Source organism: Salvia miltiorrhiza, chromosome 2 (assembly GCF_028751815.1).
Source record: "Salvia miltiorrhiza cultivar Shanhuang (shh) chromosome 2, IMPLAD_Smil_shh, whole genome shotgun sequence".
Classification (NCBI taxonomy): domain Eukaryota; kingdom Viridiplantae; phylum Streptophyta; class Magnoliopsida; order Lamiales; family Lamiaceae; genus Salvia; species Salvia miltiorrhiza.
In genome coordinates, this window is record NC_080388.1 from 21,314,924 (window position 1) to 21,387,012 (window position 72,089).

The 72,089-nt window shown below is 40.4% G+C and overlaps 1 long non-coding RNA gene and 1 pseudogene across 1 annotated transcript; one reads left to right on the top strand and one right to left on the bottom strand.

The window, feature by feature from the left end:
- The first annotated feature begins 14,680 nt into the window (after nt 1-14,680).
- Nucleotides 14,681-16,436, top strand: LOC131011532 (uncharacterized). Its single transcript, XR_009096993.1, has 2 exons — nt 14,681-15,643; nt 16,225-16,436. It is a non-coding gene; the product is annotated as an uncharacterized LOC131011532 (long non-coding RNA).
- A 630-nt stretch (nt 16,437-17,066) lies between these two features.
- LOC131008126 (uncharacterized) lies at nt 17,067-36,960 on the bottom strand (annotated as a pseudogene).
- Nucleotides 36,961-72,089: the final 35,129 nt, after the last annotated feature.

A 72,089-nucleotide genomic window follows, 5' to 3' on the forward strand; every position in this document is an offset into this window, starting at 1 on the left:
ACCACCCAAAACCCAAAACCACGACGACAACTAGAGAAGAAAAAGATGAGAAAGAAGAAGCAGCAATTTTTTTTTCTTTCTAAAAAGACCTCGAACAATTTCAAGAACTTGGCTTTCACTGATAAAAGAGAAGTACAAGTTTGAAGTTTTGATTTTATTTCTCTGCCTTTCAACTTGCTATGTTGAGTCGCGTCTATAAGTACCGAATTGAGCCGCAACGGCGGATTTGGGAGTGAGGGCGAACGAACTTAAGGAAGAAGAAATGAGAAAAAAATAAGTGGCTCTGTAATATTAGGGGAAGAAGCGATGCTGATGAAGGGAATGATATTAGGGATTTTATTTGTTTGAATTTTTGATGTGTTGATGGAAGGAAGAAGAATATTTATGCAGAAGTGGAAAAAAAAAAAACAGAGATGAAAAAGAAGACATGGGAGGCGCAAGTTGAAGATGAAGAAACTAGGGCTACCCTCTTACCTTTTATAATTATAATATTTTATTTATTTGTTTGTTTGTAATCATGGGCTTTGTTAACTTTTTGGCTCTATTTTTGTTTAATAGATTTTTTCATTGATTTTGGGTTAAAGAAAAAGAAGATTAATTTGGGCTCTATTCTAATTTTGTTAATTTTTTTTGTTAATCATGGGCTTTGTTTGTTAATTTATTTCGTTGATTTTTTCCTTGAATTTGGGTTCTATTCTAATTTTGTTAATTTGGGGATTTAATTTGCAATAAAAAATAAATCAACTTTCAATTACATGACATATTAAAAACTATAACACAATAATAATTAAAACAACGTTTATAATATAAATACAAACAACATAATTGTAATTTTTGTTTATTTAATATAGTAATAAATTTAATATCTTTTATTTAATTATAATATTTAAATTTCAATATAATACTTATTTCATATAAAATTAGTAATTGATTTTTTTGGGAGTGAATGTATAATTTGAAAGAAATTTATATGTACGATAGAAGTAATAGGTAAACTAGATTGATACTTAGAAAACATGGGCTCAAAATATGGAGCCAAAATTCAAATTTCGAATTTTAAAATTCAGCCTAAAATTTGCCTATAAATACAAGTAGCATTTGCTCATTTCTTCTGTTTATTTTCAAAATTTATTATCACAATGCAGACTTTCTCTCTCTATTCTTGGTTGTTCTAATTCTTTGTTATGTTTTTTATTTTTATGTTTTTAACATTTTAAATATAGTATAAGTATAAGAAGAAATATATATTATAGCTTATTTTGCGAAGGAAATTAAAAAATGACCATATTATTACAAAATGATGTATGTAAGTAATCTTTAAATAATAAAACTCAGTTATTGAAATGCAGGGAATTAATAATCAAACTCAGCAGGGAATTATAATATAAAATAGATAATAAAATATATTTGATATTTAAAATTTACATTTTAGATTGTAAACATATTTAGTTATATGATTTTTTTTAAAGTTACTAGACGTATATGAATATAATCAATTATGCAACCCGCACGTAGACGAGACCTCAACAACATTCAACGGTGGAAAAAAACACCGCACATAGGCGAGAACGCCCTGCATGTGGGACCTCAGCACCAAACAATATAATACAATAACAATACATCACCACATAAAGTGGGAAAACATCACCGTCATACGGGATTGAACCCAAGATCTCTAACAAAGAAAAGTATTTGAGTGTCTCAATATAAGATATAAATTTATGATTTTTATTTTAGAATGTCATTTTTTTTTAGCTTGCACAAATATTATGCTTTTAGGAAAAAAAATTATTCCATACTTTTGTGTAATTAAATGAACCTAATTTCTCTTAAGGTAGAATGTTATATTGTGTAGGTACCATAAGTTTGATTGATTATTTCGCACAAATATAATCATGTAATTGGATATCTTTTACGTTTAACTTTTTACGTAATAAACATGCTTTTTATTCCATGGGTTACTGATTATTTACTAATTCATAGGTTGGATTGATTTTAGCTTGCACATTGATTATTTCATAGGTTGGATTCATTTTATGTTCGTATATCAATGGTTACTAATTATTGATATTTGAAACTTGAAATTTTTTATTCTCAATAGTATTGTTTATATGGAATTCTATGGAATTGATTTGTATAAGATATTTTGTTGTTTGTTATATATATTTTGCTTTATTTAATATGATATTTTTTCTTATGTTTATAATTATATATCATGTATTTGTGAATTTTGTACCCGTGCGTATGCACGGGTAAAATACTAGTTTATATTACAAGACAGTAAGACACAAACATTTCTTAAAAAGTAAAAAAAGAATATTTCAAAAAATGTCAACATTACACAATATAATGACATACATACAATATATAATTAGTGATTGTGTAAATTTATTGAAGTTAATAAAATATCATATACATATATTAAATATATATTTCGTTTTAAAATTTGTTCATAAAATTACTAAATAAAATAATATACATAAGCACTTTTACTATATATTTTATATAGGTAAATTATATATTACTAATATAATAAATATATATTAATTAAGTTGACATGTATACTAATTTTGTATATGGGTCACAACAACAAAAAAAATTGTACCCAAAAATTGGCCACAGCAAAATAAAAGGCCCAAGGAGAAAAAGAATTGGGCTTAGCCAATTCAAAGCATGAACTCAAACCAAATTATAATAAAATTAATTTGCCGGTCTCAGCAAATTGGTTAAGCAAATTGATGGGTCCCAAATTTTTAACTCTAGAACATAAAATTAAAATATGATATCGTTTTATTAACTCAAACAATTAAATAGTAAGAGAAATAAATTTTACCTCTTAAGCTATGTATAGAAAAAAAATTAGTATATTTTATCTATCTCACAAACCATGAGAATTTATGTTTTTTACATTATCCCACCAACAATTTCTTTATTTTTATCTACATATCTTTATTGAAAAAAAAATTGTATACTAATTACACATTTCTATCTAACATTTTCTAAAACACAACTTACAAATACTTGGTTTTGTGAATTAAAGAAAAATTTAGTATCTTAGTATTGTACCCCGTGCGATGCACACAATAAAATTTAATGAAATATATAATATATATGAACATTAATAATATAATAATTAACAAATCTAAGATATTATATTTTGACAAAAAAAATTAAAGACCAAAATTAAATGAAAATATTTAATTTCATGTATGTACGTGGACACACACACACACACACACACACATATATATATATATATATATATATATATATATATATGTTTGTAGTGACTGCATAACAAAATTCAATTAATTAGATAAAATTTTCGTTTCCTTTAGGATTTGAACTCATGTAAAAATTTTATGAAGTATTATACTGCAACTTATGCAACACTGTATATTGGCTTCTGCAATCATTCTCAATTCTCATGAAAGATAGCATTCTCAATATAAATAAGTATCATCACAGGTGATGAGGACTAGAATATTCATCAGCGCTGTACTTAGCAATACAGGAACATCTTACTTGATTACTATTACTGTTATCATTATTCTTATTGAACGAGGCCAACCAGCGCAGGTTTAATTGAAGACCTTAGATAATAAAGGGACTCGCCAGCGCAGACTAAGGGACTCGCCAGCGCAGACTACGGGATTTGGCGGCGCAGACTACCCAGGTTACTCGGCAGCAAAGACTAGCCTGCGCAGCTCAAGAGAGCTACTCAACATGAGCAACGAAGGACAACGCAAATGGATCAAGTCAAAACTAAAATGTATTAAGGCATTAAAGGGCCTAAATCCAATTATTATAGTTCATGGGCCTAAGGCCTTTAGGGCTCACTCTCACATCTATAAATAGAAGGTTAGCTTTAGCATTAAAGAATGATTTATTCCTGAGCAACACTTGTAATATGTAAATACTCTCTCAAAGTATAGTGAAACCAACGAAGAACTCCCGTGGACGTAGATCATTTATGATCGAACCACGTACATCTTGTCTCGTTTATCGTTTTCTTAATTAGGGTAAGATTTCATGCTTCACCAACTGGCGCCGTCTGTGGGAAACGGGGGCTACGTCGTGAGTTCCGACGAGCCTCTAAAAAATTAGGATGTTGGGTTACTGTTCATCGAAGGGTTTACTGTTCATCGGAAGAGATTAATGTTCATCAAATTTACTTTCCTCTTTTCAAAAAATTCGGATCCAGATTGGGCCCGATTCCAATTTTCTTTCAGATTATTATGTAGAGCAAGCAACCGAGAAAGAAAAAACAGAAGGGAGAAACTGGGATTTGTTTTTTCGGGCAGTCTGCTTCTGTAATTTTGAAGGCCCAGATCGGGATTTAAGAGAAGAAAAAGATCTCAGCCTCGCTCTCCCGAGGCCGGACGGAGCCTCCATCGTAAATCGACGACCGACAACCACCGCCACTCTGCGGCCGGCAAATTGCCGCTTTCCTCTGGTCGTACCCGAACGAAGCTCCTCACAGGCAGTCAGGGACCCGGCGCGCGACCGAGCTGCCACCGTTGACTCTGTTGTGGTCGTACGGCGCGCTTATATCTCCCAGATTCCTTCACCGGACGGATTCCTCTGAGATCCAAGGAGCGATAACGGATCATTAGCCTTTGGCATAGGGGAAAACCCCCAATTTCCTCACTCAATATGAATTTTTCGGCAATTTATTGCAAATTTTGGGTAAACCCTGATAGTTTCTTGCCTTTTCCTATGATTGCCCAGTAAATTTCTAGTTGGATCATAGCTGGAGTGCGGCGCTTGAGTGCTGTAGAGCCTATGCCTTTTGCAAAAATTGGGGAATCGAAGAAACAGAGCCCCATCACCAAATTGGTTCAGCGGCGCAGCCAACGCTGCCTCTTGCCCTCGCCGCGGTTCAACGGCGCAGCCAAAGTTGCCTCTTGCCCTCCCCGCGGTTCAGCGGCGCAGCCAACGCTGCCTCTTGCCCTCGTCGCGGTTCAGCGGCGCAGCCAAAGTTGCCTCTTGCCCTCCCCGCGGTTCAGCGGCGCAGCCAACGCTGCCTCTTGCCCTCGCCGCAGTTCAGCGGCGCAGCCAAAGTTGCCTCTTGCCCTCGCCGCGGTTCAGCGGCGCAGCCAACGTTTCCTCTTGCCCTCGCCGCGGTTCAGCGGCGCAGCCAGCGCCGCCTCTTTCCCTCGCCGCTGTTCAGCAGAGCAGCGCAGCTGCCTCTTTCCCTCGCCGCTGATTACTATTCCACATCTCAGAGTTCGGCTGCATCGCCTCAGAGCTCGCCGTTGTCGTTCCCCCGGGCTGGACTGAGCAGGTCAGCCCAGCCTCATCCAACAAAAAGGCAGCTCTGAAATCCGCTCTGTCCTCACCAAGAATTCACTTCGTCAGCTCTGAAATTCGGCAGAGATGGTATCAGTCACCCTTTCACTTGAACCAACCACACCATCGGCAGGGTCACAGTCCGGGCTCGTATGCTCTGCTCACCATTGCTGCGCCCTACGAACTTCTCTTCTTCATCGGTTCGACTTCTTCAATTCGGGGTAAAAGGGAGCTTCATTGGGAACTTCTGCAAAAAGAGGATATTGGCCTCGTGAAAAACTGAATACCAAAGCTAAGATATCTGCTCCTCTCTCTATATGTTATCACCCTTTGAACTGCATTAGGGAGATGAGAACCGAAATTATGTCTGTGATTATTCCCTTCTTCGACCTGCTAATTTCATTTTTACTTTTGAAAATTATTTGTCTGAGGAGCATACGAGTGTGGATTAAATGTGTGAGATATTCAAAATGATTATTACGTGTTCTTGATTGGAAGATTTGGCTTAGCAATGGCTTTATCTCCATTGATATGGGGCACCATGTTTGGGAGTCACTTGATGTGTTTAGTTTGAACAGGAATATTGCCAATATCGGCATCAACCGCATCAATATCGAAATTACTTTTAATTCTGCATAAATCCGAGTGTCTCATGCTGGTATTTTGACGCATATTGCTGTGTGGTGGGAGTCCTCTTGGCATTGGGTTCTAAGTACTCATTGGTATCACTTACGTTGATGTTTACTTAGCAATAGATAAATATGCTCTACATGCAAAACTAGCTCATGAATCTGTTTGCATTGGTAAAGCACCTAGCAGTAATCGTAAGCATTAAGTATAATGAATTCATAGCAATAATCTCTCGTCTAGAGGGATAGCAAAATGACCAGGACATTTCAGTAGCTTTTCTATTGTACCTTGCTTTGATGGTGCAGCGCCAAGTATTTGTATTCTCATTGACTAATGGAAGGTGTTGGTTTGATGATTATCACGTTTCTATTAGCTCTGTTGAATGTATTTTTGTGGAATATCTGATGTCTTTGATACCACGAAGCCTGTCAATGAATTACCTCTACATGATCTACTAACAGTAAGCCCCTCGGATGAAGGCATTAATTGCAGGTTCTTGAGTTTCCATCGCAAGAAATTTCAAATTCCTCCTATCGGAATCCAGCATAGAAGCTCGGCAGCGCAACCAGCACCGCCTCTCGCCCTTGTCGCTGCTTGGCAGCGCCGCTAGCACCGCTCTCGCTCTTGTCGATGCTCGGCAGCGCAGCCAGCGCTGCCTCTCTCCCTTGTCGCTGTTCAGCAGCACAACCAGCTCTGCATTTATCCATGAACTGGGAAGGCCCCGAAGCCAAGTTAATGGCAGCCCAGCATATCGCTCCTGCAGGCACATAGCAAGATAATTCTATACTCTGGGAATCTCGCTTCACTGTTGACGACGAGGCTTCGAGGGCATTGAGGGGATTTATTATGTTTAAATCTGAATATATATTCTTCCAGACCCTAGAATTTCAAGATTTTCTGACTATCAGAATAGTGATGTTTTGTTCATTGGGTTCTCTGATTTGCTTGTCGGGTTTCATTTTTTTTATGTATGATTTATCAATCAGGTCTTCCATCATATATCTTCTATGATAATGAGTTCACAGCCCTATCTTAAGGGGCATTCATATTTTGCTAATGTCTGTGCCTAAGAATTTTTACAGCACAGGACAAACATATTTTGAGGAAAACACTTGAACAAATATGGTAATCACCATCACTTGAAAGCTAATCCACTACCAAGGGGTGACTCTAGGGATGTCAATCGGGCCAGCCCATCGGGTTTTCGGGCTAGCCCTATCGGGTTCCGGGTTAATCGGGTGCGGGCTAATCGGGTTGGAGGTTTTTTCGGGTTGTAAATCTCCAACCCTAACCCTAAACGTTCGGGTTTCGGGCTAGCCCATCGGGTTGGAGGTTTTAAAGGTGTAAAAATAAAATTATTATTTGTATTACATTATTCCTAATGATCTAATGTATGCGCAGACGGCGACGAGCCGGCGATGGCCGCTCAGCGCAGGTGGGAAGAGGCGCGGCGGTGGCAGAGGAGTGGAGGCGCGATGGCGCTGGGCTGGCTCAGGTTGGAAGCGGCGTGCTTCTCCGGTGGGAGACAGATTGGAATGGATGCGCCGGAGGGGGAGGCGCGGCGCGGCGGCGCGGCGACGTGGCTGGAAGTGGTGCGGCAGAGCAGTGGCTGAAGGAATGGAAGAGACGAAGAGAAGAGTGGAGGTGGTGCGGTAGAGCAGTTTCTATTTTCTAACTTTGAAATTGAAACAAACCCTAAAATTTAATATTTTTAATTTCGTTTTTTTTTTTAAAAAAAAATCATCAACCCGACGGGCTGGCCCGACAACCCGACGGGCTGGCCCGCTTCAACCCGCCAGCCCGAACGGGCTAGCCCGATAAGCCCGATTTGTTATCGGGTTGCAATTTTCCAGCCCTAACCCTCTACTTTTGTCGGGTTATTCGGGTCGGCCCACGGGTTTCGGGCTGGATTGACATCCCTAGGTGACTCAGGTACTTCGCAGAACAAAAACTTGTCACTACATCATCTAAGTTATTTCATCGAAGCATGAAAATATGATTGGGAACTAGGAAATGTTATACCTTAGCATGACTTATATTATCTATGCGGGGCTTTATGCAATAATAATTATGTCTTGGAAGCTGCACACCTTCTGCATATGTGCCAAGGGCTGGAATATAAATTGATTTAAGCACATGAAGCTGCATACTTTATGCATATTAACTAGTATGAAGCTGCACACCTTCTGCATCTGTGCCTAGGGCTTGAAACATAATTTGAATAACTTACTTCGGGACTATAGTCATGTCAGCGCTGCCACTAACATCACAAGCACGGACACCAAGCACAAGTATACACATAACATGTTTAGTTGACTCATGCACATGTTACTAAGGGGGGAGTGGAATATACACCACCATGTGTGTTTTCTCGACAAACTTAGCAGGGTATTTGAGCCTTAACGGCAGCTCAGCCGCGTAGCGGATATTAAAACCTTAAATGGTAACTTAGCTACGATCTAGAACTGTAAGCTTCAGAATATATCTGAGCTTTCTCAGTGCAGTCAAGACAGGCTATCTCAGCCTGTGCAGCTATCAGCCTCAGAATATATCTGAGCTTTCTCAGCACAGTCAAGACAGGCTATCTCAGCCTACACGACCATCTTAGTTTTTTCAGTTATTTCAGCCTGCACAGCCGTCTCAGTCATTTCAGTTGTCTTGGCTGGGGGAACTATCTCAGTTATCTCAGTACAATCAGTGCTCAAATTATCAGCGTGACCGTCTCAGTCAGCTCAACCTGTGCAATCATCTTCATCTAAGTCATCTGCAACGCAGATTGCATAAATTATCTCAGCGCAGCCAGTGTGGCTATCTTAGTACAGTCAGAATGATCATATCAGCGCAGCCAGTGCGGCTATCCCAGTACAGCCAGTGTGGCTATCTTAGTACAGTCAGAATGATCATATCAGCGCTGCCAGTGCGGCTATCCCAGTACAGCCAGTGTGGCTATCTTAGTACAGTCAGAGTGATCATATCAGCGCAGCCAGTGCGATTGTACCAGTGCAGCCAGTGTGGCTATCTTAGTACAGTCAGAATAATCATGTCAGCGCAGCCAGTGCGGCTATCCCAGTACAGCCAGTGTGGCTATCTTAGTACAGTCAGAGTGATCATATCAGCGCAGCCAGTGCGATTGTATCAGCGCAACCAGTGTGACTATCTCAGCGCAGTCAGAGCAGCTATTTCAAGTACAGGGAAAACAATTATCTCAGTTATCTCGGTCGGCACAGAATGTCCGAGTCGTTGTCAGTTCACAGTGTCTATGCTCCGCGCAAAAATATTGTAAGCCGCGAAAGTTAGACAGGGGCATTAATTGCAAAATTCAAGGCATTAATTGCAAAACTTCGGGGCATTAATTGCAAAACTTCAGGGCATTAATTGCAAAAATTCAAGGCATTAATTGCAAAACTTCGGGGCATTAATTGCAAAACTTTGGGGCATCAATTGCACAATTCAAGGCATTAATTGCACGATGAAGGCCTCAATGTCTATGCTCCGCGCAGAATCATCATAAGCCGCGAAAGTTAGACTGGGGATGAGCCTTAAATGGTAACTCAGCCGCTCTGCGGATACTTGAGCCTTAAGTTAGTCATCATTGATGACATCAAAATAATCTAAAGGAAAAACTACTCTCTTTTATCTTAGTTCATCTGCAGCGCTGAAATACTTTGTCTTTACTATTTTTACAAAGATCGACAAGTTCTTATTTAACAAAGTGCAGGGAATCATGTATGCCTAATTGACAAGGGATGAGCCTTAAATGGCAACTCAATCGCTGTCTCGGTTTACTCCTCGGCACCGACTTTTCAGCCCTACTCGGGTACCTTCTTAGCTCTTCCAGGTCTTCAACAATCGTGCTTGACTTCTAAAGTACGCGCACGATACTGGGGGGGGGGAGTAGGGGGTGTATACCCCCATCACCTCTTATATCCTATTTTTTAGGGATAAAAAAATTCAAAACCTAAGGGAAAGGGGCTCGTGCTTGTTCTCTCGCTTGGTGCTGCTCGGCAGCGCCGCCCCTCTCGCTTGTCGCTGCTCGGCAGCGCCGCCTCTCTCACTTGTTCTCTCGCTTGGTGCTGCTCGGCAGCGCCGCCTCCCTCGCTTGTTGCTGCTCGGCAACGCAGCCAGCGCCGCCTCTCTCCTTTGTTGCCGCTCGTGATTAAGATGGGCTGATATTATTGAAGATGCACTCTCAGCTTCAGAGCTCCTTGACATACGAAGATGTAGCCTTTCGAAATCTAAATCACGTCGTCGGCAACTCACACCCACCACTGAGGTGAACTAGCTGGGATGACAAAGTCTCAGTTTTTATGATCACCAAGCCAAACAAACTACTCTAGCGTCTCAACTCTATGGGATTTATTGATCTTGATACAACGAAGTTTCCAGCGCTGTGATGTTATGCTTTGCTCTTCACCAGCGCTGCGGCGCATTAGTTGTTCTTCACCAGGTCAATGCCATATACCGGTCCATCTCATCGCCTGCGCTGAATTTCCGGCGTTGATAAACACTAATACAAGAGGAAGCTAAGTTATCTCTTTTCATTATGTTAATTCTTGATGAATTAGTTATTTTCTTGGGTTGTTCTTGCTGATTGTTAAGATTGCGCTGATCACGTACATTGAACTCAATTCATGATTCGGATGTTGTTGTATCACTCCTTAACTTCCCGAGTTATTTTTACTTTTATTGGGAACATCATCTTTTGCATGGGCAACTGAACTTTAATGACTATATTGGGGATTATGCTTTTAAGTTTGAGAAGTTTGGGGAATTTCGCCGCCTAAGAAATTTAGAGCTGCCTAAGTACAAAGCTCCCGGAGCTGCCTTAGCACGAGCACAATGATAATAATCAAAAAGCGGCCCAACGAGCACGTTCGAAAGGGAGTTGCTTCACTCTTATTATTCTTGTTGTTATTCTAAATATTTTGACAGAGTTGGGATATTTTTATGTTGACAAATTGGCAGGGATATAACGTTCTATCATTGATTATTTTTGCAAACTCACAAGTATCCGATTTGTGATAAGTTACAGGGCTGCAGGGCTAAAAAACACTTGGACCCTACTCGGGAGAGCAGCACAGCGCTGACTCTATACCGCATACCACTGGTTGAACACGAAGAAGACATAGTTCAACCAGACTAGGGGGGAGTAGCTGATGAGGACTAGAATATTCATCAGCGCTGTACTTAGCAAAACAGGAACATCTTACTTGATTACTATTACTGTTATCATTATTCTTATTGAACGAGGCCAACCAGCGCAGGTTTAATTGAAGACCTTAGATAATAAAGGGACTCGCCAGCGCAGACTAAGGGACTCGCCAGCGCAGACTAAGGGACTCGCCAGCGTAGACTAAGGGACTCGCCAGCGCAGACTACGGGATTTGGCGGCGCAGACTACCCAGGTTACTCGGCAGCAAAGACTAGCCTGCGCAGCTCAAGGGAGCTACTCAACATGAGCAACGAAGGACAGCGCAAATGGATCAAGTCAAAACTAAAGTGTATTAAGGCATTAAAGGGCCTAAATCCAATTATTATAGTTCATGGGCCTAAGGCCTTTAGGGCTCACTCTCACATCTATAAATAGAAGGTTAGCTTTAGCATTAAAGAATGATTTATTCCTGAGCAACACTTGTAATATGTAAATACTCTCTCAAAGTATAGTGAAACCAACGAAGAACTCCCGTGGACGTAGATCATTTACGATCGAACCACGTACATCTTGTCTCGTTTATCGTTTTCTTAATTAGGGTAAGATTTCATGCTTCACCAACAGGATACACTAAATCAACGCATAAAAATCAATCTAAGATATATATATATATATATATATATATATATATATATATATATATATATATATATATATAGGGGGCCGCTCCAATGAGACCCCCTAATTTTAGTGAGATCTAGGGCACGATCTGGTGCGTTTATTTTATCAATCATATATGGCCGATATTGTATCTGGAGGGTGATTTTTTTTTGCAGGGTTCGAATCCTGGAGGGAGCAGAATATTTTAAATTTTGTTATTCATCAGTATATACTGCATTGTTCATCAGTATATACGGCCCTGTTCATCAGTATATATATCTTATTCATTACGATTTTTTTAAATTTTATTTTTCATCGGTATATACATCTTGTTCATTAGATATACGTTTTGTTCATTAGTATTATATGTCTTATTCATTGTACTCATGTTACACGAAAAATAGAGGGTCTCACTGGAGCGCGCCCCTATATATATATAGGGGGCCGCTCCAATAAGACCTCCTAATTTTCTTGTAACATAATGCACGATCTGGTGCGTTTATTTTATCAATCATATGACTCATATGTATTTGGAGGGAGATTTTTTTAGCTGGGTTCGAATCCTGGAGGGAGCAGTATATTTTAAATTTTTTTATTCATCAGTATATATTTCATTGTTCATCAGTATATAGTGTGTTGTTCATCAGTACACATGTTTTATTCATTACCATTTTTTAAAATTTTGTCTTTCATCAGTATATACATCTTGATCGTTAGATATACGTTTTGTTCATTAGTATTATATGTATTATTCATTGTCCTCATGTTACACGAAAAATAGAGGGTCTTATTCATTAGTATTATATATATTAATTTATTTTCTAAAAAAATAATTAATAATAAAACAATATATGTATATATATAATGGTTTATTTTCTAAACATAAAATTAATAGTAAAACAATTTAAGTCCACCTATAAGTGTACATAATTATCAAATTATCTTAGGAGTATTCATTTTAGTTTACAATTTTAGTATTGTTCTTAAAATATTGATCATTTTTAAGTGGTTGGAAACTTAATATTTTCAATTGTCGAAAAGTTTATCGTAACCTGCTTCAATAAAGTTAGTGTTGTCAAATTGCGGTTGCACGATTTCAATATTTTGTATTCAGTTAACAATATGTTTGATATGCCAACTTTCAGTAACAAAAAAGAATTGAGATTTTATTTTTATAACAAATTGAAGGGTGATGACATTATTTCGACCTCTCAAAGTTTTTGTTAAAAATCCAAAATATGGACCGCGCAATATGTGTGTGTGGCGCGCTAGGAGTGTAGCACATTGCCAATGCCTTCTAAGGGCTTTCAAGACAAAATTCACGCAGAGGTTAAAATAAAAATAAAAAAACAATAGTAATAATTTTTTATATTTTTATTTCTTTTTTTTAATCAAAAATTCATTTTTTCCATGACCGCCGTTAAAATTATGCATATAACTGAAACACAAATATGCATAAACATAAACACAAATATGCATAACGTTTGATAGAAATATACTTAGACAAGTATTATTATGCGACCCCTAGCCTCTGGTTGCTGTCATAGTTATGCATATAGCCAAATATTACTATGCATTATTAAAAATGTAAATTACTAATTCACTATATATTAATGGTTGGATATAACTTATAAGTTATACTCCATATTTGTATGCATTTTCAACGATTAGCCAATACATATATTTGATTTTGTGCTTTAATGCTAGCTTTGTCTTTTATAGATTTGAGAAAATATTTAAAAACGACAACTCTTGAAATATCTCATTTTTCTTTTGCTTCATGCATTAATATTATTGGGATTAGGGATGTCAATCGGGCCAACCTACTCGGTTTCGGGCCAACCCATTCGGTTTCAGGTTATTTTCGGTTCAGGCTAGTCGGTTTTTTATTTTTCGGGCTAAAATTTTTCGACCCTAACCCTAACCCACTCGATTTCGGGCTAGCCCGTTCGGGCCCACAAATTTACGATTTTTTTATATGTATAATTTTTTTATATGGATAATCATATTATTGTAATAAAAATATGTCGTGCTTTTTAAATCAAAAGATTTCGCCTTATTTTAGATACAAAAATTAGTGTTATTTTAATGTAAATTTACATAATATCTAATTTTAACTTTGTTTCCAATAAAAATTGTATATAGATATAACATAAATTACTATCTTTCTTTAACTTTTATATCATAAATATTTATTATTGATCGTTAGAAAAAATCAAAACATATTATACAAGCATCAAAATGTTATTATCAAATTAAAAAGTAAAGTATTAAAGTTTAGAAATCAATTATTAAGAAAGTGTTCGGTTAATCGGGCCAACCCACTCGGTTTTCGGGCCAACCCTATCGGGCTCGGACTATTTTCGGTTCGGGTCATTCGGGCTAAATTTTTATCGGTCTATTCGGGTCGACCCGTCGGTTTCGGGCTTTTTTGACATCTCTAATTGGGATAATTATAACATAAATTTTTTCCTTTAATTATATATCTATTGCTATACTCAATGATACATGAGATTATATATATATATATATATATATATAGGGTTAAATTCAATGAAAATATTATATATTTTGTGAAATTGTGAAACATTGAATAAATTATAATTTTGATGAAAAGAGAATTAATAAGTAAAAATATTTAATTAAATATTTTACTTAAAAAAATATTAAGTAAATACTTAATAGTTAGTAAACAAATATATAATATTTTACTTAAACAAATATTAAGTAAAAATATATATATGTATATATATTTGTTCATAACCTATTTATTTTTTGGAATGATTTTGAGATGTTAGTATTTTCTTTGAATTCCATCAGCAGCTTATCGTATATATGTATATATATTATATATAATGATTTATTTTCTAAAAGGAGATTAATAATAGAACAATTAAATATTGATTAAAAAAAAGAGCAATTCAATAAATACAGTCCAATAAAAAAATACAACCTAAGTAAATACAATACATTAAATTCAGCCCAATTAAATTAAATACAGCCCATCTATATTTTCAACCCAAAAATTCAGCCCAATTAAATTAAATACAACCCATCTATATTTTCAACCTTAAAATACAGCTCAAATATTCATCCCCTCACTTTAAGGTTCAGCGCCGCGCCTTCTCTCTCGTTTCTTCTCCCAGTCAAAACATTCCTCCTTTCCACATGCGCCGCTGCCCGCGAGAAGCTTTCCATCATCTTCTCTCTCTCTCCCTTCGCCTCATCCCCTGCCGGCGAAAAACCTGCAACTATATCACGGCAAGCCGCCGTCCAAAAGCCCTAGATCCCTAAGCCACCAACTCCGCCCTCACATCTAGGCACTGGCGCAACTCAGTGGCGTCGCCACTCTCCTCGACGACGATAAATGCGCCACTGCACAGCCCGTATCCAGTCGCCGCCGTACGGGTTTCAAACTACGGCGTCGCCCAAGCCCTAGCCTCCAGATCTCGGCCTGCTCCCTCGTCTGCATCTTTAATTCTATCGTTCTCCATGTTTAATTTTTCTTTCTGAATTATTATTTTTTTGTTCATTTAAACGATATCCACAAATTTTGAGGGGATAAAAGTAGCCTTTCACTTTGTATTTTACAATTTCTCTTCTCATACCTGATAGAGTTTATGTGGATTCCACAATTTCTCTTCTCATATTTTTTGAAGGAATAGAGTTTATGCTATTTAGAATATTCGTTTTTCATTTTTTTAGTTATTCATCTTTTTTGTGTTTATGTTATCATTTTTTTAGATCTATGAATTTCTACACGCATTTTCCTAAACGAACAATGTATCATTTATTTCTCTCTAGGCGCTACTGATCCGATTTCCCCTCTTGGGTGTTCTTTTTTGGGAGGAAGAGGAAGAAGAGAGAGCGACCTTATTGTTAAGGTCTGGAGCAGGCGTTTTTATGTTGGTAAGTTTTGATTTGGCTGCTATTTCTGGGGCTCCGTTGTTGAATCTCTGTTCCTCGTCTTCTTCCTTTTGTTGAATCTCTGTTCCTCATCTTCTTCCTTCTTGTCTGCTCATTGCATGCGCGAATCACCAAGCTGTTTACCTTCACATATCAATTTTGCAGATCTATGAAAATTTCTATGAACACCTTTTTTTTAACATGAACATCGATCTCTATGAACATCTTTATTTTTTTCCGCATAATTTTATGTTCTTTCCTATTTTCACTTTTTTTTACTTTATTTGCATCTTTGATGAATTTCAACTGCACTTTTTTTTTCCTTTATTTGCATCTTTGATTTAAAAGAATTTAAACTGATTATCGGTTTTTTCTTTGAAAATTTGATGATTCTAGAAAATTTGAGCTGATTCTCGGATTAGTCTATTGATGATGCTTGAAAATAAGTAAAAAATTATTTTAGCAGAAAAATAACAGAAAAAAATCAATTCCTTTGTGGGTATGAAGAAAAAGTTTACATATACAATAGTCTATTTCCTGATCATTAAAATATACTAAATTCATTTTTTTGGTTGCTTTTGCAGATCCAAGAGATAATCACTTTCAGATCTTCATGCTCTATTGATAGATACTGCTCTATTGATAGATACAGATCTTCATCTTCATCTGGAAAGAAAAATTCAGAAAAATATCAGCCTCTTCATGTATAAATTAGAAATAATTGTTGTAATAATCTCTTAGTATCTCTATTGTAACTGTGACTAATAGTTAGCCAAAAGCAAAAAATAAAATAAAAGTACTACGTATAAACATAAAAACAAAAAAGAAAAGAAAAAGAAGAACTAAACTGCAAAAAATGAGATAGAAACATAAAAACCATAAAATAGAGAGGGAGAGAGAATAAAAACCATAAAATAGAGAGAGAGTTTGCAGAGTGAATTTGCTCTGAAATTACTTCATATTTATAGAGAAAGAAAGCAATAATTTGGGCTCCAAAAAATTCAAATTCAAATGTGGGCTGAACTGTTGGAGCCAAAACTGCTTACATTCTTAAACCCAGCGGACAAAATTCAGAAATACACATTGGGCCAACAGATGTTGCTCTTGGCGGGATCACATTCCCCCAAGTTTCTATGCTTTTATATATGTATAGATAGATGTTTCTTACTAGTCAGTAAGCCGTCGAAAATCGATGGGAATAAATGAAAATATATAAATATTTGTAATTATTTAATGCATTTTTTATTTCATAATTTTTTTTCACTAAAATAAAGCATTAAATACATTTGTTTTAAAGTAAAAGATGTTAACTAAATATATTTTTATTAATATTTAGTCAAACAATTCTCTTAACTCAGAAGGTAATTGTAAGAAACTAATTTTAGAAACTTCCATCAATCCAATTTGATTATGATGATTCCGATGCTTAAAGGTCAACTTCTGTCTCCCCCTCCAAAAAAGGGAGAAGAAGCAAATTCCGAAGTCTGAAGCCGAAACATGATAGAGTAAAAGATTAAATATATCCATCCTCATATAACACATTATTATAATGCGATTATATATAAAAGAAAAGAAAAACTTAAGAAACGCTTGAAAGCACAAAAGAAGCAGACTAAGGGCCGAGCCTCATTAAAACCCTTTAACGGAAAATCCGGTAGGAAAAACCGTAGAAGGAAAAAAGAGTACTCGTCTAAAACGAAAACAAAAAGGAAAGGAAAGAGCAACAGGAATGTCAGTTTCAAGAACTCCGACCTAACCATCGTCCCCAAACCGACCCGACTCAACCATTCTCATATAACATATTTTACCTATGAACATGAAAAAATATGATGGGATTTATTGCACCTTTCTTCCCTCCAAGCACAAGCAGCACACACATATCAAATCAACCTAGCAAAATATAAGAAAAAAAATATTTTAAATAATATCGTTAATGACTTAAAACTTTTAAAGTTTGAATAAAATATTAAATTTGCAATTACCTCATAATCTATCGAAAATTTCATCATACACAACATTAGTTGTTGTGTCTTACGTATGACCACTCTCATCACATACTAAAATCTTTAGACCTCTTTTTCTAGTGACTCTTGAGATTGCCACGTAGAGTTGTCCATGACTAAAAACTGGTTTCGGTAGGTATAATCCTACATTTAATAGAGATTGTCCCTGGCTTTTATTTAGGGCCCGTTTGATTTTCAGTATTGGATTAATCAGGATATAAATTATCCTGATAATTTAGTGTGGATTAGTCATGATTTCTAATCTCAGATGGGTGTTTGATATCATTGGTAATTAATCCCAAAAAGTGTTTGATATCCATTGAAATAGGTTGGATTAACATATCAAATACCTAAATTAGTAGCCTATGGAGGGGGTGGAATAATTAGTGTGGGTTAATCCCATGGGGGAGGTGGGATAATTAGTGTGGGTTAATCCTACAAAATAAGCTAGGGTCTTGGGATAAACCTGGAGTTGACCATATTAGTAACACATAATATCAAACACTACATAAATCCATATTAATTTAACTTATCCTGCTTTTAAACCCATATCAAACAGGCCCTTATTGTCATAGCAAAACAAACCCTCACAGGAAATTGCCTTCTCTGAAACTGAATTGGAAATTTAGCGAAATCTGATGGACTCAAAATCATTCTAGCAATGAGAAACTTCTTGCCCACATTTTTTCCTGAAATGAGTTTGCCTTCAACTACGCGTTCCCCAAGTTAAGTTACTATCAGCCTAGTGCCATTGCAAAGCTCATTAGATGAATCAATATTTCTGAGAAGCATTATTATGCATCCTTCTTTCAATTTAATTTCATGACTCGGTAATCCTGAACACTTGATTGTGTTGAGATATTCAACCGAGAATACTTGTTCATCAAGGTCCACTTGTCCATCTTCTTTGCAAATACTGTCTGAACTTAGGTAAACCCTTTCCTTGCTAGACACCAAAGACATGACGTAATCATTGATTGTATCAACCATCTCATTGGTGGGGGCCAAGATAGCTTTAAACATTTCTGGATCAAATCCATTATTCATGACGTCATTGTATGTGTTTTCCACCATAACTGCAATAGGATTTGTTGCATCGCGTATAAGGATATCTTCTGATAATGCCACAACAGATTCTCCATCACCAAGACTATGTCCGGCTGTACTGTCACCTATTTTAAGTATCCACTCTGCAAATTCTTTGGTTTCTTCTGCTTTCGAACCAGAAGCATTTGCCTGAAACAAAAATGTGTACCAATATGTCTTATTCGAATTATCACTAAATCAAACAAAAATATCTATTGTTTTTATCAGCCTTATTGCCTTCCCTATACGTTGTATTATAGTATTTTCTTGAAAATATCCTAACTATACACAATTACATTTAAATGTTCACAAAATCAATCAAGATAAGCCATTTAACCTTACCGTGTCTTCTTGTAAAGTATGTAATCCATAGAAAAACGATCTACTACTACATTAGTTTTAATTAGCCTAATATAATTGACAAATGCCATCGTATTCTATCAAGGTATTTGGATTTAGAATAATTTAATAAATTTTTGTTATTATCTCTGAACTTAATTTACTATAGTCGCCTTTAAATAACATCTACTAAGGAATGAGGACTAATTCGAACAATGCAAGATAAAATTATTAAGATAAATACATAGATACAAACATTTAGTAATTTTTATGTTTTAATATTTTTTATTTGAATTAAAATAATATTAATAAATTATCACGGTAATATAATTTTTTTAAAATATATATTTAGATTAAGATCAAAATACATAACAAATTAATTTATCTAAGAATTTGAGATTTATTTAAGAATTTGAGTCTATCTATAATAAAGATGATAGGTTGAAGTAAATAAAATAAGAGCTCAAACGTGGCTGCATGAGGCCGAAATTAGATATATATGATTAGGATATAATTAATGCATAAGAAATTAGATATAGAAATTTGTTGATGATAGGTTCGAAATTAGATATATAGAAATTTGTTGATTAAAAATTTAGAAAAAATAAGAATGAATGAGAATTGAGAAAAATTTTACGCCACGTATGATAAAGCTTATTTTACTTTTATATATATATATATAGAAGATACAAATATTTAGTAATTTTTATATTTTAATATTTTTTATTTGAATTAAAATAATAGTATTAATAAATTATCATGGTAATATAATTTTTTAAAAAGATATATTTAGATTAAGATTAAAATACATAAGAAATTAATTTATCTAAGAATTTGAGATTTATTTAAGAATTTGAGTCTATCTATAATAAAGATGATATGTTGAAGTAAATAAAATAAGAGCTCAAACGTGGTTGCATGAGGCCGAAATTAGATATATATGATTGGGATATAATTAATGCATAAGAAATTAGATATAGAAATTTGTTGATGATAGGTTCGAAATTAGATATATAGAAATTTGTTAATTAAGAATTTAGAAAAAAATAAGAATGAATGAGAATTGAGGAAAATTAGAATAGAGTGATTCTATTACGCCACATAGGATAGAGCTTATTTTACTTTTATATATATATAGAAATTTGTTGATAAAAATTTAGAAAAAATAAGAATGAATGAGAATTGAGGAAAATTAGAATAGAGTGATTCTATTACGCCACGTAGAATGAATGGGAATTGAAGAAAATTAGAATAGAGTGATTCTATTATGCCACGTAGGATAGAGCTTATTTTACTTTTATATATATATATATATATATTGAAATTTGTTGATAAAAATTTAAAAAAAATAAGAATGAATGAGGATTGAGGAAATTTAGAATAGAGTGATTCTATTACTCCACGTAGGATAGAGCTTATTTTACTTATATATATATATATATATATATATATATATATATATATATATTTGAATTAAAATAATATTAATAAATTATCTTGGCAATATATATATATATATATATATATATATATATATATATATATATATATATATATATATATGATTGGGATATAATTAATGCATAAGAAATTAGATATAGAAATTTGTTGATGATAGGTTCGAAATTAGATATATTGAAATTTGTTGATTAAAAATTTAGAAAAAATAAGAATGAATGAGAATTGAGGAAAATTAGAATAGAGTGATTCTATTACGCCACGTAGGATAGAGCTTATTTTACTTTTATATATATATATAGAAAAGAAATTTGTTGATTAAAAATTTAGAAAAAATAAGAATGAATGAAAATTGAGGAAAATTAGAATAGACTGATTCTATTTCGCCACGCAAGATAGAGCTTGTTGGGAACCTTGTGGAATATCTTAATCCTTGTTTTGATGATACCAAAATCTATAGGTCGTAATTGTAATAGACTAGAACTGTTTTGAACTCAAGTGTTAGAGTTCGTTTCTAGTTTAGCTTGCGGTTCTGAAGACTGAAGACTGAAGGACGAAGGACTGAAGACTGAAGATTGAAGATACCAACTGAAGTATCAGTTGAAGAATCAGTTCGGAACTGATTACTTAATGTGTGCCACGTGGACTCAACGGACTGATACTAAAGTCAAGTATCAGTTGAACATTCTTCCTCGGACTAATCTTCCAACGTTCAAAGGAAGCCACGTACTCACAAAAGTACAGCCGCATTAAATGCAGAGATCTCAGGATCTTATCTCTGCAGAGGTCATTCCTATTTGGTGGCTACTTTATCAGAGACGTCACATCTCCTGTCCCTCAAGAGAGCCGTTTCCACCAGACAAGGAACCTCGAAGATTGAAGCCTCAGCCCAAATTCGAATTGCTCTCCAACGGAAGAAATCTTGAGGATGTTCTACGCCAACCGATCTATTCAAGAGTTCTCCTACAAATAGCGCTCGAGGATCACTTCAATCTTCACCGATTCAACGACATAAGCTGAAGCCCTGCCAAAATTGCTACTCAGCCTAAAGCTTAACCTCCCCAAAGCTTGAATCGAAGAAGAGAATTCAAAAGCCAAAATTAGTCACTGCTGATTACACACATTCTCTTAGACCTTAGGTAAACCTCTGTTTACCCAGAAGCCAAGGTCAAACTTGCTACAAAGAACTTGTTGTTTGCAGTATAGTTGGCACCCGTTCAAACCTCCTTTCAGACAGAAAGATTTGAGTGTTTGAGTGATTCGGAGTTCAGAAAGGTACTCTGACTCTTAGAGTCTTAGCGCGGGTTGTGCTAAGCAAGAGAAATCCGACACGAGTGAAGTGTGGGTACTGAAGAAGGGTTTTCTTCAGTGGTACTGTTGTGTGCACCCGGCAAGCACACGGTTTGGTTTGCAGTGCACCTGTTAAGCACTTGCGGAGTGGATTGTTGGTCTGATCAACCGACCGTGGATGTAGGAAAGGGTTTTTCCGAACCACGTAAAAGTCTCTGTGTTGTTTACAGCTTTCAGTTTTACTTTCCTACTTGTGTTGTATCAATTGATAAACTGAATACTGAATAACTGCAAAGAGAAACCTAAGACCAACAACGTGCTCAACCGAGGCTATTGCGAAACTAAGTTTAATTTTCGCTGCGTATGATATCAGTCTGACTGATCTATCTTTTGATAGTCAGGAAAAGTGTTATCATCTCTGTTTTAGCAAACTCGTCTGAAGCCCATAAGTGCATCAATTAAGTTCCAACAACTTAACTGATAACTCCGTACTGAAGAGTTTTCAGTATCAGTCGTCAACCCTGTTTGGTCAAAACTGTTTTCAGTCAACAGGCGTCACTGTTTGCGTGTAAAGTTTCGTTTAGATCTCTATCTTGAGATCCCTCACTTTGAGGAAAAGAAAAATAGCCCATAGGTGTATTCCTCCTACACCTATTCGAGACCCCCGGGACCTAACAATTGGTATCAGAGCAGGTTGTTCACAAGAACACTCTGTATCTGATTAGGTTCTAATTGAACTAGATCATTTTTCTCAAAGGTCTCGAAAAAGTTTTCTCTTTCAATTTGTGCTTGCTGTTTGTTCTATCTGCTGTAATCTGTTCTCTCTTTTTTGATGGAGACTAACCACAACAGATTATCTTATCTACCTATGTTTAGTATTGAAAAATACGACATATGGAAGTTTTGGCTTGAAAGCTTCCTCACCGCACAACATTGCCAAATGTGGGAAGTCATCACCAAAGGACCAATCACCATCACCGAAACCGTCAAACAGGTTCCTATTGATCCACAACAGGATCCTTACGATGAGGTCCAACCAAAGCAAAAGGAAGACTTCACCACCGAAGAAAGGAAGCAAGATGAGCTTGACAACCTCGCCAAAAGCATCATCTCCGGCACCGTTCCCGACAAGCATGTCATGAAGATCATCAAGTGCGGAACTGCAAAGGAGATGTGGGACATTCTTTAAAGAATGTGCGCAGGTTCCGAGGAAATCAAGGAGAATAAGCTATCCATAGCTTGCCAGAAGTTCGACTCCTTCCTCATGCTCAAGAATGAATCTGTCGAAGAAATGGAACTCAGATTCAATCAAATACTGAATGAAGTTCAATCCATTTCTAAAGATAAATATACTCAACGAGAAATCAACCTGAAGATTCTTCGAGCACTGCCAAGAGGAGAATGGCAGATCTACTCAGTCGCTCATCAGCATAAGCCTGGATTCAGTCAGCTTCCGACAAACAAGCTTTTCTCTGATCTCATGGCAAATGAGTTCGACTTTCAGAGAAATCTTGGAATCAAGAAGGCTGGAGGATCAGACGAAGATGGTCCATCAACCTCAAAAGGAGCAGCACTGAAAGCATCAGCAAGAGAAGGCAAGAAGCAAATCAAGGAACCAGCGGAACTCAACCTTGAGGATTTTTTCAGTCAATATGCTTTGTTGACTGAAAGATTCAACAAAATGGAGTCCAAGTTCCGGAAGTACAGAAGGTTCCACAAGCAGCACTACAAAGAAAAGGAAAGAGAAAGAAACTCCAGACATTCCACTGATCGTAGCGGAGAAAGGAAGTCAGCCGCTTACGATATCAAAGACATGGAATGCTTTGGATGCAGAAAGAAAGGGCACTTTCGAAAAGAATGCCTTGAACTGACTCAATTTGAGCGCAAAGAGCTGAAAGCCAAGAAAGATCGCAGCTTCTCAAAGAAGAAAGTGATGGTTGCTGACAATGCTGATTCTTCCAAAGACACATCAGAATCATCCGACTTCGACAGCACCAGCTCAGACAATGAGAGTCAAGCCCTGATGGCCAATGGATCTGAAAGCGTGGCTGACAACAGCTACGACAATGGAATGAATGGCTCAGAGGTAATCTCTCATTCAAAAACTCCTTACACTGATAACTTCCTGATGCTTTTAGGAGACCACTCAGAATCTGGAGAAAGCTCATCCGATGAAACTGACGAGTTTAATCAGCTCATGACTGATCACTGTCAGTTGAGGAAAATGTTTGAAGATCTCCTCAAGCAGAATCAGAAAATGGAAAAGGAGATCAATGATGAACAAGCTAGGAATCAGACAATCATCTACTTTTCAGATGAAACTTGTCTTGATCAACTAATCATGGAGAACAGTCGACTGGAAGAAAAGCTCAGAATCTCCAACTCGGAATGTGATAGAGCATCTCATGAGATCAAGAGGCTCAATCACAAGCTGAAAGAAACAGTCAAGGACTGCATGATGAAGTCCCCCATGATGAGCAACTTTCCATCAAAAGGCCTTGTTGAAAGTATTGGAGGAAAGGTTGCAGCTGACAAAGGAAAGAATATCATGATCATTTCAAGGGACGATACTTCTGAAGTCACAACATCAGAAGAATCAAGAGATCATGATATGGATGAAGTTCGCAAACGCAAACTGATGGCAAGATCAAATGTTCCACCTCCACGGAGCTACAGACGAGCAAAGGAGGCCCCCAACCAGATCACCCTACTGAGAAGACTGGAAAGCAGATTTCAGTCAAAGATCGGGGAAGGAACATAAGGAAACAAGAAGAATCTTCCTCACCAGTCCAGGGGAAAGAACGGCCACATCAGTCAGAAGCTGAAATCAGTTCAGTTTCAGAAAGAACAACATCCATGGAGACAAAACAATGATGAGTCCAGACGAGCCAAGCGACATCCACGACGACAAGCAACTGGACATCAAATAATGACTCATGTTCCACGACATCAGTTAAGTCTCCATCAGTCTGGAAAGACTTGAGTATCTCAAGGAAGATACTTCACCGAGCAAAGAAGACCTCAACCACTCATCAGACAGAACTCCTACAAGAATGAGGCATTCAAAAGAAAATCTCAACAGAAGAATGCTCGTGTGCAAACTGAAGCGCAAACAACTTCAGTCAGACGATCAGCAAAGCACAAGAGATCAGCCAGACCAATTCTGAAGCAGATATGGGTTCCAAAGGGAACTCGAGCTAACATCGAAGGACCCAAATCTTGATTGGGTACCTGAAGTAACTCTTCCTTGCAGGTCAAAATCAGGAAACACAAAAAGAAGGAAGAAGTTAAAGCTTCAATCAGAACATGGTATCTGGATAGCGGCTTCTCGAAGCATATGACGGGCTACACAGAATATCTATCACAGTATGTTGAGGAAGCTGGATCCAAAGTTGCATTCGGAGACAACTCAATAAGAGAAACAAAAGGCTATGGTGTGCTGAACATGGGTAACGCCAGTATCAGTAATGTTAGCTTTGTTTTTTGGCTTAAACATAATCTGTTGTCTGTGAGTCAATTTTGTGACAACGGTTTCATAGTGAAGATCAAAAAGGATGAATTCACTGTTAGAAACAATCAAAAGAAGGTGGTTCTGAAAGGTTTCAGACAAGGAAGTCTCTACGTCGTTTTATGGGAAGACAGCCCACCTGAAACTTGCCTCATCAGCAAAAGCAGCTCGGAGCTCAACTGGCTGTGGCACAGGAGACTCAACCATCTCAACTTCAAGACGATCAACAAGCTTGCTAAACATCAACTAGTAGAAGGTCTGCCTTCTATTGTGTTCCAAAAGAAGTAAGAATGTGAAGCATGTCAAAGAGGAAAGCAGACGCGAATGTCATTCAAGTCAAAGTCAGGACACTCCTCTGGAAGAATTCTTCAACTACTTCACATGGATCTGTTTGGCCCAATCTCTCCAAGAAGCTACAACGGTAGGAAGTACACCTTAGTTGTTGTGGATGAATATTCACGATATACTTGGGTTATCTTTCTCTTCAAAAAGAAAGAGACATTGGAGGAACTGCCAAAGCTGCTGAGAAGACTGAGCGTGGAAAAGGAAGTCGACATCATCAGCATCAGATCAGATCGTGGGACTGAGTTCCTTAATACTGTCATTCGTGAGTATTGTGATGAACAAGGAATCAGTCATCAAACTTCTGCAGCAAGAACTCCTCAACAGAATGGAGTTGCAGAAAGAAGAAACAGGTCTTTGAAGGAAGCAGCAAGGACGATGTTAGCCGAATCAAAACTCCCCTTGAAGTTTTGGGCCGAAGTAGTCAACAACGCATGCTACACGCAGAATCGCTCCTTCCTCACTCAAAGACATGAAAAAACTCCATACAAGTTATGGAAGAACAAGAAGCCTTCAATTGCCTATTTTCATGCTTTCGGTTCTAGGTGTTTCATCCACAACAATGAAAAGAAAAGGTTAAACACATTTGATAGCAAGGGTGATCCAGGAATCTTTCTTGGAAACTCTGGAACAGAACGTTCGAGCAAAGCCTATCGAGTGTTTAATTCTCAAACTCTTTGTGTTGAAGAAACACCTCATATGGTCGTTGATGAGTCTACAGATGATTTCAGGGAACAGGAAACTGAAAGGTGTGTCCAGAACACTGAAGGTTCCAAAGTTGAAATCCACAACACCGAGCCCGCTACTGTCTTGGTGTGGGGACCAAGAAAAGATGAAGATACTGAGAAGCTTCAATATCAAAAGATCAGCCAAAGGTCTGAAGTTCAGACTGGAGCCAATGCAGACGACATTAGTCAAGGGGGAATTCCAGTTGCTGAAGATCGAGTTGAATGTGCCGAAGCAGCTCCAGCTCAACTCTCCCCTGCTCCAGAAGGTGCTCAACACTTCAGAACCATTCTGACCGAAGAAGCCCCACCATCTCCAGAAGAGATCAAGAAGTATCGAAGATGGTTTGAACTCCACTCAAAGAAGAACATCATTGGAGAACCATCAGATGGCGTCAAGACTCGAAGATCAATGTGCAACCTCGTCTTTGACATCAATCAAAACTGCATCAACGAAGATAAAATTTTCAGCTGTTTCTTATCTTCTACAGAGCCCAAGGATGTTGAAGAAGCTCTGAAGTCCACTTAATGGGTCATCGCAATGCAAGAAGAACTCAATGAATTCAACCGGAATTCAGTTTGGAAGCTTGTGGATTGACCAGACGATGCAAAGGTGATTGGTTTGAAATGGATTTTCAAAAACAAGAAAGACGAAGAAGAAAACGTTGTGAGAAACAAAGAAAGGCTTGTAGGAAAAGGATACAGTCAAGAAGAAGAAATCGACTACGACGAAACGTTCGCTCCAGTTTGCCAGATTGGAAGCAGTCAGAGTCTTCTTAGCCTTCGCAGCTCACAAAGGTTTCAAGGTACACCAAATAGATGTGAAGTGCGCATTTCTCAATGGAGTGCTCACCGATGAAGTCTATGTGGAACAACCTCCAGGCTTTGAGGTTACTGAACCAGAAAAGGTGTACAAGCTGAAGAAAGCGTTCTATGGCTTGAAGCAAGCTCCAAGAGCGTGGTATGATACTCTCTCGGAGTATCTTGTTGAACAAGGTTTCAAGAAAGGATCTGTGGACAGAACTTTGTTCATTCTCAAAGAAGGAGAAGATCTCTTACTTGTTCAGATTTATGTCGATGACATAATTTTCGGATCCAAATCCGAACACATGTGCAAAAAGTTTGCTGACATCATGACCAACAAGTTCCAAATGTCCATGATGGGAGAAATGAATTTCTTTCTTGGATTGCAAGTCAAGCAGACCAGCGAAGGAATACTGATCAGCCAGTCCAAGTATGCCAAGGAACTGATAGCCAAATTCGGTATCAGTGCATGAAATCGGTCAAGATCCCAATGAACACAAACTAGAAAGTTGATCCAGGTTCAGAAGGAAAATCAGTCTCTTCGACGAAGTACAGAGAAATCATTAGATCATTGCTGTATTTGACTGCGAGCAGACCAGACATCGCATTTGCAGTCGGGGTATGTGCAAGATATCAGTCAGATCCAAAGGAAGCTCATTTGGATGCAGCAAAGCGAATTTTGCGATATCTCAAAGGCACACCCAACTTAGGATTGTGGTACCCAGCAGACGACAACTTCAAGCTCACCGGATATTCAGACTCAGATTTTGCTGGATGCAAAATTGATCGCAAATCAACCTCCGGAACCTGTCAATTCCTAGGCACCAAGCTCATCTCATGGTTTTCAAAGAAGCAGACTTCAGTCGCCACCTCCACAACTGAAGCTGAATATGTTGCTGCCGAAAACTGCTGCTCACAACTCCTGTGGTTAGTCCAACAGTTGAAGGACTATGGGATAGACGAAAAGGAAGTACCAATCTATTGCGACAGCTCCAGTACTATTGCAATCTTCCAGAATCCAGTTCATCACACCAGTGTCAAGCATATTGCTATTCAATATCACTTCATCCGTGATCACGTCGAAAAGAAGAATATCTCTGTGGAATGGATTCCAACTGCTGTTCAGAGAGCGGACTTGCTGACCAAAGCTCTTCCAGAAGAAAGGTTCAACGAAGGAACTGATAGCCAAATTCGGTATCAGTGCATGAAATCGGTCAAGATCCCAATGAACACAAACTAGAAAGTTGATCCAGGTTCAGAAGGAAAATCAGTCTCTTCGACGAAGTACAGAGAAATCATTAGATCATTGCTGTATTTGACTGCGAGCAGACCAGACATCGCATTTGCAGTCGGGGTATGTGCAAGATATCAGTCAGATCCAAAGGAAGCTCATTTGGATGCAGCAAAGCGAATTTTGCGATATCTCAAAGGCACACCCAACTTAGGATTGTGGTACCCAGCAGACGACAACTTCAAGCTCACCGGATATTCAGACTCAGATTTTGCTGGATGCAAAATTGATCGCAAATCAACCTCCGGAACCTGTCAATTCCTAGGCACCAAGCTCATCTCATGGTTTTCAAAGAAGCAGACTTCAGTCGCCACCTCCACAACTGAAGCTGAATATGTTGCTGCCGAAAACTGCTGCTCACAACTCCTGTGGTTAGTCCAACAGTTGAAGGACTATGGGATAGACGAAAAGGAAGTACCAATCTATTGCGACAGCTCCAGTACTATTGCAATCTTCCAGAATCCAGTTCATCACACCAGTGTCAAGCATATTGCTATTCAATATCACTTCATCCGTGATCACGTCGAAAAGAAGAATATCTCTGTGGAATGGATTCCAACTGCTGTTCAGAGAGCGGACTTGCTGACCAAAGCTCTTCCAGAAGAAAGGTTCAACGATCTGTGTGGAAGGATCGGCCTCATCAACCCTGAAGAGTGATGCTGTGTTTGAAGATTTTCTCAAACAGTCATGCTGACTGGTGGTCAACCAACTGCTGTTCTACGACCACTGACGTGGAAAATAATGAAGTCAAGCGCTCATCTGAAGAGAAGCCATCCTGATGATTCAACCAGGATCAAGTGGTATCGACTGGCTACAATGATCAGTCGATCAGTAAGTATTTTTAAAAGCCTACTATTTAAAATCAGTTATTTCAGTTAAGAGCTTTGAGTTAAAATTCAAAATCTTTCTCTAACTGATCAGTTTCTTTCAAAACCTTTAACTGATTGTTGGAAAATGGAATATCCGAGAAGGACAAGTGTTTTTAAAAGGGAAAATCTGTTTTGATTGAACTTGTCAAAATCTTCTCTAAAAATCTTTCCAACCTGTTGCCTCTGTGATAAAATTTCTTGAGAACCTCATTGACATGACATAATGCAATGATACCTCTCACATTTTTGAATCTTCAGTCCCCTACAGTGACGGCGGACGTGAATTTTTCTTCAAAAACATTTTAGGCACAGTTTTCGAAAAACTTTTCATCTTCTTACTTGGTACAAATTTTGTCTATTTATACCATGCTGTCTTCACTCTTTTTCTGCATCAACTAACAACTCTCCACAGCCTTCACTGTGAGAAAAAGTTTCAATCTTTCCAAAGTTGCAGAGAAATTTTGTTCCGACTAAAGGAGAAATCTATGACTGCAAAGTCATGGAGTGGGAGAATGACGCTCACATACTTGGTCTTCACCGGACCCTTCCACTGGATCTCAACATCTCTCCGACGTCAAAATTTGCTCTACCCTCACTTGTATCCAGCGAAGCGAGTGTCTTCCATCCTCATGCCCGGACCATACGGCTTGAAGTACCTGTCTCAAGGAGACAGACTTCCCCTGTCTCTCAGGCGAGCTTCTCACCTTTTTGTGAAGCTTCCGTGTGGTGCAACAGCAATGAGCAGGAGCTCGTTGTCAACTGGCGCAACATCGACAGTGTCTATCCTCACGATAGCCGCTGATTTGATTTTCTTTACCCACACACCTCCCCTCTTATGCTTCCTTCTCTTCACCAAAAATCCCCTCCTCAACCTCCTTTGGTTTGCATGTTCACTGCTTTCTTCTTCCCTGTTTCGAGAGCCATGCAAATCAACCCATAACCCTTTCTTCGTCTCCTCTCATCTTTCACTTTCTTCTTTTTCTAAACCTCCGTATTCTCCGTCTATCTCTTACCCTCAGCATCTTTCTCTGGACCATTCTGCGATTATGTTTCCACGCAGTGGTCTTAGCTTCATCCTTCAGTCAATCCCACCTTTTTGATGTTGCCAAAAAGGGGGAAAGTTCTTAAGAGACTTATTCTCAAAAGACTGAAGACAATCAAGCAAAATGATCATCCGATTCATCCGATGATCATGAGGAAGATTAGCCAAAAGGATAAGACCTCAACTCAACGGAAAACAAGTGAGAGTGGAACAAGCTTAGGAACATGAAGACACGAAGACAAAAGATGAAGATCAAGAAGTTCAAAGGCGCAGCCAAGCAGACTGCTAGAGTCCATGGGTTTCCCATGTTGTTTTTGTTTTTCTTTTTACTCCAATGTAAGTCTTGCTATGTACCTCGACTGATGGCTTATCAGTCTTTCATAAATAAAAAGAACTTCTTTTTGATCTCAACCTGAAGACAATGACTCTTTGTCCAGGCTCTGATTATGTTTTTCTGTCTTTTCCTTGTTCTGTTTTAGAACTGTTTCGTTCTTAACTCTAAGTACAAGTTTTTAGGTTCTATTGTTAAGGGGGAACTGTTTTCACCCCAGTTTTAGAACTTGTGCTGTGAGTTCAGTCTTTTTGTTGTCTAGAACTGTTGTATGGTTTTGGCATCATCAAAAAGGGAGAAATTGTTGGGAACCTTGTAGAATATCCTAATCCTTATTTTGATGATACCAAAATCCATAGGTCGTAATTGTAATAGACTAGAACTGTTTTGAACTCAAGTGTTAGAGTTTGTTTCTAGTTTAGCTTGCGGTTCTGAAGACTGAAGATTGAAGACTGAAGGACGAAGGACTGAAGACTGAAGATACCAACTGAAGTATCAGTTGAAGAATCAGTTCGGAACTGATTACTTAATGCGTGCCACGTGGACTCAGCGGACTGATACTAAAGTCAAGTATCGGTTGCACATTCTTCCTCGGACTGATCTTCCAACGTTCAAAAGAAGCCACATACTCACAAAAGTACAGCCGCATTAAATGCAGAGATCTTAGGATCTTATCTCTGCAGAGGTCATTCCTATTTGGTGGCTACTTTATCAGAGACGTCACATCTCCTGTCCCTCAAGAGAGCCGTTTCCACCAGACAAGGAACCTCGAAGATTGAAGCCTCAGCCCAAATTCGAATTGCTCTCCAACGGAAGAAATCTTGAGGACGTTCTACGCCAACGGATCTATTCAAGAGTTCTCCTACAAATAGCGCTCGAGGATCACTTCAATCTTCACCGATTCAACGACATAAGCTGAAGCCCTGCCAAAATTGCTACTCAGCCTAAAGCTTAACCTCCCCAAAGCTTGAATCGAAGAAGAGAATTCCAAAGCCAAAATCAGTCACTGCTGATTACACACATTCTCTTAGACCTTAGGCAAACCTCTGTTTACCCAGAAGCCAAGCTCAAACTTGCTACAAAGAACTTGTTGTTTGCAGTATAGTTGGCACCCGTTCAAACCTCCTTTCAGACAGAAAGATTTGAGTGTTTGAGTGATTCGGAGTTCAGAAAGGTACTCTGACTCTTAGAGTCTTAGCGCGGGTTGTGCTAAGCAAGAGAAATCCAACACGAGTGAAGTGTGGGTACTGAAGAAGGGTTTTCTTCAGTGGTACGGTTGTGTGCACCCGGCAAGCACACGGTTTTGGTTTGCAGTGCACCTGTTAAGCACTTGCGGAGTGGATTGTTGGTCTGATCAACCGACCGTGGATGTAGGAAAGGGTTTTTCCGAACCACGTAAAAGTCTCTGTGGTGTTTACAGCTTTCAGTTTTACTTTCCTACTTGTGTTGTTTCAATTGATAAACTGAATACTGAATAATTGCAAAGAGAAACCTAAGACCAACAACGTGCTCAACCGAGGCTATTGCGAAACTAAGTTTAATTTCCGCTGCGTATGATATCAGTCTGACTGATCTATCTTTTGATAGTCAGGAAGAATGTTATCATCTCTGTTTTAGCAAACTCGATTGAAGCCCATAAGTGCATCAGTTAAGTTCCAGCAACTTAACTGATAACTCCTTACTGAAGAGTTTTCAGTATCAGTCGTCAACCCTGTTTGGTCAAAACTGTTTTCAGTCAACAGGCGTCACTGTTTGCGTGTAAAGTTTCGTTTAGATCTCTATCTTGAGATCCCTCACTTTGAGGAAAAGAAAAATAGCCCATAGGTGTATTCCCCCCCATACACCTATTCGAGACCCCCGGGACCTAACAGAGCTTATAATTTTACTTTTATATATATATAGATTATTTGATTTGATATCTATTTTGGAGTAGTATTTTACAAATATGGTATTGTTACGAATATTAGATAAATTGAAATCGGAGAACGAAACCAAAGAAGATACAGATTTTACGTGAAAATTCAAGATATAGACTTTGGATCTTGTTTTGGAAAACTCTATAAAAGTTAATTGTGTTAAGGCTCATGTTCTTCAAAGACAGGGACGTCCTCCCAAACATCCCTGGAAATTAAAGGCCCACCGGTCTTTCTCCAGATGCATAGCAGTTCGTTGGGTCAGAGTCTTCAAGACGATACTAATAAGGAAACTCAAGGGACGGAATTTCATCAACTAAGACTAAAGGGGTTCCTCTCATGGATTTTCATATCTCTTTCTCTCATAGTGTTGTCTCCAAAGCTATGAATTCCGTATCTTCTGGATCAAGATGATCCTTAGACCTTGATAATTCTTTATCATTAATATTCTTGCATGGAGGATGACTTGTGACTCCTGCCCTCTTCTTCATAATTATTGTATTTCTCATCGTCCCACGCTTTTAAGTCTCATTGAACCTAAGAAGCATTTTCATAAAATTTGTGCTTCTTTATAGAATTCTCTACACATGGTTTCGATTCATCAAAACGATAGGGGATCTCATTCAAGCTTCCTCCTCCGGTCCGTTTTTCACCTGGACTGACCGAAGGCATTTTCCTACCCCTATCGAGTCCGTCTTGGACAGGGCTTTATATTCCACTCCCTTCGCGGATCAATGGCAAGCGATCGAGACTCTGGTGTTACCTCGCCTTGGTTCGGATCATTCCCCTCTTCTTCTCAAGTGCAGCGGCGATTATCATTTCTTGGGACCTAAATCATTTCGTTTCCTCAATATGTGGTGTACTCATGAAGATTTTCTTCCTATGGTGCGACGTTCTTGGAATCAACCTAATGATGCACACTGCCCTATTGTTCGCGCTATGCACAACCTCAAGCGATTGAGGAAGGATCTTCAGTCCTAGAATCGTGATGTCTGGCAATTTCAATGTTTCTTTGAAGGAGCTTTCTAATCGCCTTTCTACTCTTCAGCGCCATATTGACGATTCGGGGTATACAGGGATGATCTTTTCAATCAAGAAGTGCAGCTGCAAGCTTCTATTACTATTATGCTTTCCAGGCAGACCAATCTTCTTCGCCAAAAGAGCTGGATTAAGTGGTTGTCTGATGGTGATCGTAACACCACTTTCTTCCATAACATTGTCAAGATGCGCCGCGCCAAACATCATATTAAGCATCTCAACATTAATGGGATCATGTTGTTGAGTTCTACAAGGATCTTTTCGCCTAGGATTCGTGAATCAATCCAGATTTTTCTTGGATTACTGATTATGTGGAATCGGCTGTCACAGCAGAGCAGGCCGAGAAGTTGATCATTTGTCCCACTCCCGATGAGATCAAAGCTTCTATTTTCTCGATAGACAGAGATGATAGCCCGCTGGGCCCTGATGGTTTTAATGGTGCTATCTTTCATTCGGCTTGAGAGATTATTGCGAAAGATGTCATTAGTGCTATCCAACGTTTCTTCATTCGTCACTACCTTCCGGCGGGGTTAAATTCTAATGTCTTGAGTTTGCTTCCTAAGAAGAATGATGCCAGGAGTATTGCGGATTATCGGCTTATTAGTTTGGGCAACTTCTTGTTTAAGGCCATTACTAAGATTATTGCGGTCCGCCTCAATGTTATTGCTTCGGAGATTGTTTCTCCCAACCAATTCGGTTTCATCGCTGGCAGATCTATTCATGAGTGCATTCTTCTAGCCTCGGAAGGCGTTAATTGCATGGACAGGTCTCGTCAGGGGAAGAACATTGCTCTTAAAGTGGATATCAAGAAAGCTTTCGACACTCTTAGTTGGAATTTCTTGCATTCGGTTATCTCAGCCTTTAGTTTTCCTCATATTTTCTATTCTTGGATCCACATTATTCTAGTGTCTACTCGGATTTCCATTCAATTCAACGGTACCCTTCATGGTTATTTCACTTGTAGTCGAGGGGTACGACAGGGAGATACTCTATCTCTTATTCTCTTTGGAATTGCTGAAGATATTCTTAGTCTCCTTCTACACGATGTTGTTGATCGTGGTTTCATCTCGCGCATGCGTTTTTCTAGATCGACACTTTTTCCTTCCCATCTGCTTTACATCGACGATATTTTGCTTTTCTGTCAGGCTTCGTGGAAGAATTGTGTGATGATTGACTCCATCCTTCACATCTATGCTTCTATCTCTGGTCAACATTGTAACAAGGGCAAATCCACCATTTATTTTGGTCGTGGCATCTCGACTCCTTTGAAACGACGTATCCAACGCCATATGGGATTCTCTGTGGGCTCCGTGCCTTTCAATTACTTAAGCGTTTTGATTTTTTCGGGGCATGTCACTACCGCTGTTGGGAATTTAAATAGAAGAAATATCCTATCACAGTTTTGATGATCCCAAAACCCTTAGTTTTATTTTTCTAGACTAGCCTCTTTATTTGAACTCAACTGTTAGAGTTCAATCTTTTAGCTAGACAGAAGATTACAGGTAACTGAAGTTTCTCCCTGTCGAAGACCAAAGAAACTGAAGACTGAAGACTTAGAAGATCAAAGCCCGACTGAAGATAGAACAATTGCAGGAAGATACTGGTGATACGAAGGACATCGTGAACTAGAGACATTCAGTTAAATAGGAAGACAATTTAACTGAAGACAACGACTAATCAAAGCGAAGGACAAAAGCTCTAACTGATTCTTCAGTTAAACTTAAAGTCTCACGTGCAAACACGTGTAAACAACGGAGCTTCGACTTGAGTTTATCAATCAACATTCTTCATCAGACTGAAACATTGGCGCCCACATTAAATGCTCCTGCAACAGCATTAAATGCACCAGATATGAAGATCGTCCTTTCCAGTACACCAACTTTCCTTTTTTTGTGCTAAAGTTCAGAAGCACCCTGCTCCAAGGACAAAAATGATTTAAACCTTCAACCAATCAGGAGCTAAGAAGATTGAAGCCTCAGCCCAAAGCACGGAATGTCTCACAACGGCTGAAATCCTGAAGACCATCTCTCCAACGGATATATTCGAGACTTCACCTATAACTAGAGCTCGAGGACCGCCTTCAATCTTCATCGATTCAAAGACTTACGCTGAAGCTCTGTCAAATTCACAAGCCAGCCTTAACTTAGACAAAACTTTGAATCGAAGAAGAGAGTACTCAAACGTTGTAAAATCAGTTGTATTGATTACCTAAACTCTCTTAGAGATCTAGCAACCCCTGGTTTATCATAAGCCTAGAATCGATTACTTGAGAGCTTGTTCTCAGTAATCTTAGTTGGAAGATTTCAAACCCCTTTTTAATCGAGCGAAAAGAGTGTTTGAGTAGAGAGGAGTTCAGACCAGGGCTCTGACTCCAGAGATCTTAGCCAAGCGCTGGAAAAGGCATTTGTGTGTCTTAGCGTGTTAAGAGTGAGCGAGAAATCCAACCCAGTGTGTTGGTACTGAAAATCTGATTTTCAATTGTAAGGTTTGCTGTGCACCCGTAAGCACTAGCCCAGAGTGATTGTCGAATTGATCATCTGACCGTGGACGTAGGAATTTATTTTCGGAACCACGTAAAAATCTTTGTGTTCTTTATCTGCTTTTAGTTATTCCTTATCTGCGTTAAACTTATTTTCAACTGAATTGGCTTAACTGAAAAGTGTAACTAAGGATTTTATTAAGTGACAATCTTTCTAAAGGCTATTTGGATTAAGTTTAAATTTTCGCTGTTGAGTTATTAGTCTAACTGATCAATCAATTGATAGTCAGTAAGATTTGTAACTCTACTCTGTTTACAAACACTAGACTGAAGCCTTACGTGGATATCGGTTAAAACTATGTGCTTGACTGAAATAAAAATACTAAAGTTACTTCAGTATCAGTCTACAACCACTTTCCAACTGAAATTTTGGTTTGTGTGTTTTCGATTCGAAAAATAGCCTTCAGGTGTATTCCCCCCATACACCTGTTTTGCAAACCCTCCGGGACCCAACAATTGGTATCAGAGCAGGTTGTTCGCAAGAACAAACTGCTTTGACCCGGCTCTACTGAACTAGATCCTTTTAAAGAGGGTTTTTAAAACTTTCAAAATTTTCTTTTCTTCAACGTGCTAAGTGCTCTTTTTCTGTCTTTTCTTCTCCTGTTATGGATACTTACCCTTGCAGTTCATCAACAGTCCCAATTTTCTCCGATGAGGATGAAGACAAGTAACTCGACAAAGGGAAGGCTGTAGTTGACGAAGATGCAGAAGATCCTTGTCCCTCTTCAGAATCGTCATCCATCAATTTTTCAAACTCAAATTATGGGAGTCAATTTTTCATGGGCAATAGTGCAGAAAAACAGAAGCCTCTATCTCTGAACCAATGTTACTTGAAGTGAGTGAATTGGAACAAGTCATGTGCACCTACGAGGATCTAAGGTTCAAATTATAATATATCCTTATAGAAAAACAGAGATTGAAAATGGTTATTGCCATGACTACATCCAGAGCAAATGAAATCTCTTCAATCATCCATGATGGAGATGATCAGGGATAACTGACTCAAGAATATGCCAGATTGGAAGATTTGAGGCAGACACTTCAGATATAAAAGAATAAACTCATACAAGGTCTCTTAAGAGAAACTGAAGCTGAACTAATCCAGACAAGAAGAGATATTGATGAAACTTTATTTGAACAGTCAAAAATTCAAATAAAGAAAGGTCAATGGGTTGAGTTCTGGTTAGAGAACGACACTCTTATAAACACTCTCCCGTTTCCATTACCAGAGGATAGAATTGGAGAAAATTTAACTGAAGAAGATAAAGGAAAATAAGTTCTGATCGAAGATACAGCTGTTGATTCCGTCAGTGACTCACCAGAAACATTCAAAGATAATGTAATTAGATTTCATCAGTCGCTGAATAGTCAACATCAGTCTACGGTTCGATTAGTTCAACCAAGAGGCTATCAGTTAGCTGGTACTCCGTTATTTCAAAGGGGACACAATGCTAATTTTCATGTCAATCCATGGCCTATTTTTGAAGAGGAGAAGATGGAAGCTGAGTTTAGAGGTTTATCTGTAGAAGTCTCATCTTTAGACAGAAGATTAGTGTAACACCCCGTAGTTTTCCTTATTATTTATTTTGAGGATTCGCTATTAGAGTATCGAGATTCTAACATTAGCTTATTAGGGATGAGAATTTTTTTTAAATAAGATTGAGATGTGAGTGTTTTAGAAGCTGATGATAGAACTAGTGGGTGAATCTTTAATACAATGAGTTCTCAATGGCAGCCACCGCCTCAGGGGTGGCGCCTGCCAGCTCTGCACTCTTCCTTCCGATCTCACTAATCATATAAGCCAGCCCAGGCGCAAAGCAGTTCAGCAGCTCGGGAATATTTGAGAAGGCCTCCAGCGTCCCCTAAAAAATAATCTTTAGAAATTGATGGCCCTGAGGGGATAGGAAGAACTCCAGCCTTTGATCCTTGGCACCGAAAATGTATCCCTCCTGATGAGCGCGCACCTGTTGCATCCTTCCAACGGCGCTTGGACTCCTCATACTCAAAGGAGTAGCGGTTCTTGAATTTATACCACAGTTCGTGGCTTTCTCAGTTTTGTTCCAGAAGCACTGACTCCAATGAGGCCTTCTCCACCTCGATCTCGGCCAGCCGGGCCTTCACCCAGGCTAGCTCTTCCTCCGCAGTACTGGCTCGAGCAATAGCCTCACCAACCTCTTTCATCCTTTTATCCCGAGCAGCCACAGCCTTCGTCAGCTGCCTCTTCATCCGGCCGAAGTGGCAAATGCGGCGGATGGCCTCCGCTCTGTGGACCTCCTCCTAAGAAAGAAGAGAAAGGTGTAAGTAATAAAGATCAGCAAAGGAGGGAAGAACAGAGTAACAAAGTAAGGGAAACGGACTTACGATCATATAGAACCGCCCCAGGGTCTCAGCCAGTTCTTCATTGGAAATGGCCAGGGCATGAGCCTTGTCATCGGGATGGATCCTGGCCCTCATCTGGTCATAAAACTCCCATCCCGACAACTAGCCAACGAGATGGAGAGTGAGGGTGATTTCTTAAGTAGGGCCGGTGGGAGAGCTGGCAGGCTCTTTGCCCTTACCCTCTCGTGCCTCCCGGTGCCTTTTTGCCAACTCCTCCGCCTTGGAAGGGGGTCTCTTGCATTTTGGAGGCTGGGCTGCCGGCCTGACGGTGGAGACAGGAGGCACATCATATACACGAACCTCCTCACCCTCATCTTCATCGTGTTCATCCCGCAGTCTGGTCTGGACTGTGGAGACGAGCCCCGGTGTTGCCCGGGTTGGTGGAGAGCTGGGCTACAGCGGAGGGACGAACACGGGCACAACAGAAGAATCACCGCCGTCCAGAGGAATATGTATATACTGGGGCTCCTCGGAGGCCCCTGCTTGTTCTTGAGAGTGGCTAACACTTCTAGAAGTGTCAGGCACAGAATGTGTGGGAGAGCTGGTTGTTTCAGCTCCGACATCGACAGCCCTGTTCTGGGGGCTGCCGGATCTCTCCTCTCCTGCCACCTCGGGAGCAGGGAGTAGGTCTTCACACTGCGCCATCCAATCCATCACTGAAACATCATAAACATGTCTATAAGAAAAATAAAATAAGTAAAGGGAAGCACTGACTTTAATAAGAGAAGAATCCTTCTCCTTACCTATACGGGCTGGGGGATAGCGAGGAAATAACCCATTGAAGACCAGAGCAGAATCACCCTCTACGATGAGTTTAGCCGGGAGAGTTCGACGGAAGGCGTTTAATTTGCTAAGGATATCTAAATCCCTAGCAGAAGGAGAGGAAAGAGAAGCAATAATTTGAGAGTGACGTTCGGGATGCCACTTCACATCCCGAACACCGGCGAAGGAGGCCCAAGTTCCTTTATCAGTCTTGACAAAGCAATACTTATTAATGAAATGTTTGTCAGTGGGCAGTTTATTGAGGAAGGCGGTTTTGAATTTCGTGTGAGTAGAGAAGCTGTAATGAGTGTTTGTCTTTTTAAGGACTTGGGTCTGGCAGAAGAGCTACGCTGTGTCAGTGCAGCCGTGGTGCCCAACCATGATGTGGAAGAGGAAGGTCCGTCCCAGCGCTGGCGGGGTTAACTAAATGATTGCAAATTTCTACCAGAAAGGGGGAGGAGGGAGGAGCAACCATGCGGCTACTTGGTGTGACCATAGAGCTATACAATTTTCCCTAAGGTTACTGGGAGTCATTAGGGATTTGTTGTCGGGGAGACTAAAAGTTAAACTGGGGATGGGGCCTTTAAGCCTTTTCTCTAAACGTTTCATTTCTTTGACACTCATTATTGACAGAGGCACAGAATGTGAAGACGACATGGTTCCTAAAAACTATTATTTACGGAAGGGTATGCAAACACTGAAAACTACTATAAACACAGAAAGAATGCCGAGAAAAAAGAGAGGTCAGGGTTGAGGGTGGTACCTAGGTCAGCGCGCGGGAAGCGGAAGTAAAGAAATAGGTGTTGGAGAAAGTCGATGGGCCGTCAGAGGGAGAGAGGGAGCATAAAACACGCCGAAAATCACAAAAAAAGAAGGGGGATGAGAGGGTGAAGGGAGGCGTGGAGAAGAAGACGATGGGTTTTATAGGTAAGAAACAGTACAAATTCTGGGAGCCGAGAGGTCCAATTGGGACCCAGGACTGGCGTGCATTTAATGCATTCAAACGGGCAGCGCTGGCGATTACACACTCAAACAAGGGCAGCGCTAACTCAACGAATACCAGGATAAAGAATGACGTCGGTTAAACTCGAAGAAGACCCGGTTTAACCCTACTGGGGGGGAGTAGCTGATGAGGAGTAAAATATGCATCAGCCCAGCATAGGGGATTTAGCAATGACCTTGGAATAGCGAGATCAAGTCAACCAGGGACTCCGTAAGAAGACCGCGCGATAAAGCTGACAGGAACGTGAACGGGCTGATTCTACGACAACATGAGAGCAGCGCTGCATCTAGGGAAAGCCTGAAACCAAAATGGCAGGGCTGGATTCAAAGTGGCAGGGCTGACATCGACTGAGCTGACGAACAACATCCACTACGAGGAATGAAGGGCAAGGAGCAGGGCTGCCTTTAGGCATGCTTAGGGTCTTTTCTCACTTAATGTAGGGCAGGGCTGCGACCCTAATTTTACCGTTTTGCCCCTGTTTATCTCTATAAATAGAACCATTGTACTCGCATGTAACTTATGTGATTCTCAATACAACAGTTCTTATTTTCTTTGCTAATTGCTCTCAACTTACATTCAACGCACAACAGGTAAATCTCTCTAAAATCACCCATCAAATCCGAACTCATCATCAATAGAGATGCTGATTGAATTGAGAAGAGATTATATTTTATTTCTGATGACGGATGCCTAGTTATCTGCGAGACTTATTGTCTTATTATGGCCGTAGGAACATGTTGTTAGAAATAGAGATGAGGAAGATGAATGAGAATCCCTATAGAGAAGAGTCGATTTGAGAGATGATCTGTTTGACGATGAATGTCGATTGTTTTGACGTGACATTATCTGAGATTATTTGATTGACTGATTATGTGACTATTTGTTACGTGTGCCTTTATGATTATGTGACTATGATTTTTCTTGAGAATGATAGCACGTGAGCTTTATTTTGATATTTTAACGAACGAGATTAATTTTTAATCGGGAAATAGTAAAGTACCATTAATAGTAAAGTTGATGATAGAACTAGTGGGTGAATCTTTAATAGAATGAGTTCTCAATAGAGATGCTGATTGAATTGAGAAGATATTATATTTTATTTCTGATGACGGATACCTAGTTATCTGCGAGACTGATTGTCTTATTATGACCGTAGGAACATCTGGTTAAAAATAGAGTTGAAGAAGATGAATGAGAATCCCTATAGAGAAGAGTCGATTTAAGAGACGATCTGTTTGATGATGAATGTCGATTGTTTTGACGTGACATTATTGTTGGATTTGTATACTGAAAGAAAGAACGTTTTATGCTTGTATACAATGTTTCCTAAGTTCACTATTTAATCTCCTATCTGATTGTGTTCATGATTGCATATGTATGTCTTTTGTCTCTATATAAATAGATTATATGGTGTGTTGTAGATCACAGAAGACCAAATAATTGGAATAAACTTAAGAGACATAAACTGATCACAGCCGAGCTAACTCTAGGACGAGTCGTTGGTTTAGGCTGCAGTATAGATGAAAGGAGTTTGTCTTGACTACTTGTCTATACTGGTACGTCGTAACGTATTGATAGGATCACAGTGAGATGTATTCTTCTATCTGACATATGTGAAGGATCAAGATCTCGGTGACTTAATAAGATCTTAATACTAATAAGGTTTCAAATATATATATTGATTCGTGTATCACTTTGATTTACTATGGGTGAGAGTTATATATTAACTTGAGTACTCTGTATCTTGGGTGATAGCGGTTAATAGATGATATTTGGTTATCTGTATTAGTACCCGTATCTGGTATAGGACAATGACATCCCCTTAAGGAGCTCAAAAGGTTTATTGCGCTAAACCCTGTAGGTTGATTAAGTTCAGACGCAATAATAAGGGTTGAGTAGTACTACTTAAGGATTACAGTTGGAGCGGGCTGCCTTGCGGAGGGAGGCTGTGGCGGTGCCGGGAGGCGATGTGTGTCGCTGCGCGTGCCCGTGCGCCGCTGCGCGCGCGTCTCGCACGCTGCTGCTGCCGTGGTTGATACAGCGGCGCCGCCTAGGGGTCCCAAACCCTAGGCGGCACTTTTCTCAAAGAAACCCTAGGGGGCCAAACCCTAGGCCCAATGGAGCAGTTTTGGGTCGAGCTTTCAGTTTTATTCTTTTTTGTTAAATGTAATAGATTAGAATTGAGTTTCCACGAATGGGTCACGAAGAACTTTATTTTCTTTTATTCTGTTCTTTGCATGTCGTGGGGTTAATCCTTTATGCTCTTTCCCTGCTCGTTTGTCGCTGCTTGTTGATATGTGTTTATTAACTCCGCTTAGACAAGCATGCAAGGTTTATCATTTTCCTGAGCATGTTTTAGAATTCTACGAGCATGTTTTACGTGTTGCGTTCTGGAAGAGCATGTTTAGGATTATGTGTTGAGCATGATCAAACCTTTTGAAAGAAAAAGACTAAGCTGTTTTAATAATTTTTATAGTGCTTAAAAATTATTTTAGACCTCCACAACCGGTCTCAAGACAAAGTGATTGAAGATGTGAGTAAACATCCACACTAACGTGGCTTACTTCATGTTTGATTTCACAAGTTTGTCAAGTTGAGATTTCTTTTGAAAAATATTTAAATCCATTTAAGTAGTGGGAGTTATACGGTAAACGTCCACACTAACGTGGCTTACTCGTATGATTTTCACAAGTACTTTAGAGGATGGAATTAAATAAGATAACCAAGAAATTTAATTGAAAGCGGTATGGTCCTTGTGAGTATGTCAATTTTGAGAATTTAATTGTCAAGGTTAAATTGTGGTCATTGCTTAGATATCGTATCATGTACAATGTACAACTCCCCAACGGAGTCCCTTCTTGAATATGATATGGTCTAGTTAAGGTCCAACTATTAATTTCTTTTGTCAAAAGGTTAAGTTGACATGGATTGAAATTAACCGACTAGGTGTACAGTCTGGTTGAGGGGTTCATGTGTAAACGTCCACACTTGTTGGATTTGTTTACTGAAAGCAAGAACGTTTTTATGTTTGTATACAATGATTCTTGTGTTCACTATTTTATCTCCTATCTGATTGTGTTCATAATTGCATATGTATGTCCTTGATCTCTAAATAAGTTGATTATATGGTGATTAACGGATCACAGAAGGTCATATAATTGGAATAAACTTAAGAGATATAAATAGATCACAGCCGAGATAACTCTAGGAAGAGTCGTTGGTCTAGGCTGCAGTATAGATAGAAATAGTTTGTTTTGACTATTTGTCTATATTGGTACGTCATAACGTATTGATAGGATCACAATGAGATGTATTCTTCTAACTGATATAAGTGAAAACTCAAGATCTCGATGACTTAATAGAATCTTAATACTAATAAGATTTCAGATATATATGTTGATTCGTGTATCACTTTGATTTACTATGGGTGAGAGTTATATATTAACTTGAGTACTCTGTATCTTGGGTGATAGCGGTCAATATATGATATTTGGTTATCTGTATTTGACTCATCCAAAAACACCTAGCGGATGGACTCGAATTTATACGAGGTCGTCCTAGGGCGGTAAGGTGACTCAAGTCGTCTCTCAAGGAAGGCTTAGCAGGGCTTCAATTGTGCTACTCACAGGAAACAGGAAAGAAGACCTAAACACTCTAATCAGGTAGTTGGGTCTGACACTCTCTCTTTAAATCTAGGCGTAATTAAATAAAGCTTGTAAAATTATCTAATGCAGAATCAACAGAAAGCATATAAATCTATCTAGGTGAAAAATAGGAAGCAGATTAAGAACGCAGGGAACTAATAAACCTAGGGTTCTAACTAGCAATCTAGAAAGCATTAGATAATTCAATCAATCAAAATCAACGATTATCTAGGTGAGAATAAAGAACAAATAATTCATCAAGTAAACTCGAAGCAACAATAATCTACGCAAAGGAAATAAACTAGCATTCAATCCAAAGAAAACATAAACTGAAATCTTACAGCGAGAACAATCCAAAACTTCAATCCGATGTAATGAAAACTAACATGATCTTCAATCTACAAGCCAAAAGATGTTTGTTGATGGTTTAACTATAAAACTAAGGGAAAACAAGGGAAAATCGTCTAGGAGGCTGCTGGGGTCGGAGGTGAATGAGAGAAACCCTAAAATTCGGCTTTTAAGTGAAAAAACGTAACTGCCGCAAAACAGGGACGGCGGCCGCCGTGGGACGGCGGCGCCGTCCCCCCCTTTCGGCCTTTTCTTGAAATTGTGGGACTTTGGCTGGTATATGGCTGGCGGCGCCCGCCGTGAGACGACGGCGCTGTGGACGGCGGCCGCCGTGGGAGCCTTTCGCTGATCTTCTCCAAGTAAAGCACGGCCCGCGCCGTGGGGCCGCGGCCGCCGTCTCGACGGCCGCCGCCGCCCGGCGGCGGCCGCGAGCCGGACTCCAAAAAATGCTCGAAAAGATGCCAAAACGCTCATCAACTCCCGAATCCTGCACACGACAGTAGTACACCCAAAAAGTAATCGAGCACGTGCAAAATAAATCACCAAGGTACGAAATGAGCTCGCATGCACAGCAGGAAAACTCACAAAATCATCACAAAATAGGGCTAAACAACCCCCCCACACTTAATTCCTTGCTTGTCCTCAAGCAACAATCACAACATCGACAGAAAATCCACCAGCGATTCTCCTCACCAAGCAAACACAAACCAATCCAAGTCCTTCTAGATATCAATGTCCCCCAATCAAGTGTTCAAAGCTAAGATTTAAAAATGCAACAACAAGGTGATACAACTCAATCCGATCAGACCCAATTCTCCGCTTAGGGTGAATTTCCTAATGCAATTTCCTTTACAATCATATCTCATTCCTTTTTCACAATCTTTCATTTTTTTCACAATACACATCTTTTTTTTTATGCGAGTAGTTATTTTCGCTCTTAATAGATAGGCCATGATTCACGAGATTGAACTTTCGGAGGTGATCCAAATATTCTCGTGTGGTTTCCCATGCTCATAATGAAGCCATTAGAGGAGCAGAGACCCAGAGCTATCAAAAACTCAACAACCAACCAAGCAATTCAAGACAGAGAAAGATATTAGGAAATTGCACTGAAAACACTCCCCCTAACATCTACCGGACAAATCACGTCAAGAGTTGCTCATCAGAGTGTTGCACCAAAATCTTAAACTAATTACACTTCATTGGGAACAAATCAATCATGAAAGACAAGGATAACAAACCACACAGACACAATCCAGAATCGCCAATGAACCACCATCAACATGCGATGCACTTAAAAACAAGCAAGAAAACAAGACAAGGGGACCATTCGCCCCAACACAAGAAAGCCCAAGGACACAACAAGAAGACACCCACAGGATTTACAAATACCAACAAACACCCCCCACACTTAAAATCTGGCACTGTCCTCAGTGCAAACAAAAAGAGGGGTGAAAGAGGAAACTTCCCTAAATACCGATCCAGTGGTGAGTCTGTAGTGTCCCACAATGTCTGCCTCTCTCTCATCCATAGAGCAAGCAGTCTCCAACGCAACAACCTGCACCAAACAACAGAAGCAACAGAACACAACACAAACAAAACGAAAGAAAAACGAAACAAGAAAAAGCAAGAAAACATGGGTTGCCTCCCATGCAGCGCTAGTTTTTAAGTCGCCAGCCCGACTAAGAGAATCGCTTAACCAAAATCCGATTGAAGCTCTAGCTGCCTTAATGCCCTTGTAAACATAACTTCTTGAATTGCAGCTGCGGGTCCTCCAAATGAGCGTTCCATGCTCATATCATGAGATGGTCCTCTTTCCACCCATCCAAGGAGATCGAGTGACACCACCTCATCGAACTTCTCTTCCAGTAGCAAGGCAGTCAGAAAGCCTTGCTCTATATCACCTTCCTCGTGCAGCTTATCCAGAGATTCCTGCTCAATGTCAGCCTCATCCTGCAAGGTAGCAAGGAATTCCTCCACAATCTCGTCCTCCTCCTGAAGCTTATTAAGGAATTCCTGCAGAATACAATCCTCATCCAAAGCATCAAATGTTTCAACATAAGAGCAGATTTGAATTAAGGGAGTAGGGGTAGTAGGTTTTTTATCAAAAACTGAGAATGTTACCGCTCTACCTGCCCCTACCATACTTACAGTTCCCGTACCCACATCGATGCGAGTGTGGGTGGTAGCCATAAAGGGTCGGCCAAGTAGCACTAGATGCCCATTCTCGCCTCTAATCCCTTTTCCCACATCCAGGACTACAAAATCAACCAAAACACTAATCCCCCGCACAACAACCTCAACATCCTCAACCAGGCCCCGTGGGCTACTAATAGAGCCGTCAGCTAGCTCTATCTTCATATTCGTGCATTTCAGCCTTTTATTACCCAATTTCTCAAAAATATCAAACGGCATCAAATTGACTGCCGCGTCCAAATCAAGCATTCCAAACACCTTTTCAACCTCACCTAAGCTAATATCAAAAATAAAGCTACCTGGATCTCCTTGCTTGGGTGGTGGTTGGTCTAGTGCAACAGTGACGGGTGGCAGTGGCTCACTGGGACATTGGGTAGCCTTGATTGCCTGCACAGTTTTGCTTCTCCATCTCCCCATGGTTATTGGGGCCTTGTCCTTGACTACCTTGACGGCATGAGCTTGATGCGGCTGTTTGTCCTGGTTTGGGAACTTCCCAGTTGGCTGTTGTTGTTGCAGCTGATTCAGGGCTCCTGTAAGTTGCCCAACTGTAGTCTCGAGGCGCTTGATGGTAGCACTCTGAGACTCCATGTTCTGTTTGGTCATCTCCATAAAGGACTGCATGGTGTCCTCGAGAGACGGCTTCTGCTGTAGAGCTTGCTTCTGAAACTGTTGGGGGGCATTCTGGTATTGCTGCTGCTGCTGAAAATTCCCTTGTTGCATAGGGAACTGTTGATGCTGTTGATACTGCGGGGGCTGCTGCTGCTGATAAGCTTGAGTGTAGTTCTGCTGCTGAGCTCTCCAACCCGAATTGGAGCTTTGTTGCCCTTGATTAAAGATAGGCTTCTGTTCAAATTGAGGCCTCCCCGGATAGCTCTGAGCAGCATAGACCTCTGCTTCTCCTTCAGGTGTGAATTCCCCCATGCGATGGCACGCGTTGGTTCCATGAACAAAATCGCCACATATTCCACATCCTTCTGCTGGTGGCGCGTGCACTGGTGGGGCTTCTGCCTGGTTCATCTTGAGGTGCTGAACTTGCCTTATCAAATCTGCTACTTGCTTCTGAAGCTCATTGTTGGGAGCTACTGCATTGGCTTCAACCCTCCTTCCTCTAACTGATTTTTGTTGAGAGCTCGCTGCAAGTGTTTCGAAGATCTCCTTGAGCTCATCAGCTGTCTTCCGGGCAATGTTGCCCCCTGCTGTACTGTCCACCATAAACTGTGCCGTCTGAATCAATCCGTCATAGAAGAACTGCATCAACATGACGGGTGCTAACTGGTGCTGTGGGCACTTGCGGAGGAGCTCTTGGAATCTCTCCCAAGCCTCGTGGAGAGGCTCGTTAGCTCCTTGCATGAAGTTCATTATTTGGCTCCTAATCTCTTGAGTCTTGTGATTAGGGTAGTACTTGAGCATGAACTTCTCACACGCCTCTCCCCATGTGGTGATAGAGTTCGGCGGCAGGGACAGCAACCATGTTCTAGCCCGGTCCTTGAGTGCATAAGATAAGCACTTGAGTCTCAACTGATCCTCGGTGAGCTCCAACAGCGGGAAGGTCTGCACTTGAGTGCAGAAGTCACGGATGAACTGTAAGGCGTCCTCACTCGGCATCCCATGAAAGAGCGGCAGAAGGTTCGAGTCGTTAGGCTTCAGATTATAATTCCGGACCACCGTGGGAAGCACTATCGCTGAAGTGCTAGTGTTCCCAATAACCGGCCTGGAGAAATCTCCCATGTATTGTACATTCTGCTCCGCCATGACTTCTCGGTCAGGATTGGGCCGAGCTTCTTCTTCTCCTTCAGAGTGCAAGGACAGCGTATCTTCAACGGCTTCCAGAATGGGGTTGGAAGCAATTCTCTCTTCACAGTCTTCCTCTCTAGGCTGTGATTCCACAAGGTTTCTCGAACTGGAGTCGGACTCCTCCTCCAGGCTTGAAAGGACCTCACGAGGTCGGTGAATGTTGTCAAAGTAAGGCACTAGCTTTCTCTTCAAGCTACGGCGACCTTGCATACACAACACTAGCAAACCAAATCAAATGCACCGGAGGGAGAAAATAACCAAGTCAAAAGAAAGAAACAAAATAAACACGGAAAATAATGCAACACAATAAAATGCCTAAAGCCTTCCCCGACAACGGCGCCAAAATTTGACTCATCCAAAAACACTTAGCGAATGGACTCGAATTTATACGAGGTCGTCCTAGGGCGGTAAGGTGACTCAAGTCGTCTCTCAAGGAAGGCTTAGCAGGGCTTCAATTGTGCTACTCACAGGAAACAGGAAAGAAGACCTAAACACTCTAATCAGGTAGTTGGGTCTGACACTCTCTCTTTTAATCTAGGCGTAATTAAATAAAGCTTGTAAAATTATCTAATGCAGAATCAACAGAAAGCATATAAATCTATCTAGGCGAAAAATAGAAAGCAGATTAAGAACGCAGGGAACTAATAAACCTAGGGTTCTAACTAGCAATCTAGAAAGCATTAGATAATTCAATCAATCAAAATCAACGATTATCTAGGTGAGAATAAAGAACAAATAATTCATCAAGTAAACTCGAAGCAACAATAATCTACGCAAAGGAAATAAACTAGCATTCAATCCAAAGAAAACATAAACTGAAATCTTACAGCGAGAACAATCCAAAACTTCAATCCGATGTAATGAAAACTAACATAAACTTCAATCTACAAGCCAAAAGATGTTTGTTGATGGTTTAACTACTCTAAAACTAAGGGAAAACAAGGGAAAATCGTCTAGGAGGCGGCGGCCGCGAGCCGGACTCCAAAAAATGCTCGAAAAGATGCCAAAACGCTCATCAACTCCCGAATCCTGCACACGACAGTAGTACACCCAAAAAGTCATCGAGCACGTGCAAAATAAATCACCAAGGTACGAAATGAGCTCGCATGCACAGCAGGAAAACTCACAAAATCATCACAAAATAGGGCTAAACAGTATTAGTACCCGTATTCGGTATAGGATAATGACATGCCCTTAAGGAGCTCAATAAGGCTTATTGCGTTAAACCCTGCAGGTTGATTAAGTTCAGGCGCAATAATAAGATTTGAGCGGTACTGCTTAAGGATTACAAAGAGATTAATTAATTTAAGCTGTCAGAGCTTTAATTAATTAATGGATGTCGGATATTTTAAATACGGAGATTTAATAAGTCTAAATACAAGCCCTGACTCATCATCGGTAATAAATAGGTAAGTCAGTATTGATTCTCTAGTTGAATCAATTAATACTTATGAATTAATTATGATCTGGGCTGATCATAAGAATTAATTCATTAGAGGCCCATCTTTATTCCTTGTATCTGATCCCTGGACTGGCCCAAAGTCTCCTGAGCCCAGTAGGAGTAAAATTCACCCACTACAGTTGTTGGAGCCCTAGGACTGTGTTTTGTCTTTAAATACAGATATTTGCTCTCAGAATCAGACACACAAAAATTAGGATTTTATAGAGAGCAGTAAGGGGCGCCATTCTAGGTGGTCGAATTCTCTGTGGGAGTTCTCATAGTTCGTTGTCCATCCAACGTTGGGAATTGAGCGGGATACAGGTCAGAAGATCTAAGCTGGAGTCAGATTTTCGCAGAAAATCAAGTTCTGGCAGTTTTCAAAGAACGGCCATAACTTCCTCTATAGAATTTGGATTTGGACGAAACAGTTGGCCACGGAAAGCTCTTTCGAAAAGGAAGAAGTCGTATTTCTAGGCAAAATACGATTGGAGGACGTTTAAGGCTTCAAACGAAGGATTGAAGTTGGCTGACCTGTTCAGCGACGAATTGATGAATTCTTAGGAATTCTTCAGATTTTTCTAACTCCAAGGTGCAACACTTAAATTAATAGGAGCATTGGTGAAGCATAAATGAACGGTGATCATTTGTTCGGTGAATTATCGGTAAATTGTGGATTTTACCTAGAGATTGATCGGAAAAATGAGAAGAGATTGCTAGATTGTCGAGAGCACGAGAAAAGATTGCTGCCGTAGTAAAAGTATTGAAAGCGTGTCTACAGGGTACAAGCTCTTGGCTATTTATAGATTACACGTTAGGAGCAAAATAGTAAAATCAATGCTAAAGCATGCGCCTCGCATGGTCGAGGGCATAATAGTAAATTTGCTCCCGAGTAAGAGACTTCTCCGCTCTTTCGGTGATTTCTCTGGCGGTAGCCATTCCTCTGACACGGGCCACTTCTCTGGCGGACATGGTTTCTCTGACAGAGGCCATTTCTCTGGCGACACCCCGTTCATCTGGCAAGGTCTATTCCTCTGGCGAGATCCGTTCCTCCGATAAAACTCATTTCTCTGTTCTACATATATTACTCCTCATCAAGCATGCTAGGTTTAATCGATGTATGGTGAATTAAGATAATACAAGAAACGATCTTCGGGCAAATCGAGTATTAATTAAGACTCGTGAGATTCCTTGGGCAGTTAGAGGTTTCAATCAATATTGTTTTATCAAGAGGTTTCAATATTGTTGTTACGAATTATGTGCTTCATGTTCTTACATATTTTAATTGTTTATTTTCAGATATGTCTATGTCTCCTATCATCTCTTTACTTGCTAATAATCTTATCACCGGACCAAATTTCGCTGAATGGAAACACCATCTTACTTATATTCTTGTCGTTGAGGAGCACAATTTTGTGCTCACCACTCCTCGTCCCCCCGCTCTTACTGATGAGTCGACTGATGTGGAAAATGAGGAGCATAAAATGTGGCATAAGTCAAATAATATGGCGAAAATGTTATATGATGACTACGTACAACGTCACAAGCTTTGCAACTTCAGCATCAAGTCATGGATGATGCTGCTACCATCATGCTGAACCTCACAGAGGTGTTTGGGGAATCGGAGAGATCTGCTCGCTTTAACATAATGAGAGAAATCTTAGCGTGTGAGATGAGTGAGAGCAGTTCCGTCCACAAGCACGTCATGCATATGACAAATATTTTTGATAGGCTTAACTTGCTAGGTGGGGGTATCGACGGTAAAGCTAAGGTCGATATCATCCAAAACACTCTCCCCAAGACTTATGAAAACTTCCGCCTCAATGCTGTTATGGGCAAGGTCAACTATTCTCTAAATGAGTTGTTGAATGCTCTAGTTATAGCGGAGGAAGTTATGGCGAACGGGAAAGAAGTGCTTGTCACTACCAAGGGATCATCTTCTTCGTCGAAATGTGGAAAAAAGAAGTGGAAAGGTCCAAAGGGCAAGGGGGCAAGGAAGCTAGTGGGAGTAGTGGAGTGGGCGGCCCTACCAGCGGCGTGAAAAAGCCAACGGATAAGGGAAAGTGCTTCAAGTGCGGCATGACGGGGCACTGGAAGAAAGATTGTCCGATGCTCAAGGCAAAGAGACAAGGTACGTCACAAGTTTTAGTAACTGAGACATGTTTTAGCTTCGTTTTCTACTCATTCTTGGGTAGTGGATATGGGGGCAACTGATCATGTTTGTTACACCTTGCAGGGCTTCAGGCCGACAAGGGAACTAGCAAGTGATGAGATCACCATCTCCACGGGCAATGCGACGAAGGTCGCAGCTGTTGCAGTTAGAGATTTATCTTTATATTTTGGTGATGATGTTTTAGTTTTGAGAGATATTTTATATGTGCTGGAGTTTCGGCAAAACATAATTTCTGTTTCAAAATTATTTTTGGATGGATATTCTGTTACTTTTGATAGAGGTGTTTCTATCATGAAAAATAACATGACTATTTGTTCCAGAATTTTGAACAACTCTCTCTATACTATTACATGTCCACATAAGAACTCTGTCCATGTTACATCTACATCACCAATTTGTTCAAACCCCAATAAGAGAAAATTTGTTTTTTATGAGGATCATACACATGTGTAGCACCTTAGATTACGCCATATCAATCTAAACAGGATCCAAAGGCTCGTGTCGAATGGAATATTGAAAGATTTTCAAGTCGTTCCATTTAGAACCTGTGAATCCTGTATAGAAGGTAAGATGACGGTTAGGCCTTTTAAGGCAAAAGGGAATAGGGCCTCAAATGTGTTAGAATTGATTCATTCTGACTTGTGTGGACCAATGTCCACAAAAGCTCGTGGAGGGTATGAGTATTTCGTCACTTTCATTGACGATTACTCGAGATATGGATATATTTACCTGCTTCACCACAAGTCTGAATGCTTTGAGAAATTCAAAGAATTCAAGACAGAAGTGGAGAAGAAGTTGGGTAAGTGTATCAAGTCATTGTGGTCTGGTCGCGGTGGCGAATACCTCAGGAACGAGTTCAAGAAATACTTGTCAGATTCTGGGATTATGATGAGCCCAGGTTTGTGCTCTGTTTTTGTGTGTGTTTTAAGTCTTGGTCGAGTATTTTTCCTTGTGTTTGTGTCGTTTGGTCGCCTGGGAGGGCGTATTTCAATGGCAGGGATCAGCTTGAGGAAAGAGGCCAAAATACCAGAAAAACGGATTGACAGAGGATTCAAAAGGGCCAGAGTAATCAAAGCCGCCAGCGGACTCAAAAGGCCAGAGGAATCGAGCCGCCAGAGGATTCAAAGTGCCAGAGCAGCGGAGTCGGCTTTGCCAGAGAAATAAAGCTTCCAGAGGATTCACAAGAGCCAGAGCGGAAGTCATTCCTCTGGACGCCAGAGCGGAGGTCATTCCTCTGGACGCTAGAGCGGGGACCATTCTTCTGGACGCCAGAGCAGCGGAATCCTCCGAGCAGCGGAATCATCCGAGCAGCGGAATCATCCGAGCAGCGGAATCAGTCGAGCAGAAGAATCCTCCGAGCACTCCAGGGGTCGAAAGCGCTGTCACTTCTCGTGAAAGAGGTATGTGCCGGAAGCAAAGGGATTTTGGAAGCAAAACCACCCCTTATGCCCATAAGTACCGCACGAGAGCTGGCAAGCAAGAGAAGGAAGGAATGCAAGAGAAGACGAAGGCAAAATAGACGGGCGAGGAAGGATTGCAAGTAGGAGTCCGAGAAAGGCGGAAGGCGGAAGCTATCCAAAAGAGACCGATAAGGCCAAACCACAGTCTTATCCAAAAGGAAACATATCTTCACGAAGATTAGGTCTGAAAAAGGATACGCATCTCCATGCTTGCATGGATCCGGCCGCAAGTCATGGGCTGGGCCTTCGAACCCTAGTTACTCCTATAAATACCCGAAGAGCTTCACAAGCCAAGGGTGCTGAAATTCCGTCCTGTTGTGCATTGTTTGAGAGTTGAAGCTAGCCCAGGCTGTGGGCATTTTCTCATACTTTACTGTTTATGTTTTCCACGGCACTTTCGGCCATAGGTACTTTCATTTTCATTTAAGTAATTTCAATTCCAGTAATGTTTTCCTTTATATCTTTTGCGTGTGTTATTTACGTTATGGTTGGCTAAGTTTATATTCTGATTTGGGGAAGATGTGTTGGATTTGTATACTGAAAGCAAGAACGTTTTATGCTTGTATACAATGTTTCCTAAGTTCACTATCTAATCTCCTATCTGATTGTGTTCATGATTGCATATGTATGTTCTTTATCTCTATATAAGTAGATTATATGGTGTGTTGTAGATCACAGAAGACCATATAATTGGATTAACCTTAAGAGATATAATATTATCACAGCCGAAATAATTCTAGGACAAGTTATTGGTTTAGGCTGCGGTATAGATGGAAGTAGTTTGTCTTGACTACTTATCTATACTGGTACGTCATACATATTGATAGGACCACAGTGAGATATATTCTTCTATCTGACCTAAGTGAAGAATTAAAGATCTCGGTGACTTATAAGATCTTAATACTAATAAGATGTCAGATATATATGTTGATTCGTTTATCACTTTGACTTACTATGAGCGAGAGTTATATAGTAACTTGAGTACTCTGTATCTTGGGTGATAGCGGTTAATATATGATATCTGATTATCTGTATTGGTACTCGTATCCGTATAGGATAATGACATCCCCTTAAGGAGCTCAATAATGTTTATTGCGCTAAACCCTGCAGGTTGATTAAGTTCAGGCGCAATAATAAGGTTTGAGTGGTACTGCTTAAGGATTACAAAAGAGATTAATTAATTAAGGTTGTCAGAGTTATAATTAATTAATGGATGTCGGAGATTTTAAATACGAGGATTTAATAAGTCTAAATACAAGCCCCGACTCATCACCGGCAATAAAGGGGTAAGTCAATATCGGTTCTCTAGTGGAATGAACTGATATTTATAAATTAATTATGGTCTGGGCTGACCATAGATAAATTAATTTATTTGAGGCCCATCTTTATTCCTTGTATCTGGTCCCTGGACTGGCCCAAAGTCTCCTAGCCCTAGAAGAAGAGAAAAACGCCTCCTACACTAATTCTTTGCCTACACGTATTTATTTTATTATAAATACAGCTGTCAGCTCTCAGGAAAACACACTGATAAAATATTAGGGTTTTGGAGAGCTGTGTGGGGCGCAGGAAATCGTGTGGAGCATTCTCTCTTGGGACTTTCACAGTTCGTTGTCCATCCAAAGGTGAAAGCTGAGCGGGATACAGTTCAGAAGATCTGAGCTGGAGTCAGATTTTCGCAGGAAATCAAGTTCTGGCAGTCTCCGAAGAACAGCTATAACTTCCTCTACAGAAGTCCAATTGAGGTGAAACAGACGGCCACAGAAAGCTCTTTCGAAGACGAAGAAGTGTTATTTCTGCACAAAATACGATTGGAGGCCGTTTGAAGGGTCAAACGGAGCATTGAAGTTGGCTGACCTGTTCAGCGACGGATTGACGAATTCTTAGGAATTCTTCAGGTATTTTCTAACTCCAACGTGCAGTTGTTAAATTCATAGGAGCATGTTAGGGATTAATCGTTGTATGATAAATTAATAATATTCCAAGAAACGATCATCGGGCAAACGGAGCATTAATTCAGTTTAATATTCCTTCAATTGGTATCAGAGCCCAGGATTAATTTCTTGGCTCTATTATTAATTTATGTACGATTAATAATGTGCGTTGTTTTTACTGCTGTTGTTCTTCGTGGTTTGTTGATTCGTGGGACACGTCGTTTTGACGTTGTAATCGTTTTTCACCACGAGAAAATCCGTGGTTAGATTAGGATTTCAAATTGTATTTATTTTTTTCCTTTGTTATCTGTAAAATTGTAAAACGAGACGAAGACGATGACGAATCAACATCGAAGGAACGAAAGTTGGAGTTAAGATCCACGGAGGTAAGTTTGCGCCGGGAGGCGGCGTGCGCCGCAGGCGAACTGGGCGGCGCTGTCGCACGAGCCCGTGTGCTGCTGCGCGCGCGCCTACGGCTGCTGAAACTCACCAGATGCCGTGCGAGACGCGAGACAGACCAGGGCGAGGCAAGGGCTGTGCACGTCGAGGGTCGCGCGCACGCGCCTCTTGCGCGCTGAGCGCTACGCGCCCGGTCGAGCGCTGCCGTGCCACCGCTGCTGCCCTTTGTCTGCTGCACGCCGTGGGCTGCCGAGGCTGGTCGGGCGAGGTACGGTGAGGGAGGACAGGCGGTGAGCAGGGGCTGTGCGCGCCGAGGCTGCGCGTGCGTGCTTTGCACGCTGCGCACCCGGCAGGTGTCGCGTGGTCGCTGCTGCCGAGGCTGCTGTCTGCGCGCCGGGTCTGCCGAGACTGCCGAGACCAGGTGCCGAGGCTGCTGCCGCTGCTGGACGTGCGCTGCTGTTGCTGGAGGCGCCGAGAGCTGCCGACTGCCGCTGCTGCTCGCCGAGGAAGCTTCTACCAGCGCCGGGCTGCCTTGTGCGCCGGGGCACTGCTACAGCGCCGGGCAGCTGCTACGCGGTGGAGGGGCGGCTGTGCAAGGGAGGCGGCGGCAGCTAGGGTTTCCAAACCCTAGCTGCGTGTTTTCAATCCCTAGGGGGCCCAAACCCTAATTTTCAAAGACGGGCCTGTTTGAAGCGTTTCGGGCCGAGTTTACGTTTTTGAGTTTTATTTCTTTTTCTTTTCTGTTCTTTGTAATAGATTAGAATTTTGGGGTTCCACGAATGGGTCACGAAGAACTTTATTGTTTTAATTCTGTTCTTTGCATGTCGTGGTGTTAATCCTTTATGCTCTTTGCATGCTATTTTTGTCTTTGCTTGTTAATATGTGTTTATTAACTGCGCTTAGACAAGCATGCTAGGTTTATCATTTTCTTAAGCATGTTTTAGAATTCTGCGAGCATGTTTTACATGTTGCGTTCTAGATGAGCATGTTTAGGATTATGTGTTTGAGCATGAACAAACCTTTTGAAAGAAAAAGACTAAGCTGTATTAATAATTTTATAGATGATTAAAAATTATTTGGATTTCCACAAATGGTCTCAAGACAAAGTGATTGAGAATATAAGTAAACGTCCACACAGCGTGGCTTACTTCATATTTGATTTCACAAGTTTGTTAAGTTGAGACTTCTATTAAAATTTAAATCCATTTAAGTAGTGGAAGTTATGCGGTAAACGTCCACACAGCGTGGCTTACTCGTATGATTTTCATAAGTACTTTAGATGATGGATTTTAAATAAGATAACTAAGAAATTAAATTGAATGCGGCATGGTCCTAGTGAGTATGTCAAATTCAAGAATTTAATTTCAAAGTTAAATTGTGGTTATTTCTTATTATTTTTTATTCTTAAAATTATGTAGACCTCCACATGCGGTCTCTAGACAAAGTGTTAGCAATGTGAGTAAACGTCCACCCAATGTGGCTTACTTCATATTTGTTTCTCATAAGTTTGTTAGAAGAGGTTTCTATAAAAATATTTAATCCATTGAAGTAGTGGGAGTTATGCAGTAAACGTCCACCCAACGTGGCTTACTTGTGTAATTTTCACAAGTACTTTGGAGAATGGAATTAAATAAGATAACCAAGAAAGTTAAATTGAAAGCGGCATGGTCCGAGTGAGTATGTTAATTTCGAGAATTTAATTTTCAAGGTTAAAATGTGGTCATTGCTTAGATATCATATCAAGTACAATGTACAACTCCCAAAGGAGTCCCTTCTTGATGATGATATGGTCTAGTTAAGGTGTCAACTATTAATTTCTTTTGTCAAAAGGTTAAGTTGACATGGAAATTAAATGACTAGGTGAATAGTCTGGTTGAGGAGTTCGTGTGTAAACGTCCACCCAACGTGGCTTACACATGGGATTCTTTGAGCGGTTGGAGGTTTCATTAATATTGTTTTATCAAAAGGTTACAATATTATTGTTACGAATTATGTGCTTTATGTTCGTTACTTTCAGATATGTCTATGTCTCTTATTGTTTATTTATTCTTGCACAAAGTCTTTTAACCGGTCCACATATATAAAATGGAAACGCAGTTTTTTTGGTTTTTTATCTTTATCACAAACTAACACAATTTTTTGTGTTTTTTACTACTCCACGTTCTTATGGTCCGAACAATAGTCAACTGATGAGAAAAATGAATTACATAAAAGGTGACATAAGGCGAATAATGTGGCTATATGCTATATTATGAGTATAATGTCACAAACCTTGTAGCTCCAACATCAGGGCATGGACGATGCTATTAGCATTATGCTGAATCTAAAGAAAGTGTTCGGAGAGTCGGACTGAGCTGCTCATTTAAATTTGATGAGAGTAATCTTGTTATTTTTATGAGTGAGCACAACTCAGTGCACGAGCATGTCATGCAAATTTTGACGGACTTGACTTGCTCAGTGGGAGTATCGACGGTGAGGCAGAAGTCGATATTATCCTGAACGCTCTTCCCAAGTCTTTTAATTAAGAACTTCCGCCTCAACGCTGTTATGAGCAAGAAAGATACTTCTTTTGAGTTACTCTAGTTACGGCTAAGGAAGTTGTGGGAAAGAGATGTGCAAGCACTTGTTATTGCCAAAGGTGAGTCATCTTCTTCGTCGAATGACGGGAAGAAGAAGGGTCCAAGGGGCAAGAAAGGCAAGGGAAATAGTGGGAGTAGTGGTGTGATAAGATTGAGTATTGGAGATTTCTTATTTCAATACTCAAGGCAAAGGGTTAAGGTACTTCACTTGCTATAGTAACTGAGACATGTCAGCTCGTTTTCTACTCAGTTGTGAGTAGTGGATAACGAGAGAAACTGATAATGTTTGTTGCACCTTGTATGGCTTTTAGGCTGACAAGGAAGCTGAGAAGTGATGAGATGATTGTCTTCGTAGGCAACGTGACTAGAGTCGCAGTTGTTGCAATTGGAGACTTGTCTTTAAGTTCTAAAGACATAGTTTAGTTTTTTGAGAGTTCCTTATCATGTTTTCAAAATTTTTGAATAGATGGATCGCATGTCATTTTTGATAGTAGTATTTCTATCATAAGAAATGACAAAGTAGTCTATTCTGGTATGTTTGAACATCTCTCTTCATACTATAACTTGTCTACAAAATACCTTTATATTGCATTTACATCATCGAACAAAAGAAAGAGAAAAGTTAAGGTTAATCTCTCATGAGGATCTTACACATATATTGATACCCTAGAAATAGGTCACTTCTATCTTAACAGGATCCAAAGGCTCGTGTCTAAATAAGTACATTGGATTCAATCCAGGTTGTACTATTTGGAACCTGCGAATCCTGTATAGAGGAAAAGATGGAGACCAGGTCATTCATGGCAAAGGGGATAAATGGTCAATAATGTGTTAGGAATGATCTTTTCTAATTCATTGTCAGTGTTTGGGATTCCAACCCAGTTTACTACACCGTGTAATCCCTATATAAAATGGTGTGGTGGAGAGAAGAAATAGGTCACTCTTGGAAAAATATGTTCGATGATGAGTTATGCATCTTTGCAATTAGTCCTAAAGAATCAGAAGGTGGTTATTAGCAATGACACACGATTCTTAGAAGTGGGCTATGTGAATAATCACTAATCCAAGTCAGATAGTGTGCTTCAAGAAATTGAAGACATTAGACAGGCGATTCCATCACCCAAGCCAAGTGTGCAAGAGTTTTGTACCACAAGACACTGCACGTACTGTTGACACACATGTGCCACCACAGATCCATTGTAGTGGGAGGGTTGTGGGACAACCCGATCGATTTATATCCTTGGGAGAATCTTTGGATTCAGTCTCTGGTAGTGAATATAAGAGAATCGACCCAGATATCTACTTGGAATTAGTGGAAGACGAGAATGTAGATTCCTGGCACGCCTCAATGGAGCAATCCATTAAGAATATGGTTGTATACTAAGAAAATCTTGCTACCAGAATGCCGTAAAGCCATAGGTTGCAAGTGAGTATACAAGAGAATGATAAGTCCGAATGAGCAAGGTCGTAGCTTTTAAAGCTAGACTGGTGGCGAAAGGTTATGCCCAGTGTGAAGGTATAGGTTATGATGATATTTTCGCCAGTGCCATGCTCAGAACATTCGGATCATTTTACTCATAGCAGTTCACTTAAACCATCGAGGTCTGGTAAATGGATGTCATATATATTACCTTGAAAAAGGTAAGGACAGCCATGTGCAACAACCTGAAGGTTACGTGAGGGAGGGAGAGAAGCATCTCGTATCAATCGCTCTCGTGTCATCGGTGATGTGGTTTATCTTGCATTTTATGTAGATAATATCCTCCTAATTGGCGACAATATGGAGCTATTGTCAAGACATAAAGTAATGATTAACAGTCTCAGATGAAAGACTAAGGAGGTACAGTATACATCCTTGTGATCAAGGTTATAAGGGATCACTAGAAAAAGATGTTGGGCTTATCTCGAGTGTCTTACATTGATACTGAGAATACTCGTTGTAGTATGAATACCGCCAAGAAAGGATTGCTACCTTTTAGATATGGCGTTCCTTTATCTAAAGACTATGTCTTAAGATGCCTGTTGAGGTTGAGGAAATGAAGGCAGTATTCTACGTTTCCGCAGTAGATAGCTTCATGTATGGTTTGCTATGTACGAGATCTTATATTTGCTATGCAGTTAGCATGGTTGTAAGATATCTGTATAGTCCTAGTTAAGGACACTGAACTGTGGTAAATTATATTTTCAAGTCTCTGACTAGAGAATAAGGATAGTTTACCAGTTAGACAGTTTAGTTCCTTTTTGGATTATACGATTTTGGATTTCCAGGCTGACCGGAACAAAGAATAATTACCTCGAGCTATGTGTTTTCCTTGGGAGGTAAAACCTTTTGGTTTGACCACTACCTCCAGGATCTAAGGGTGATTCCTAGTTTGCGTGAGAGCATCACCTTCGTGATACCTCAAGTGCAGTTCCAAACTGTAAGGAATCCAAGAACCACAAGGGGACAAACACATGGAGCAGTACCATGTAATACGATTATTCGTAAATCGAGGTTTTTGTGCTCATAGAATAAATTTTCACATATTGGAGAAACCTACTAATCTTTTCACAAAAGGCTTATCGCAAATGGTCATTGAAAGATGGGAATGCGATTGATGCCACCCACTTAGGAAACTTTAAGTATAAGTGGGAGAAGTGTTAGGTGATTGGTAAATAGAAGCATTGTATACTAAAAGTTTGCTTTAGTATAAGTGGGAGATTGTTGGATTTGTATACTGAAAGCAAGAACGTTTTATGCTTGTATACAATGTTTCCTAAGTTCACTATCTAATCTCCTATCTGATTGTCTTCATGATTGCATATGTATGTTCTTTATCTCTATATAATAGATTATATGGTGTGTTGTAGATCACATAAGACCATATAATTGGATTAACCTTAAGAGATATAATATTATCACAGCCGAAATAATTCTAGGACAAGTTATTGGTTTAGGCTGCGGTATGGATGGAAGTAGTTTGTCTTGACTACTTATCTATACTGGTATGTCATACGTATTGATAGGACCACAGTGAGATATATTCTTCTATCTGACTTAAGTGAAGAATTAAAGATCTCGGTGACTTATAAGATCTTAATACTAATAAGATGTCAGATATATATGTTGATTCGTTTATCACTTTGACTTACTATGAGCGAGAGTTATATAGTAACTTGAGTACTCTGTATCTTGGGTGATAGCGGTTAATATATGATATCTGATTATCTGTATTGGTACTCGTATCCGTATAGGATAATGACATCCCCTTAAGGAGCTCAATAATGTTTATTGCGCTAAACCCTGCAGGTTGATTAAGTTCAGGCGCAATAATAAGGTTTGAGTGGTACTGCTTAAGGATTACAAAAGAGATTAATTAATTAAGGTTGTCAGAGCTATAATTAATTAATGGATGTCGGAGATTTTAAATACGAGGATTTAATAAGTCTAAATACAAGCCCCGACTCATCACCGGCAATAAAGGGGTAAGTCAATATCGGTTCTCTAGTGGAATGAACTGATATTTATAAATTAATTATGGTCTGGGCTGACCATAGATAAATTAATTTATTTGAGGCCCATCTTTATTCCTTGTATCTGGTCCCTGGACTGGCCCAAAGTCTCATAGCCCTAGAAGAAGAGAAAAACGCCTCCTACACTAATTCTTTGCCTACACGTATTTATTTTATTATAAATACAACTGTCAGCTCTCAGGAAAACACACTGATAAAATATTAGGGTTTTAGAGAGCTATGTGGGGCGCAGGAAATCGTGTGGAGCATTCTCTCTTGGGACTTTCACAGTTCGTTGTCCATCCAACGGTGAAAGCTGAGCGGGATACAGTTCAGAAGATCTGAGCTGGAGTCAGATTTTCGCAGGAAATCAAGTTCTGGCAGTCTCCGAAGAACAGCTATAACTTCCTCTACAGAAGTCCGATTGAGGTGAAACAGACGGCCACGGAAAGCTCTTTCGAAGACGAAGAAGTGGTATTTCTGCACAAAATACGATTGGAGGCCGTTTGAAGGGTCAAACGGAGCGTTGAAGTTGGCTGACCTGTTCAGCGACGGATTGACGAATTCTTAGGAATTCTTCAGGTATTTTCTAACTCCAACGTGCAGTTGTTAAATTCAGAGGAGCATGTTAGGGATTAATCGTTGTATGATAAATTAATAATATTCCAAGAAACGATCATCGGGCAAACGGAGCATTAATTCAGTTTAATATTCCTTCAAGATGATCTAAGCATGAATGATAAACTTGGGAGGTCTAATTTGAGCATAACAACTATATGAGCATATTCCCGATACACTAGGTTTGATTCCCATAAGGCTAAAATAACTTGGTTAATTAATTGATCACTAGTTAACTAGGGAGTTTTGGTCACAAGTAATACTTTGGGTATAAGGCGAGTTGCCATCGACCCCCAAAATAGTACAACTGGTGTTGGAGCCGTGACTACTGTGAAATATCGGTGCAAGAGTCAAGTGGGTCTATCTAGTTCCTTAAGCATTCTGGGCAAAGCACAACTAGCGATAGGTCATCGTAGAGAGCGTGGATGTTGTCTGGGGTAGCAGAAAATCCGAAAGGGCAGAATGACAACGCCAACAAGACTCTCCAAGACATGATGTTTCCGAATAACTTGAACCTCCGGCCATCAGCCATAGTACTACCGGAGATTACTGGAAATTGGGAGTTGAAGCATACTCTGATATGATCCAGATTTTGCCCAAATACAGTGATATGCCCGGAGAGGACCCTCAAAGACATCTCCAAGACTTTGAGATGGCATGTGGAACGGTGCGCACCGCTAGTCAAGCACTTGGCGAATACATCCGACTCCTTACTTTTCCGTTCTCTCTGTTAGAAGGAGCGAGGGAGTGGTTGTATGATTTGCCAGAAGGAAGCATTCGGACCTGGCAGGAGTTGCAGAGCAAGTTTTTGGAAAAGTACTTCCCAGCTGCCCGGATCCAAAATCTGAGGACTCGAATAAGTAATATAAAGATGGGATATACAGAAGTCATATATGAGTACTGGGGAAGGTTCAAGCAGATGCTGGCCAAATGCCCACAACACCAAATACCGGATCATGATCTTATTCGGTATTTCGTGGGAGGAATCCGAAGGCAAGAAAGGCAATGGTTACACGTTGCATGTGGAGGATCAATTTTAAACAAATCTGCAGCGGAAGCTTTCAAGCTCATAGCCGACATAGCAGTGGAATCGAGAGATGAGGAAGGGACTATAGTCAGAACTACTCCAGTGCCGGCTCCCACTGCCCAAGACGAAAAGTTGGACAAGCTTTGCAACATGTTCGAGAAGTTTATGACGAACCAAGGAGCACCCAATCAAGGAATTCCCAACATGCGGAAGCCTGTGAAGGCATGCCAGCTTTGCATGGCGACTTTACATGCAACCGATGAATGTCCACAACTTTTCGAAGATGAAGAGCTTAATGCTATTGGACAACAACTAGGAGGAAACAACGGAGGGCAAAACCAGAAACCTTTTGAGCCCTACAGATAGCAGTACAACAATCAAGGATGGAGGCAACATGAGAACCTTAGGTATGGCAACAACTTCTTGGGGCCAAACCAAGGGCAGATGAGTAACCCACCACAATACTCGCAACAACCTCAACAGGCAAGAGGATCCTCCCTATCAGAACTCGTGCATCAAATGGCTCAGTAACAAATGAAGTTCCAGCAAGAGACCGAAAAGTTCATAATGGAGACGAGAGGAGGAATGCAGAATGTGAACTCCCAACTATCACATCTTGCCCAAGCAGTCGCCAGACTTGAAAGTAAACAAGAAGCACTTCCATCCCAAGTGGAGGTGAAGAAGGTGAATGCCATGACGCTCAGAGGAGGAAAGGAGTTACCAGAGGTGGATATAGAGAAGAACCGAGAAAAGACAAAGATCAACGAACAAGTCGGAATGGGATCAGCAGATGAAGAAGAGTTTGCCCGAGAGAAAGAGGCAAAAGGAAAAGCGACAGGGATGGGAAAAGAGAAATCAAGCCGGATCGAACCCATACTTCCTTTCCCAGGCAGAGCAGCCAAGGAACAAGAGAAGGAAGAATGAACCGAATTGGTTAAAATCTTCAAGAAGGTGGAGGTCAATATGCCCCTTTTGGTCGCACTACGCTCTATGCCCAGATGCGCAAAATTTCTCAAAGAACTCTGCACTCGGAAGGTTAAATACACGGATGATGCGAAATTTCAAGTGGGTGAATCCGTGTCCGCAGTCTTACAAAGAGATATGCCAATAAAGTGTGGAGATCCTGGCATGTTCTACATTCCTTGTGTGATAGGAACCATGAAAGTGGAGAAGGCAATGCTCGACTTAGGAGCATCCATCAATGTTATGCCCTTATCCATGTACCAAGACTTGGAGATAGGACCGCTGAAGCCTACCCGAGTGGTGATCCAACTGGCAGATCGATCAAATGTCTACCCAGAGGGAATATTGGAAGACGTTCTAGTCAAGGTGGAGGAACTCATCTTTCCAGCGGATTTTTACATTCTCGACATGGGGAAGTCAAAAGCACGAGATCCGGTCATGCTTTTGGGCAGACCATTTCTAAAGACTGCCAGGACTCGCATTGATTGCGATACGGGTAAGCTAACATGTCAGTTTGAAGGGGAGACAATAACCTTTTACATATACAATGCCATGAAACATCCAGTCGATACAGAGATGGTGAGAAGTGTCGACATGATTGAGAAGGTTGTTGAGGAGGTTTTGCCCAGAACAACATTCAAGGAGCCATATGACATTATAATCCATAATGGCCTAACCGAGGAGGACTTGCAGGAGGAGCATTTGCAAGAGGCGGTGAAGGTACTTAATGCGTGGAGCAAGGAGGTCAGCCACACTGAGGCGCTGAAAATCCCAACCTTGAAGGAGGAAGACCGAATGGTGCCTTCGATCCAAAGGGCACCCAAGCTCGAGCTGAAGTCTCTACCCAAACACCTCAAGTATATATTCCTGGGCGAGGATGACACTTTGCCCGTAATCATCAACTCAGAATTGACACTTGAAGACGAGAACAAAGTCAAGATGACTTTGGAGAAGTACAAAGAAGCAATTGGATGGACCCTAGCCGACATTAAAGGCATAAGCCCTACTGTATGCATGCACCGCATATTACTAGAGGAAGATGTTGTTCCAGTCAGAGACCCCCAGAGGAAACTGAATCCAGCCATGAAGGAAGTGGTGATGAAAGAGATACTCAAACTGTTGGATTTGAGCATAATATACCCAGTATCCGATAGCAGGTGGGTAAGCCCAGTACACGTTGTGCCCAAGAAATCAGGCATACAAGTGGTGGAGAATGAATTCCGGGAATTGATTGCTACAAGGTTGCAAACCGGCTGGAGAGTGTGTATTGATTACCGCAAGCTCAATCAGAAGACGAGGAAGGATCACTTCCCTTTGCCCTTCATCGATGAGATGTTGGAAAGACTTGCGGAGAATCAATATTTTTGTTTTCTAGATGGATACTCGGGCTATATGCAAATTTGGGTCGCGGAGGAGGACCAGGTCAAAACGACATTCACTTGCCCCTTTGGGACGTTTGCCTACCGGAGGATGCCACTTGGGCTATGCAATGCCCCGGGTACATTCCAAAGATGCATGATGAGCATATTCTCGGATCTCCTAGAGAACTGCATCGAAGTCTTCATGGATGATTTCACGGTGTATGGGCAAACATTCGACTCATGCCTAGCCAATCTGGAGAAGGTGCTAAAGAGGTGCGTTGACAAGAGTTTGGTGTTAAATTACGAGAAATGCCACTTCATGGTCAAAGAAGGTATTGTGCTCGGACATGTGATCTCAGGCAGAGGAATAGAAGTGGACAAAGCAAAAATTGAAATCATCGCCAAACTACCATATCCAATGAACATCAAGCAGTTACGAGGATTCCTTGGGCATGCTGGATTCTACAGGAGATTCGTGAAGGACTTTGCAAAGATTGCCCAACCTATGACAAGGCTGCTACAAAACGAAGTGGAGTGGAATTTTGATGAGGATTGCAAGGAGGCTTTCCAGATCTTGAAGAATAATCTGATCTCCGCACCCATAATACAACCCCCTGACTGGGGAATGCCCTTTGAGGTGATGTGCGACGCCAGTGGATATGCCATAGGGGCAGTTCTTGGGCAAAAGCGGGGAAAGGAAAGTCATGTCATCTATTATGCCTCGAAGACACTGAATGGAGCCCAAGTCAACTATTCCACGACAGAGAAGGAGATGTTGGCGGTGGTTTTCGCCTTTGAAAAATTCAGATCTTACCTGCTTGGAGGAAAGACCACAGTCTACACCGATCATGCGGCTCTGAAGTACCTTCTGGCCAAGAAGGAGTCTAAGCCCAGGCTGATCCGATGGGTCCTGCTTCTACAAGAGTTCGACGTGGAAATAAAGGATAAGGCTGGAGCACAAAACCAAGTGGTCGATCATCTAAGCAGGATCGTAAGGAAGGAAGAATGGGAACCAATCAAGGAGATGTTCCCGGATGAACAACTGTTATATGCCCAAGGGAGAAAGGAAGATCCATGGTACGCAGATTTGTGCAATTATCTTTGTTCTGGATATGTACCCCCTGGATACACCTATGCCCAGAAGAAGAAATTGGCCAAAGATAGCAGAGAATACATTTGGGACGAACCGTACATGTGGAAGCAATGCGGGGACCAAATGCTTCGAAGATGTATCCCACAAGAGGAGCAAGGAAGTATCCTAGAATTTTGTCATTCGAAGGAATGTGGGGGACACTTTGGGCACAAGAGGACTGCTGCCAAGGTTCTGGAATGTGGCTTTTATCGGCCAACAATCTTTAAGGACAGCTACACCATCTGCAAGAATTGCCCGCAATGCCAGCGAGAAGGGAACATAACTAGGAGGAATGAAATGCCCATGATGCCCATTATGCCCGTGGAGATCTTTGACATTTGGGGAATGGATTTCATGGGACCCCTTCCCAGCTCAAGAGGAAACTTGTACATCCTACTTTTGGTGGATTATGTCTCCAAGTGGGTGGAAGCAAAAGCATCCCCAACGAATGACTCAAAGGTAGTGGTGAATTTCTTGAAGACTAACATCTTTTGCAGGTTTGGTGTGCCCAGAGCAATCATCAGCGACCAAGGATCCCACTTCTGCAATTTCTCGGTCGAAAACTTGTGCAAAAAGTATGGAGTCCAACATCGAGTCTCGACAGCCTACCACCCACAAGCCAATGGGCAGGCCGAACTCTCGAATCGCATTATCAAAACGATTTTGCGAAAGACCGTTGGCCCGACAGGAAAGGACTGGAGTCTTAAGCTGGAAGATGCCTTTTGGGCATATCGGACTGCATACAAAACTCCATTCGGGATGTCACCATATCGAATGGTGTATGGCAAGAGGTGTCATTTGCCAGTGGAATTGGAGCACAAGGCTTTCTGGGCAGTGAACAAAGTGAACTATGATTGGGACAAAGCAGGGCAAGCAAGGAAGCTAGAGATCCAAGAGCTCGAAGAAATCAGGAGGGAGGCATATGACAATGTTGTTCTCTACAAGGAAAGAATGAAAAAGAGCCATGATGCCTTGATCACAAGCAAGCAATTCAGCTATGGGCAAGAGGTTCTCTTGTACCAAACACGGTTCAAATTTGCACAAGGCAAGCTGAGTACAAAGTGGACCGGCCCATTCGTGGTGAAGACCCAATTCCCAAATGGAGCCGTGGAGATTGGGAATCCAAAATCAGGGAAAATGTTCAAAGTTAATGGACAAAGACTGAAAGCCTATTATGGACATAAGCCCAACGTTGGGGAAGAACTGGATCTCGATCCAGCCACAAGCACCTCGGATTAATTGGAAGGTATCACGTCATGCTCAGGACGATAAATAGGGCACTGGCCAGGAGGTAACCTGGTATTTTCGTTTAATTTTTCTTTTAGTTTGTTTCATTTTTTTTTTTATTTTGCCTAGGAGCCCGATTATGCCCACAACTGTGGGCGAGTTTTAGTTTCCCGCCTTCGCGGAAGTTTGAAAGTGTTTTGCAGATACAGGGGAGCAGTTATGGGCAAGAAGCAGTCGATTGGAGGAGCAATGATTCCAGGGCAGAAGGGGGCTCTCGGGCAGAACGCGGCCGAAACCGTCTGACGCACGTCACATCAAGTGGCAGTTGTCAGCCCTTACGCCCCCAAAAAACCCTAAAACCTCTACCCGCGATGTCACTCTACCCTCACTGGCCAACTTCCCATAATCACCACCCCCTTTCTCGACCTTTCGAATACAAAAACCACCATCAACCACCATGGTATCCACCAGACCCAAAAACAAACTTAGAGGCATTGGTGGACGTCGTTTCCCACTAAAATAATTCCTGCAGAATTATCAAGAGTAAATTAGTACACTGATAAGCAGGGTCGATCCCACAGAGAGCAGATTAATCATCAATTCCCTAAAGTCTACAATTTTGGTGATGCCACCACGCCTTAATTTTGAGAACAATTAATTAACTAAGAATGTGAAATTAAAAAGAAATAATTCTTGAAATAAATCAATAGAAAGGTAATTCGGCTCAAATAAATCCACTCTAATTCAACTCTGATCCTTGACGCAATAATTAATCAATCCCTATTAACCAACCAGTTATAGGATACCGTGATACGCACTGACATACCCCAATTCCTACTTACTATGTCGATAAACAGCTAGATACGCTAGTCTTGTCTATTTCCCTTATTAAAATATAACCTAGCTGGATACGCCAGTCTTAGATTTAATATTCTAATAGCATTAAGAGGAATGAACCCAATTTAGACCAATTATCCTAGATACGCTAGTAATAATTAATCCATCAATTTATTCCTACTACAAACATGGTAGTTTTGTCACTAATCAGCCATATTCCAACAATTACGGATTGGAGGTGCTAATTGACTGTAATCCAATTAAACCTAAGTTGATCAGACTTAAATAAAATCAGAATTATCATTGAACCTAGGAATTAATCGGAATCAATAGGAGTCAATTTTAAACCAATTAGGTCTCACAGATAATTAAATCAAAGTTTCATTATTCTCGCCGAATTAAAGGTTTAGCTACTCATGCTTAAATTAAGAACAAACAAAGAAATAGAAGTAAACATAAAATGTCACACCCCAATTCTTGAAGGAATAAATATAATCGAGGTGTGAATAATTCATAGAAATAAACAAGGGAAAAACCTTGTTAAAACCGAAATATGATAGAAAGTCGGGCTATGCCCCTTTGGATCACAAGTTTGTTTCATGCTTCTGACAACCGACATTCATTAGCATAAATTTAGTAGTGAAGAGTCTAAGCTCGGTCAGGTATATCATTTGACATTTAACACGAAGATCTTAAGTTGAGAAAACAAAAGACGGATACGAGTAATTGCTACAGCGGAAGTCTAACATAGGAATTTAACTCTAGCCTCAGCTCCGTCCCGTCAGCACCAGCCAGCCAACCTGAAAACATTTGAAAGTAATTTTGGGCTAAGTACTAATGTACTCAGTGGGCATGCATTTTCATAAACATTTCATTTTTTCATAAAGACAGTTTATCCAATCATACTTGACATAACTTAGAAGGTTTTAAATTGAAAGAACTTCTAAGCATGTTAAAATAATTTATTTCATTTGTGCGCACATGTCACACTCTCTTTCTGTTACTCGCTGTGATCCCAGACCTCTAGCCACCGACGGATCCATTTCTCCCATTGCACTTGCCCTGAAGACGTAACTCAGACAAGTTGAATTGACCTCGGGACGCTACCCAGGCAGGCCCTTACATTACATGCTTCGGAACACATCCAGCAAGCACCCTTATAACGCCTCTTAGTTAGTGCCCGATGGAGATCAACCCACCAGGTCAGCTAACGAGTGTACACAATTCTCAAATAACGTGTTAGGCCATAAGAGAACCTCAATTGATTCGTTGTGGCGAGCCTTAAACAGAGCAGAGTGCACATAAACATTTTATTGGATAAACAGTTTGCAATTTATTGAAACATTTAGAGCTTAATAACTCAATCATACTTTATACATTTGGAAAGTAAGCCCACCTGGATAGGCAAAGCCTGAAGATCATAATCACATAACCTGTCTTGGGAAAGCAGTGCTAATCCCCTTGGTCCACAAAGCCTACAAGAAATTCTATTCTTAATAGGTCTCCTTGAATCTAATCTTAAGTCATGGTGTAGTGCTTAATATTCTATGATTCACTTAGTCGGGTTTTCAAAATTTAGTAAATAAGTAATTGAAAACTAAATTCTTGAGTTAAGGACACCAACAATATCCTTACTCGATTTTCTTAAATAATTGGAATTATAAATAAAACCAATTAAATCATAAATACTTTTATTGTAAAAATAAATGCAATTTCATGTCATGCTTAGCATATAATAAGTGATTACTTAAAATATGCACATAATAATAATATAATATTATTATGCAAATTAAAATAATTAATCAAACTTAATAAGTCTAATTAATTAAAATAGTGCAGTCCATTAATGAAGAAGCTGCACAGCCCAATTGAATAAATTAATCAAGGGCCAAGACTTGAATAAAACTAATCCCAAGTAGGCAAATAAATAAATTACTACAGCCAAATTTCGGCCCTACTGACTCAGCCCAAGACTCGGCCCAACAGCAGCCCTAGCCCAATACCCCCACCTTTCTCCCCTTTCCATTCCTATCAGTCACGCACGCAACACATATCAGTCTCACACACACGCACACACCAGTCACGACTGCTCGGCCCTCTCTCTCAATTCTCGACTGATCTTCTCTCTCCCTCCTCTCGAAATTTCACCGCCGCCGGAGCTCACCGGAGCAAGCAGCGACAGGCTCCACCTCCCTCTCTATCGGTCTCCGGCGAACGCGTCTCCAATCGATGAAGGACGCCGCCTTCATTTCTACCCAAACCCGGCTCAGAGCGGCGACAAAGCCCTTGCCTCGCCGCCTCTCCCTCAGATCTCCGGCCGACAGCAGCAGATGAAGCAAGCTGCCGCCGATTCTCCCTCGGCTCTCTCTCAAAATCGACACCCACAACTCACTCCATCCGAGTCGCCTTCCTCCTTGGAAACGGTGAGATCGCCGCCCCCCCCCCTCTCTACTATGCTCTTCCTCCGTCCGTGGTCGGACGACAGCGGCAGAGCCGCCGCGCCCTGGCCTCCCTCTCGGAAAACTCAACCACCGCCCCAACCCATCTCTCTCTCTCTCCGTGACAGTGGCGAACCACCTGCACCACCACCGGACGGACAGCAGCGATGAGCCGCCGCCGCCTCCCTCGACTCGACTCAACCCAACAGCAAACACACAAACACGACAAGCAAAAACAAAGCTCAAGACTCCTTCTTTCTTCTCTTCTTTTAAAAACCACAGTCATGTTCTGAATGTAAATATATACACAATATATATGCATATATCATGATGAGATGATGGATGTGCGTTTGTGCTTTTCTGCTCGGTTAAGAATTTATGAATTTGACATGAACTGGATGAGTTAGAAATATAAACCTTTCACTGGATTTGTTGCTGTGTGGTGTAGATGAAATAAAAACGTGTCTGAGTTTTCTTGAGTGGTTCTGGTATCTTGGGCAGATTCTAGAATTGCTGCACTTGAATTCTGCTTATGATAGAGTGAGGAAAATGAGTGAAAGGAAAATGGTGAAGTAAATATCTTGCCAAAGTGTATGGCTTCGCAGAGAAGGGAAAAAGTTGATGGTAAGGCTATGATGGTAAGAGTTGTAGGGTGGCTGGTAGGAGAGTA